Raw genomic sequence first — 61,826 nt, forward strand, 5'->3', positions numbered from 1 at the left:
TAAATTCCTGATGGAGGGAGTAAAGTAAACAGACTCTTTACAGTGGTATCTAGTCACAGGACAATGGGTGCAAACTGAAAGATAGGATATTCCACATAAGCACAATAAAAAATCTTTTTTACATTGAGGGTGGTCAAACCAGACAGATTTTGGAGACTCCATCCCTGGGGAAACTCAAAACCTGACTGGGTATGGTGCTGAGCAACATGCTCTATTTGATACGTCTGTGAGTAGGGGTTTGGATTGAATGACCTCCAGAGGTCCACTCCAATCTCAACAATTCTGTGATTCTATGTGATTTTATATCAATGGTAGATTCTCTAAACCCAAGACTTATTTTTCAATTTTTTCTTTTCCTTTTCCTTTTTCTTTTCTTTCTTCTTTTCTTTCTTTCCCTTTCAACATAAACTCTTCTCCTAAGCCCAGATTCCACTAAATCAACAGAAAAATACTTAGATTGTTTTCATCTTCTGTGTTGAATACTACAATATCCTTTCCAACAATTACATTTTCTCATTAAAAAAAAAAAAAAACAAACAAAAAACAAACCCAACAAACTGGTAATGCCACCATCCTCAGCCCTAGCCCTTAGCATTACACATACTTCCTCCTTGAAACTCCTCACTTCTTCCCATTATTCCAAAAGGTTAAGTTTCTATCTGAAGTTTATCTATAGCTCACAACCTGTTCAAACATTAAAATACTTCCCTTTCCTACATCACTAATGACACAAATCTTAATATTTAATTTTCACTCATTTTTTGATTTTCACTCATTAAATCTTTTCACTTTTTTGATACTGCATCTCAACTGAAAACTCCTTGCAGTTTCACCTATTACATTATTACCAATAAATAGCTTCCTAATAACCTTTCCTATTTTGAAACTGCAAGTGACACAGCAAACTTACATGTTTACATTACATGTAAACATTTTCAGCTACTTCGTGCTATTTATAATTATCAAGAGTTCAGTCTTATATCCAGTCTTTCACTCAAAATAATGATGAAGCTTAGAACCCGATCCAACCCATAAGAAAGTATGTAAAAGTAACTGATCTTCTACTGTGAGTCCAGCATTTTGCAAGCAGGTTGCCTTGTCTTGTAACATAAAAAAGGGATTGCACAGAAGGCAGCATTTACAAATTTACAGCTGAAATAAACTGCCTGTTTTAAAAGAGCTTTTGCAATCTAGGCTTAAATCAGCCATTACACACTGACAGTGGTGCAAACCTGCTATAAATGCTTTAGAAAGTATCTTCTATATTTTCTCCACAACAAAATAACTTTTAAAAAATCATCTATGTATATCAAACAGGAATCTGAAGCTGCTTCTGTGTAACATAAGGGATCTAACATAATTTAGACAGCATAAAAATTAATTAATTATTAATTGAGCAATTCTTTATGCAGCTAGGATTTAAATGCTCAATATTGAACAGCTTTCTTCCCTACTTTTTTTTTAATGTGTAATACAATGATACACTTTGTTGTTTCAAGACCAAGGCAACAGATTTTAATTACCTGTTTAGCTCGTAAGTGGCATAACAAAACTTCCCATATAGCTAACAGTATTGTGGCAAGCAAAATGACTTCCAGGAACAGGTATTCATTTTTTTTAAGCTTAAAAAAAAAAAAAAAAAAAAAAAAAAGCCTGGGGCAAGTCCTAGCACAGTGTGTCAAATTTCAGCCAAGAGCAAATATTTATGTCTGCTTGCCACTTTAAAACATCTTGAAGTAATAAAGGTTGCATTCAGAAGAAGTTTGGGGCCATCTAGTGGAACTTTCAGTAAAATCATGTAAAGCCTAGGGATCACGTACCTGAAACAAGCATCCAGTTTGCCAGAAAGGGGGGGACCCCTTCTTCATTTTTAGCAGTTTTTTCCTCAAATATATTATGTAAGTTGACACAAATTTTGTCGGTCAAGTTTAAGAAAAAGATAGCAATCCAAAGAACTTACTGTTAACACAAAATACAAAACCACAGAATGATCCTCTGACGGTTGATTTAGAAACTTCATTCCTAGAAACATATAAATCCAGGACAGAGGAGGAAAATATATTGTACAGTGTAAGGCATGGCAGCCAAGGAAATTAGCTACATGACCCAAAGTATTTTCTTCGTCTCTAAATTCTGTTACTTTAATTTGCCAATGGAAGATATACAGTGTTCAAGAATTGTTCAATCAAATAAACACACATTTCCTTTCCTGAAGAAGCAATTCAGATCATATGTCAGAGACACTCTTCATTTCATATTTTTTACCTTAGGTTTGATTTTGACATGAGAGTCATGTGTGATTGCTTCATTACAGAAAAATTAAATATTTCAACATTAGCCTGATGGTAACTTTTCCTACATCACATCTGCACTCTGAGAATTACCTTAGCTTTGTATTTATTTCTGGGTGCAATTTAAACGTTATTGGCATTAATGTGCAAACCCTTCTATAGGATTTATCATGATTATTTCAAATATATCCACAATACAGTTCCAGATAGGATCATACAGAGGTTTGGGGTTAACAGTCTGATTACATACAGAGAGAATACACACCATCATTAATGTTGTCTTCAACCATAAAACTAGTTCTACAGTTGTCAGTGTCCAAGTATACTGATTTTCAGTTAGTGATGAGAATACATTTGTTTTTCCTGAGCTTCTCCTGTAATAGGAAAATTTTTAGGTGGAGATAATAGAAAAGATCATGTAAAACCAGTTTAATTAAAGGATGACCCCACAAAATCTGCAGAGCCTTTTAATCTCTGCTTTTGTAACTTGTTAGAATTACCTAACATATACACACTGTCACAACAATGGCTTGAATTATTAGGAGTTAAGTTGAAATCAAATGAAAACTTAGATAATCAATTTTTATAAACTTCTGCTAGTAGCCGTTTCTCTAGTGACACCACTTCGAATGCTCATCACTTTAAATAATAGCATCTCCATTAAATAAATCTTAACATGAAGCGTGGAGAAACAAGATATTATTATCTTTTCTGCTTCGTATCCAACACTTTACTCCCCTATTCTCACACAGTTGAACTGTCATGGTCTTGCTGTGTGGGAAGCATCACAGCTCCAAAGAAGGTGACTTTGCTTGAAATTTGTTATACACGTTACTTGAGTAATGGAACTTACTGCTAAGGACCGTAGCCATATTACACCGCTTCATATGTCCAGGCAGGGTGACCAAAGGCACATGGAATAGAAATGTGAATTATTATTCTGGTTTATTATTCAAGTTTATTATGGAAAGTTTATAGAATATAGGACAGAAATCTATAGGAAATGAGGCTTCGTTAGCAGTTCACAGAATGTATTTCTCAAATTCTCCATTCATAACACTCCTCTGTTTTAGGAATGTCTGTGATGCTTTGTGATTCTGAGATTTTTTCCTAAATAACCCTGGGATTAAGTGTCATTTTACCATATTATCTATGATGCATACACATTGTATCACATAACTTTTCGAAATATTATATAATGTTATATCTTTATATTTTACTAGCATAAAACAATTATGCATCACAATACATTATTACTCAACTTATTTCCTTCCTGAAGAATATGTTAGAAAAATTAGGCCTACTATCATACCCTACAAATTTAATTCAAATTCATAGTATCTAAATCAAGACAGAAATTGACCTTTTCTGGTTAACCAGAGTCTCACTACAAACACACAGCTTTTAACTGAATGTACACATTTAGGAGTTTGTATATACTGTTAGAGTAGAAAACTTAAAACCAAATGTAAATGTCTGATTTGTAACACACTTACTTGATATTACGTGGCTTATTATAGATAAATTGCCATCTGGAGGGCACACAGATAGTACTATGAATTATTGGTTTAATCTGCAGAAAAAATAAAACATACATCATTGGCTGATGCAAAATGTTTAAAATATTTTCTTCTCAGAAGCATTCCTTAAATATAAACACTCATCCCAGTTTCAAATACTGTCTTTGTTCAGTGCCATATGTTACTTGTCAGTATTTTGGAAAATCTGTCATACTTGAGGAATCCCAAGGTTTTCACTGTTTCATGTCTTCTGTCCTCAAAAACCTGTGTCATGTTCATTCACCATTTGTCCAAAAGACTCTTCTGTTCTGAAGCGGCTGACACAATTTAATCAACCAGAGAAGTCACTGTCAAATGGCCTGATAAGCTCTACCCCCTGAGAAAATAAGCTGTCACCACAAGATTTCCAATACTTGCTAAGCCAAGAAGTGAAAAATTGAGACTTGGAATCAAAAAGGATTTCCCACACAGGAGTCCAAACCAGAATAAACAGCTAAATATTTATAGTAAGTAGGCCAGTAACTCTAAAACCTGCTTTCCCCACCTACTGAAAAAAGACATTGCTGGCAACATTTTGCTTTAGTTTATGCTTTATAGAGCCCTGTTATCATTAATGATACTGCAGTGATTTGTAAACTTTTCTGTAACTTCAAGCTATTTATCCAAATCAATTTATGTTTCGTGATGAGGACCCAGTAGGAACAATGATTTGCTCCCAGTGTAATGGCAAAGGTAGGAAAGCAAAAATCTTTTCTCCAGCATAAAACCTGCAAAAGCTGCAAGTGCTACATGAGGAAAAAAAGGCGTGAAGAATCAGTGAAACAGAGATCTTCACTGGTGGCATTCTACCAGCAAATGTATAAGGCAAGGAATCAGTTAGATGTAAAAATCTACAATCTCTCTTTCAACATTCATGTTGTATTTAGCCTTGAGCCAGCCTCACTAAATGTATCTATACCAATAAGATAAAAAGGTCCAGGGACTGGACAGCACAAAGCATAGAATGGCTCGTATCCGTACCTAAACATTCTTCACAGGATATTCTATCCTCCCCATAGGAAATGTTAACCTTTAATGTTAAAACAAGGATATTGTCTGAAAGAGTGACGACTGACACTTGCCAAAAATATGTCGGGGACTACACTAACAAACTGGAAATTTTATTCTATCACTTGCCAGTCTTCAGGAACATGTCCTGGCCCTGTCCATACTAGCATGAAGTTGGCCACTGAGTGCTGTTACAGTTCGAGATGGAGTATACGTTAACTACAGTTGGCAATGCCATATTTTTAGTTTTCATTTTAGTCCTCTAAATTCCCTTATAGCTACCATTTTTCTAGCTTTAAAGAATGTTTGTGGAGTACAACAAAGCTCTTAAATTGGACACATATTGCAGGAGAATTTATCACAAAACCCTGGTCCCACAGGCATCCACACAGGGACTTGCCACATTGGACAAAAGGAAGACTAGGAAAAATGTGGGCCCTCTCCAAAAGGAAATGGGAGACCTGGTCACCCAGGACATGGAAAAGGCTAAAGTATTTTTTTGCCTCAGTCTTCACCAGCAAGGGCTGTAGCCACACCACTCAAGTTGCAGAAAGCAAAGACAGGGACCAGGAGAATGAGAAACCGCCCACTGTAGAGGAAGACCAGGTTCTAGACCATCTAAGGAACCTGAAGGTGCACAAGTCCATGGGACCTGATGGGATACGTCCGTGGATCCTGAAAGAACTGGGAGATGAAGTTGCTAAGCTACTCACCATCATATTTGAGAAGCCATGGCAGTCTGGTGAAGTTCCCACCAACTGGAAAAGGGGAAACATAACGCTCATTTTTAAAAAGTGAAAAAAAGAAGACCTGGGGAACTACAGGCCAGTCAGTCTCACCTCTGTGCCCAGCAAGATCATGGAGCAGATCCTCCTGGAAACTCTGCCAAGGCACATGGAAAAGAAGGAGGTGATTAGTGACAGCCAACATGATTTCACTAAGGGCAAATTGTGTCTGACAAATTTGATGTCTTTCTACAACAGGGTTAGAGCATTGGTGGATAAAGGAAGAGCAACTGATGTCATCTACCTGGGCTTGTGCAAAGCATTTGATATTGTCCTACACAACATCCTTGTCTCTAAATTGGAGAGTCTTGGATTTGACCAATGGACCACTCAGTGGATAAGGAACTGGTTGGATGGTTGCACTCAAAGAGTTGCAGTCAACGGCTCCAACTCCAAGTGGCAAGCAGTGACAAGTGGTGTTCCTCAGAGGTTGGTACTGGGACTGGTGCTGTTTAACATTTTTGTTGGCAACATGAGCAGTGGGATTGAGTGCACCCTCAGCAAGTTTGCTGACGACACCAAGCTGCATGGTGCAGTTGACAGGCTGGAGGGAAGGGATGCCATCCAGAGGGACGTGGACAGGCTTGAGAGGTAGGCCTGTGTGAATCTCATGAAATTCAACAAGGCCAAGTGCAAGGTCCTGCACCTGGGTCAAGGCAATCCCTAGCACAATTACAGGCTTGGCGGGGAGTGGATCAAGAGCAGCCCTGAAGAGAAGGACCTGGGTGTGCTGACTGATGGGAAGCTCGAGGGAAGTGATTCTGCCCCTCTACTCAGCTCTGGTGAGACTCCACCTGGAGCACTGCATCCAGCTCTGGGGTCCCCAACATAAGGACATGGACCTGTGAGAGTGGGTCCAGAGGAGGGCCACAAAGATGATCAGAGGGCTGGAGCACCTCTCCAGTCTGAGAGAGTCGGGGTTGTTCAGTCTAGAGAAGAGAAGGCTCTGGGGTGACCTTAATGCAGCCTTCCATTACTTAAAGGGGACCTACAGGAAAGATGGTGACAAACTTTTTAGCAGGGACTATTGTGATAGGACAAGGGGTATTGGTTTCAAAATAGAAGAGGGTAGATTTCGAAAGGATATAAGGAAGAAATTCTTTACTCTGAGGGTGGTGAAAAACTGGAACAAATTGCCCAGGGAAGTTGTGGAGGTCCCATCCCTGGAAGTGTTGAAAGCCAGGTTGGATGGGGCTTTGAGCAACCTGGTCTAACAGAAGGTTTTCTTCCTAATATCTATTTCTAATTTTTCCTAATATCTACTCTAAATCTACCATCTTCCAGTTTGAAGCCATTATGCCTCATCCTATCACTACATGCCCTTGTAAAAAGTCCCTCTCCAGCTTTCTTGTATGCACTCTTCAGATACTGGAAAGCTGTTATAAGGTCTCCCTGGAGTCTTCTCCTCTCCAGACTGAACAATCCCAACTCTCTCAGCCAGGACATAAAGTTTAGCATCACTTTATCTATGTCAATACTGCCTCAAAATGTCCCTATGTTAAATGGATTACGTACAACTAAAACTCATTCTGTTTGCAAAATAAGCAGTTAGAAAAATGGACTATATGTATTCATGTGACCAAGCTTTAACTGATTTAGGTTTACAACCTATGGTATTTACATTCTAATTTTGAATGGTTCTCATCCTCTGCAGCAGTTCAAATCCAAGTAAGCTAATTTAACACCTGTGTGATCTAGATCAGCCTCTTTGACTTCACAGTGGGGCATAGAAATGGGAAGGCCTTACTTACCTGGTATCAGTTTCAGCTGAGATGAAAAGCATCACAGATCAGATAAGAACGAGAAAAATCTTTTTTACAGTGAGGGTGGTCAAACAATGGAAGTGGTTGCCCAGACAGACTGCGGAGTCTCCAACCTTGGAGACATTCAGAACCTGATTTAACACCTGTGTGATCTAGATCAGCCTCTTTGACTTCACAGTGGGGCATAGAAATGGGAAGGCCTTACTTACCTGGTATCAGTTTCAGCTGAGATGAAAAGCATCACAGATCAGATAAGAACGAGAAAAATCTTTTTTACAGTGAGGGTGGTCAAACAATGGAAGTGGTTGCCCAGACAGATTGCGGAGTCTCCAACCTTGGAGACATTCAGAACCTGACTGGATATGGCACAGAGCAACCTGCTTTAGTTGTCCTTAATGTGAGTAGGGGTTTGGACTGGATGACCTCCAGAGGTCCGCTCCAGTCTCAGCAATTCTGTGACTCTGTGATTAATCACTAAATGTCATCTATAGGTTGCACTGTCTGAACTTCTACTTGTACAGTCTACCGTAAAGAATGCAAAAGAGTAATAATTACTTTTAATTCCTAAAAAATATGGAAAATAATTTATTGCCAGTTGAATGATGTTTAAACAGTTACACAGTATGGACAAAGGAAAGTTAAGACAAACTTCAAGAGTAACATTATCTTTGTATATAAATTTTTACGTAATGAGTGTCAGGTAAATTGATATTATTATCATATCATATTCTTCCCTGAAATAGCATATTTTAACTGTTAAACATAAATTATACAAGCATAAAGTAATGAATGGGTATTTTTTCATAGTAATTTAAACAGGCAGTATTCATAATTAAAAACTTACTGTCATTTCTTTCCTTTTCCTCTCAGGCTGTTTAATTCTTATTTCAAAGTAACTGCAGAGGAAAAAAGATACAGTAGATAAAACTTGTTCATTTGTATCCAAATGGAATAGACAATCTAAAAATACTTTGACCTCTCTGTGAAATCCTTAACTAAGGATTACCTTGAATACTGTGTTCAGTTTCGGGTCCCTCGCTACAGGAGGGACATTGAGGTGCTGGAGTGTGTTCAGAGAAGGGTAATGAAGCTGGTGAGGGGTCTGGAGCACAAGTCCTATGAGGAGCGGCTGAGGGAACTGCAGTTGTTCAGCCTGGAGAAAAGGAGGCTGAGGGGAGACCTAATTACTCTCTACAACTACGTGAAAGGACGTCGTAGAGAGGTGGGGATCAGTGTCTTCTCGCAAGTAACAAGCGATAGAACAAGAGGAAATGGCCTCAAGTTGCACTATGAGAAGTTTAAGATGGATATTAGGAAAGATTTCTTCACCAAAATGATTGTCAAACATTGGAACAGCCTGAATCTGAATCACCCTTCTGTGATTCATATGTTTTGTTCACAGAAGGGAGATTAGAAGGAATCTAAGTCACATTCAAAATACTGGGGAATAATAGCTTTCAACCATCTCCCCTCAGTCATTTTGATACAATCACACAAAACTCATTCCTGGCTATACCTGTGGGTACTCATACAAAAATCATCTCTTTTCTAAATACTGTATAGACCATGTTAAAAAAAAAAAAAAATTGCTCACAAATCTTGATAAAAAATATGCAACCAAAAGTACAAATGTGGTTTATCAGTCATTCAGTATTTGAATTCAAATGACTGAACCCTGTTTTGCAGCAGTCCATTAGATCTAACACTGTCCAAAGAAAAGGGGAAAAAAATTGCCACTGGGTGTTCTTGTTGCTCCAGTTTCCCTAAAGGCCAGTAACATGCAATGCATGCATGAACCTGACGAGGCTCTTGATTACTTCTACAGTACTCCACGGTTCTCCAGAGCAACAGTAAAACTAAATAAATCTTAATGGTTTTGACCAGCTTTTTTCTTGACAAAACAGAAACATAACAGACAGACCTGTCTGTACATTTAGGAAGATTACTCATTATTTGCACAGAATTTCAGGATAAAAACCATAACATCCTAAAATCTCAATGATCTCTCTTGCTAAAATTTACCGTCCACTGTGAGCACCATCACTCTCACTGGTAAAAACTCAAAATTTTATTTTGCTGCTACTAACAGTCCCAATGTTGGTTTCTCGGAGTAGGAACAGCTAAACTTTGTTACAGTGCTCCATATGAGAGCAGGCAATTTTAAGATCAGCACTGAAAACCTTTGCAGGGTGACAAATTAGTTACAATATTAAAGAAAGATAAAAAACTTTGATAGGCACTATTTCCCAGAGGAGCAACTTGGCTGAATAAAGCTTAGGTGTCTTCTTCAGTAACCAATTTGCCTTTTCACTGTAATGTGTAGTGGGGAAGTGTATTTTCATACCTCCATTTCTTCACTCTGCCTTTGGCATTTTCAAGCACATTTTGGCTGATAGACAGTCATTCACAATGGTAAAACCCTGGTAATGCTAAAGCAGTTTATTACCACAGGGTCAGCAGGCAACACGGGCCAGGGTGGCCCTTTCCCTCTGTGGGCGACATTTAGGCCCCATCGCCTGAGATGGTCTAAACGGCAGAGGAAGCTCTTTGGGCCAAGGACGAAGGCCTGGAAAGCGCAGTCTCCATCAGGTTTCATAAAGGTTTTCTACCCTTCCTCACCAAGCACTATGATGGCCCCTCATCACCCCAGCAAGCCCAGGGTGGGCACCACGCAGCCCTGCAGCCTCCCCTCGGGGCACAGCTGGGGCGGCCAGCAGCCAGAAAATGGCTTCCTACCTAAACCCGCTGAGCCCGCCTGCTCAGACCGAGGGAGCAGCCTTTTAACAGGGTCATTCTGGCATGAAATGTTATTCACATAACTCAGTCATTTCAGGTTGTGTGCACGCAGGCCCTGCCAGGGTGAGATTTACAAAGGTGGTGGCAGTGTTAACACCCTCCCAGGGTTAAATGTTAAGTGTCCCGAGTAATACCGAGAAGGGGAGATGGCGGTTCTGGGGTAGATGTTACCGGGTGCAAGACCTACCTGAAATGCGAGGCCTTTGTTTCTTTGCATGAGTCATTCCTTTTTCCTATTTCATGCTTTTGTTTGTATTCTTTCTCTCATAGGTGCTGAGGTGTTTATCGAGCGCTGAGGAGGGCAGCTGTCTTCTTGGAGCTGCAGAGAGGGCAAAGAATGGAGGAGCTCAGCTGGGTCTCGTGGAAAGACAACTGCTAAAAGAGGTCATTTGGACTCATAAAACAAATGGTGACTTGCAAAATTTGTCCTTACACAGACAAGAAAAGTTATTCTTGTTTTCTAACCAGTGAATAAGTGTCTGCTTAAATAGAAACACTGAATGAAAACACAGATAAACTAAAACCCACCTTTTTATAATAGTATTACACACTACATCATAGCCACAAACTGTAGCATGAACCAGAAAGGAATAGAAGACCAGCTATGAAGACCAGGTCATTTCTAGCATGAGATACTAGATATATCTGGTTACTAATAAGAAAGAAAAGTCCTGGTTAAAAAGCTAATCTGGCTCTGGAGATATGGAATCAAAACTCATATTTTCTACAGACTTCCTGTCTACCTGCTATAAATCACGTTGTTTCTGCCTTATTTCCCTGGACAAAATAGATATCCTTGCTCTTGCTTGTCACACAAGGTATTCTGAGCAGAAATATGTTAAAGATGAGGGCCATTGCACTACTTTAATACTATACAGTTTTTTGTTACACAGTTACATTATTATTTCTCAAGTTAGTAGTTTTATATAAACTTTCTCATGTATAAAAAAAACCCAAACCATAGCAGTCATACTTAATGTCACAATTTATGTTGCCATATACATTCATAGAATAAATCAAACTAGGTAACAGAACGGTATTATTCAGGATTAATTTTTAAATGTATAAAATGGCCAATTCTTCAGTGATAGTCACTTTTTTAAAAATCTTCATGTAATAGGCAATTCACAATACACCTTCAGTGGTGACAATCTTCATGCTATTTAAAATGCAAGTTTGGAAAACACCACATTGTATGTTATGTTGCATTTTACAGCAAAGTCAGCGAGTGTCATTTTTAAAAGAAGTGCTGGTTCAAAATAGTGTAAACACAACAAAGAACTTGCATTCCATAGCTATCACAAGATTAAAGAAGTGATGCTGCTTCACATCTGAATGGTCAAAACAGAAAATGATGTAGTAACATTTCATATGAAGGTCTGCCTGAGGATTACCTCTTTTGGAAAAAAAAAAAAAATTATCTTAACTAATTTTTTTAAAGCAGCTTAGTTATTTATTTTTACCTTTGCTGATAAAACCAGTTCCCTTCTCCAGGCACAAAAGACTCCTTGGCAGTGAAGCCAGAGTAGATCTACCAGGCAAAAGGAAAATCTCAGAAGGAAATGTGGAAAAAAAGTGCTGAAGAAAAACCACAGTGATACATGACACCCATGTGGCAAGGACTTTGTTCAAGCTGTTAGCATCTCAGCTACCAGGAAAGAAAAGGGAAGGAGGCAGATAGGCAGATTTGCCCTACACTAATACCCCAGTCTTCTTCTGAGGGTGGTATTTCATTTTTTCTTATGTAAGCAACTCAGGGATCCTGTAAGAAAATTGATTGTCTGGATGGTTGCTGGTAGCTGGCCTTGTATCCTGTATAAAGGATTTTACTTCGTATAGCCAAAAGATATAATCCTCTTTAAAACACTTATTAATGTCAAACCCTACATAAAAGATTCATATATGTGGCAAAGAGCAATGAAATCAATAGCTGTTTTTTCCCTCACTCATTCCCGCTGCCACCTTGTCCTTGATATGGTGTAGCTATCACAAAAATACAGTTTTCCAAGTGTCATGTTTTAAGGAGTTGCTTAAGCCATTTACGAACTCTGAAATCCACTTCCTCCTTAAATAAAATAACCGTCAACTTAACTACACAGTGTAATGATCCAATAGTTCTTTCTCTATGAAATCTAGGAAGTTTTCAGAAGTTAGCCTTTTACCTTGTTTCAAAAATTAGTCTTTTATGTTGCTTAAAACATGCTGCTTGAACTGATGCATGAGGAACACAGTTTCCAGCAAAGAAATGTTTACCTCACCTTAACAGATAATTCCAGATGCTCACAGCTGGGTAATAATATTTCCTGGCTATAAGGGCCATTGTAGAATGGACTTGTGGCACCACAAAAAGTACTCAGATATGCATGAAGCTCTTCACAGCCCAGCACAGATTACTTTTACCTACTGGTTATAAAGGAGAGTTGTAAGAAATTTGAAGCTCTACATTCTCAGTGGATGAAAAAAATATCAGTAGTTTCAGGGGTGTTTCATACTATAAAGTAGTTATTTCAAGTACAAGACAAATTATTACAATCATCAAATAAGAACTGGAAAATATCACAATAAAATTACCCAGTATTATTGCTTCTTTCCATCTCTTTTGAGTGTCATTTAAAGACTACTGTTATTTATAATATGAATGGTATTCAGCATATTACCTGAAATCCTTCTCCTTGTCTACTATCTGTCGGTAGGCAGCTATTTATACTTTAATAAACAGAACAATTTTTCCCCCAACATTTAATGTCATAGCTAAATTGTAAGTTGCATCAAGCAAATTATTTATATTGGTCTACATTAAAAGAAGCTGGGGATGCTCATTTCAGTATGTTAAATTTTGCTTTCAATTCCAAAGTATAAATTCACCATAACCGTGCTGAGTTCCGTGAGAGTTTTATATATCTAAATATTATAGGAATAGTTTAGTTAAATAATGAAGCCTATCAGAGGTAAGGTGAAATTTTCATTTGCTTCTTCAAGGGAAGCCATCAGAAGAAGGAGGTGTCCAAAGATGGTTTTGCACTATTATTTACCCTGTGATGAAAGAAAATGGTAATTGAGGGACAAAACATCTCGTTTGATTCACAGAAATAATTTTCAGCCATATTGTTATGTCTGAGTTCTGATTACAGATTAGTACCTTTCAGAAGTTGTTATTATGGCAGTAATGAGCCAGCAATTGAATTACTTCTGTAATCAAAGATCAGAAAGTTTTGTAATTATAATCAAGTTTGTACAAATTCTTTTTCCACTGGAAGAACAGCTACAGGCCAGAGGAAAAACGTCTTAGAAGGCATCTGAGCATTTTCACTAGTGTGTTCACTGTAAAACCTACTTTACAGTCACTTTCACAAGAGTAAATGATGGAAAAGATTGCTAAATAAGGTCCTTCATTTTCAGACTTGTTGTAATATGAGGCCTACGTATCTTATTGCTTCATTATCTGAAAAACAAAAACACAAATGCAAAGATTTTTACTTGGTTTTAGATTTGGAGCTTATCAGAAATTTCCCAGCAGCCATGAGAAAATAACGGATTTGACAGGATCAAAGCATTCTTCAGGGATATACCAGTTATGTTGCAACCTTTGAAGAAAATATGCTCATTTTTGGCCACTCTGCTGCCTGCCCATCTCCTGGGTGCTTGGCTGCTAAAGCCCTTTATCTAGCCAACGCCTTCTTTGCTTAATCTCTTGAGCTCTTTGGGGTTTTTATAAGCAGTCTGGCTGGCAGAGTTCTCAGCCACCATCCAACCTCATAAAGGAGCTGGTAAGGATTACCAGTTCCCTGGGCAGCTGGAAATCAAGATAGTACAACAAAGGTGAACACTCTAGAGCTACTGTCCCACTCTGCAGCCAGCTGGCTCCAGCATGCCACAGACAGCACTAAACATGTTACCTAAACAAACCGTCCCCCAAACTGTCTGAGTTACATGAGTAACCCGTTCTTTAATAACTCAGCTCCGTGGACTTTCCCAGTAGCTTCCTTTATCAGCTCCTCATCTTCCTGGCAACACTGCTTCCCAGAAGTTGTTTTACGAGGGAGCTGGTAAAGCCAGGGGTTCATGAGGTGGACAAAAATTTGAAAAATGCATTTTAATTTTACCTTTTTTTTCTTCCTAGAAATTCTGCCTTATACTAATTGTTGTGCTTCTGAAATTTTGTCCCAGTGTTGGATTTGTTTTTTAAATGCAAAAAAAAAGTCCATTGCAAAGGCTTCGTATTCTTCTGGCCAACTGGAGGTTGGTTTTGGTCTTGATAATTGTCAAATTTCATTGTTTCTCTCATTTTCACTTCACAGTTCTCAAAGGATGTGCCTACAGTCCAAAATACATGTAGCTATTTTCCTTGTCCAAAGAATAATAATCTTGCTGCAACATTGTCATTATCAAAAACAAAGGGTGATGTAGAAGCAAGAATACAAGTATTGTTTAAATAATTAGCACATCCTCTATTGATGTTTGCTCCCTGCAGCCTGCTTAGTTTGACAGTTGAAGTGAGCAGTGAAGAAATAGAGGTTAAACACTCCTAAACTTTCACACCATCTACTGTTTCAAAGACTTCACTGTCATATTGGTCATCATTTCTCTATCTTATTAATCCTCTAGAGCCATTCATTCTTCCTTTATGTACTTAATGGTTTGATTTTCTTTGGGGAACTTCTGTTTCTTGCCATATTGGATGACAACTAGAAGGTCCAAGCTTCCAAGCTTGCAGTGGAGCTCCAGGATGACACATAAACTTCAGGAGAGGGAGGCAGCTTATCCTACCTCTGCTTATAGAGAATATAGAGTTCAACCCATCTCACCTGGAGAGTTGAGATCCAAGAATAACAAGCACGAGAAGTAAAGGAACACGAGTACAAAATCCTGAAATTTATTGCATAGTTGCCAACTTCTGTGTAATATCAACAGGAACTACCTATTTATTTATGTATGCCATGATTACTTTTCCTCTCCTGCACCCCACTGGATTTATTTGTTTTTTATAACATGCAAACTCTCTAGTCTGGGCAAGGTGAGCATCAGCCTACTGCTCCTTTAATAGATTTTCTGATGGAGCAAAAAGCTCACCTGTTGTAAACAATGTCTATTAAAAAGAGGAATCCAGAAATTTAATACTTTGTGAAAACTTGTACATCAAAAAAAAAAACAAAACATGCATCTACGCATCAACTTCCATGTACAACTAAGCACTTTTTCCTTTAAAAAAATCACCTTTTTGTCCCTTGTGTTCTTGATCTATAAAAGTGAACTTCTCCTGCAGAGCACCTGAAAAAGAAAAGCTCTGTGAAACCAGTTCACAGAGGAAATGTTAATGTCTGCCAGTGCACGTGCATAGCCCCGTGTTGAAGTCAGCCTTGCTTTGAGCAGGAGCTTGGACTGAGTGACCTCCAAAGGTCAGTCCAACCTCCTCTGCAGTTCTGCATCTTACTGCCAAGGCCACTCAGCACGTAGCATGTCTGCCACTGCAAAAACATCCTGCCTGATAGCATGTATAATGGGGCCATTGAAGGAACAGCGGGGGTGAAATGGCCCCTGATCTCCAGACTGAATGATGGGCTGGTAAGAACATTACCACTTAGGCTCTTCCCCTTGTTTCTCGGACAGAAACTGCTGTCATTATCCCAGCAGCAAGAAAACCCAATGCGTGTCCACACTTCGGTCACCCCATTTGAGTGTATTAACCCCATCCACTGTGATGAGAGAATTGTGTTAATATGCAAGGTGCGACCAGGAGTGGGTGAAGTGCAGCAACCTGTTCCATTTTGCCTCTTCTGCTAAGTGGTGGCAACCTGTCAGAAAAATAGGGCAGGCAGGAGAATTAACATTGGAAATTGCTGCAGCTAAATCTGTCAGAGCCTTTTCACCGGTTTTTGAATATAGATAGGAAGGGTAATTTCTAGCCTGCGGTCCCAAAGCTGCATGGGTGTTTTCTCATGGTCATCAGCTTCTGTATGTGTAATTCCTACTTCTAATACTTTCAGTTAATTCCCATGATGTTTGCAAGCATTTCATTTCCAAGATACACTCTGCCTACAACAGCAGCCACCTGCTCTTTTTCTTGCAGATACCAGCTAGTTTGAGTTCTCCCCCTTTTGATTTATAAATGATTCAGTAATGCATCATTAAAACAATCTTTCAATTACAACTGATTTTAAAAACCACAGTCTCTCTTTTTTTCATGCAAATGGATGTAAGTATGAGGTTTCATAGCACAAAGCAATCCAGGAGGATATTTTTTCATCTCTTCATTAATAGTATCTCTCATTTATAGCACGTAACTCCACTTACTCCAAAGGCACCCAAAAACCAGATTATGCTACTGACCTATAGGAATTTATGGTGAAGATAGGGAGGAAAGGAGAGGGTTTTGCCAAACAAAAAGTAACTTCTTTTTTATGAGCTCTGCTGTAGACTGTCCATGCCCACCCTCAGAAGACATGAACCTGATTTCCAAGCTTTCAAAAGATGTAATACATATTTCAATGACTAATATTAGAAGAATTTCAACCTGTACATCTGCTAAAACTCCTGAGAACTCTTAGGAAAGAACTTTAATTAAAGCAAAAGACTATGGTGAAGAGTTTCAGGTTTTATTCTGATCTTTAGCACAGGCTTGCAATGATATGGTTCATAAATCTGAAGATTTCTTTGGGCCTTATTTCCTCCCACATGTAAAATTAGATCATTACCTAATGCACAGGGATGTTGAGAACCTTAATTTTTAGTCTGTGAAACATTTTTTAATCTTCACCTAGAAACTAAAGTTTACTTTTTTCCTTCACATGCTAAGTCATTCAGATACAGAAAGTCAGGTAAATACTGAGTTTTTTCTGCTTTGAGATTACTGACAGTTAGAGATCATTGGTTTAGCATGTCCACAACTTTTTCTCTGCCCTTTCAGCAGCCAAGAAAACTAATAGTTATTAATTTCTAAAAACGAATTTACACATGTAATCTTTTACTATCCACATGCTTTACAATATGCACATATTGAAAAACATAAAAGGCATGTATTAGGTGACACAGAATTGCAGAATTTAAGTTTTTAAAAAGTTGTATTTCCCTCAAGGATGTAAGGCTGATATATGCTTACGTTTTTATTGCTGAGTCATATTGTCAAAATATACTCTTATCACACTCATAATTTTTACTATTAAGGGTGATTTCCAGAGGCCTTGACAGGGTAGGAAGCACTAAGCTAGGTCTGCAGGGCAAACATGGGCCTCAATCCATGTCCTGCACAATTTAGACTCTAAGGTGGCCCAGGTTAACTCTAGAAAATGTTTTTGTGCTGGTGTAGGACATCATTGTCTGTGTCAGAGACACAAGCAATAGATATAGGGAATGGCTGTGATCTTTCCTTGGTTAGAGATTTAGTAATGAACTTCCAGGGTTTGGAGCATCAGTTGTCAGAGCACCATTTTGGAGGACAACATAAAACTAAAGCATTGAGCATGGGGACGTCCATTTGGAGGTTTGTAGATCCCACTGAAGCCTTCTAAGAAAAAAGTATCCTGTCTTACCTCTGCCTATTCTTTTGGTTGAGTCCAACAGTTGATGCCATCCATCACATACTTCCCAAGCAGGAGGACATATGGTAGTGTGGGAAAAGGAGTAGGGCAGCGGCAGAGGAAGAAGAAATGATAGGGTCATACTCACAGTCCTGAAACAGGGGAGCAACATCTGAATAGGCTAGGAAGAAGGATGAGTTACAGTAGATACTATAGAAATCTGTGGATTTGTGACAAGCACGTGCAGTATGGAAAAGACTGACTATTGGTGGTACCAACAGGTAGCAGATAAACCTAGTTGGAGTCATGGTCAATACAAGCAAATATTGTGAAACACTGCTTGAAACATTCACAAGATTTCTTTGAAATTACTTTAAAAACCAAATATTTTAAGTTAGAACAATTAATTCTAGTGGAAATGCTCTTATATTTCTGTGAAATGTAATTTAGCCTCTCAAAAATATAAATTAGAAACATTAAAAAAAAAATTTACCTTATGCCTGTTTCCACTCCAGTATCCACTAGAGACAGTCTGTTAAGAGATCAAACTAGGGAAAATATTACAGAGATCCCAAAGCAAAATTATACATCTGAGCAGCACGAAATCACTGGACTTAATATTGATTCTAAAAGGCCAAACATTAACAGTTTATGTTTCCTTATTTTGGAGTGATATTGTATGTGTGGGGGTGTAATTCTTTTGGCAGTGTAAACACATATGGCTATTTATATCTTAATATTGCAGCAGTTAGCCTAACGTGCTCACAGTGAGATTTCATTCGGGGCACATATTCCTGGCGGCGGTTGGCCTGTGTTGCACCGCGCCAGGAGCACAGCACAGCACTAGCACTTGCATTACCAGCCACGGGAGACTCACACGGTTATTACTTGATTTGCCCTTGGTGCTGAGCCAGCCCAAAGGTGCCTGAGCTACAAAGAAGGGCTGTGAGGGATTTGGACAGGAAAATCAGCAAATTCCTCACCGCTGCTGAGAGTCAGCATAATTGTGCATCCTTGATGCTGGGCAGGCACAGGTAGGTGGCCAGATCAGCATGCAGCTGACTGAGAAAAAGACTCAAAATCCATTTTGCACAGTTCTGCTTCGCACTCATTATCAGGCACTATATATGTCACGCTACACTCTGCCAGGAAAAGAAGTCATAACATCATGGCAGCACAGAAATATGGGTCCAGAAAGCACCAGACAAAACTATATGCCCCCGTGGCTTCCAAGGGGTGAGGTGTACCAGCCACGGCATTCTCTCATGGGCAATTTTTGTTCCCAGGCACCATTGCTGGAAGTGGCAATTAAGAAGCAAGCAAAGACAGCAGCAGCATAGGCTGATGTGGGGAGGGCAGGACAGCAGTAAAAAAGGAAAGGGCTGGGAAGCAGGCAGGGGAGCATCAGGGCTCAGAAGCGGTAGGGCATGGAAGAGGCAAAGGCAGCAGCAGGGAAGTTTAGCTACAGCAGTATTAGGAATCACCAGTTTAGTCCATCCCTGTGCACAGGGGGCAAATACAGTTTATCTTGCTTTTAAAACAAGCCCAAAAGTGTTTTCTGCATTAAATGTGGAAATATTTCCAGGGAAGAACGTGGAAATACTATAATAGTAGTAGTAGCAGCAGCAGTAGTAGTAATAATAACGATGATAATAATAATAAAATAAAGATACCACTGCTTCACTAGAAAACCTGGTTTAGAGTTTAACTGTCCCTTTCATTAGATTTTCCTGGTATCCAAACCAAATCTTGCTGGCTTCACATTTAGCCTATTTTTTTAATGCCATGTCATCAGCGAGCATTGGAATGAATCAGTTACCTCCTTTATAGAGACCCTTTACATCTTGCACCATACACTTCCTTATTAAACTCTTTTCTAGATTAAATGGAGCTCTTAGTCTTACTTCACAGGTTACAACTTCCAGATATTGATCAGTTTTGTTGTTTCACCTTTGGATTCCCAACATTTTGTCCATATCCACTGCACAGAAGTGAGCCCAGTATTCTAGCTGAGACCCCACCTACACAAGGGAAAAGAAAGTAACTCCCTTCCATGTCTTTATATACTAGTACATCCCAGAATGAAATGACTTGATAAACCATTAAATTAATTTTTTTGCAGTTCAGGACCGGTGTTAACCCTTAAACCTCACAATCTTTTGTCTTTCACATATTTTGGGGCATTTGGTCACTTTTTCTTAAGTACAACACTTTTCCCTTTCTGTCATTGTATTTCATTGGTTGGTATCAGGCTTTTTTCCACTGAGTAAAAATCGATATTAGACATGATCCCGTCTCCCACAGTTCTTGAAATCCTGCTTACTCTCTCATTATAAACATCACTTTAAATACTGAGTGTCCTGGTTTGAGGTAAAAGAGGACCAATTTTTTTAGTAACTTTGCTTCTTAGCTGGGTGTTGTGGTTTGCCCTCAGCCAGCAACAAAGAACCACGCAGCCGCTCACGCAACTCCCACAGCCGTGGAAAAAGAAATCGTCAGGGCAAAACTTGTGGGTTAAAAGAATGCAATGTAACAGAACAGTAAAAGGAAAGATGGAAACGCGATTACAGTACCACCGTGAAGCGCACCAACCACGCCCACACTGCCGCAGCCCACCCCCGAGTGGCGACTCCTCTCCTCGCCCCGGCTAGCTCCTCTTATAGCCCGGGCATGGGTCACGTGGGATGGAATACCTGCCCCCTGCCGGCTCCTGGGGAAATTAACCCCATCACTGCCAGAACCAGGACACTGGGCCTCTTCTAACTACTAAAATTAACAGCATATTGTGCAGACACTGTTTGCTCTCACAGTGATAAGACCTATGTTTATAGTTGATGCCCAGGCATAGTGTGCAGAGAGGCTCCTGCGTATACTTATTGCTATAACACCCAAGGCCAACCAACTTTGTTATTTGCCCCGTTGGAGGGTCGGAAGCAGAGAAGCGTAGAGGGGTCACACCTGTGGGGAGGAGCAGACAGGACAGGTGACCCAAAACTGACCAACAGCATATTCCATCCCATCTGCCTCATGCTCAGTATAAAAGCTGAGGGATCAAAGGGTCAGTTCTATCTCTCGCTCTCTTTCTTCAGTGGCCGACATCTGAGGAGGACTCTCTCTGTTTGTCTGCCTTTGATCCCGATCCCGAATCCAGATCTGGAATCCAGTTCCTATCTGTGACTGAGTCCAGTCTGGGACTGCCCCAGTGCCAGCCAGTGACAAGACTGTCATCCTGGGAGCTTGATACAGTTTAGTATATATTTCATTATTTCCTTTTATTTTATTACTAATATTTCATTAAAGTAGTTGTCATGGTTTGGCTTCAGCCAGCAATAAAGAACCATGCAGCCGCTCGCTCCAGTCCCACAGCTGTGGGGAAAAAAAAAAATCGGCAGGGCAAAACTTGTGGGTTAAAATAGTGCAATTTAACAGAACAGCAAAAGGGAAGATGAAAACAAAACAATAACACCGATAAAGGGATATGAAGACGTGATTACTGTACCGCCAAGAAGAGCACTCACTGGAACCATACCACCTCAGCCCACCACAAGTGGCCACTGCTCTCCTCCACCCGGCTAGCGCCTCTTATTGCCCGGGCATGAGTCATGTGGGATGGAATACCTGCCCCCTGCCTGCTCCTTGGGGAAATTAACCCCATCCCTGCCAAAACCAGGACAGTAGTTTAGTTCCTTCTAAACGCCTCAGTCTCTTTTTCCCTCCTCTGCCTCTCTCCTTGAAGAGGGCAAGAGGGGAGCATCTGTTGGTCCCATCTGGGGTCCCCCACGTCCCCAGTAGCCAGTTTGGCTTAAACCACAACACTGAGTAGAATTCTTTTCAGGACATACCTCACAGAACTCTGTCTTGAAACGCCCTCTCATTTTCACCCCAAGGCACTGATAATATTTCTTTGATGGCAGTTTTTTAAGCAGTGCACTCGCTTTATGGGAACTAATCAAGGCTATTCCCTATTTGGCATGTGAGTATCAAGAAATACCACATTTACTGGTTTTCTCCATCTACCAGACCAGCAAAGAAGTCAAAAATACAAAGGTGGTTTTAACACGACTCATTCTTGACAAATCCTAAATGACTGCCTCCATCACTTTATTGTCTAATTGCTGTCTTTACTTAACTGTTTAGCTGTTTGCTCTGGTATCCCAGTTAAGCTGCCTGTAGTGTTACTTTATTTTTATTTTTCTTTAAATATGGGTATTATGTGAAAGCTTCTCTAGGGCTCTGAGACCTCCTGATCCTCCATAAGCATCTGAAGACAATCACTAATAGTTCAGCAATTGCTTTGGCAACTTTCTTAAGTATTCTGTACCAAATTTTCCCTGACCCTGCTGACTAGAACATTTCTAACTCATCTAAATATTCTTTAACCTGCCCTTTCTTTCTTCTGGCCTGTTATTCGCTTCCCCTGTTAAAATTAATTGCACCAAAGATCTGATTGCAATTAACCTTGAGACAGTAAATCTTTCAGCTTTTCCTATTTCATCACAGCAGACAAAAGCTCTTCCCATCAAATTAAAAAGAAATACGTTGTCTGTACAGTACCAGCACCTCAGTAAAGCATTTTCATGGTACACCACCAGGCATTTGTGCTCTTCAAGTGATGCTGCTGATTAGCACTGACTGCTATGCCAGGACTACACGATGCCTTCACACCCCTCCACAATGGCAATTTTCCCCAGTGGACACTTAAAAAGGCAGAGATACCACACACACAGTGTGTTGTAGGGGATTCTTTGCAGCACATGCCTCTCCTGGCAGCCTAAACCCTTTCAGAAAGGCCACCAAACCCAAATTCTCGTTCACAAAAAAAAAAAAAAAAAAAAAAAAAAGACGGGATTTTTTAACTCTTTTGTATTAAAAAATGGTTTACATTATAGACACATTCATGCTTTCAACATACCTTTCACTCAGGAAAGTTTCCTTGGGGTCTTCAGGGCCGAAAGAGAAACAGCACTATGCTTGCTACAGCCACAAGCATGTCCTTCCAGAGACCTTTTGGGCAGTGCATTCCTTTTCTTTTCACCCCCATCAGCCATCTTGTCCTGAGAGCTTCAGGCTTGCACTCAGATCTTCCCATCTGAGTTCTTCTTGCAGCCTCCATGCAAAAGGAACCTTTTCCCTTTTCCTCTGTCTCTGAGCTCACAGATTTAAAGAAAGGGTTGAGGACCCCTGGACTGCTGGAAGATGTTTGATTTTACATTTACAAGCAAGAAGTCTGTAACCTTTTTAACATATTCAACATGGTATGTTCCCATCTGGGTTATGGAGCACACCCACAGTGCATCTCTGTCAAGCTTTTGTTACTGAAACTAGTCAAGCAAGACACTGTGCATGGAAGTCACTGAAATGGTCTTTGCCGTGGCTGTGCTCGTGGGTTCTTCTTTGTGCTGCCCGTTGTCTCTCCTGAAGGTTCTATTTATTGCTTTGCAGCACAGACTGGGAAAGTCACGCATTACAGGTGGCAGGGAAGGAAGAAACAATGCCAGGCAACCATTATTCTCTCTCTTACATGCAAGAAAAAGAGATAAGAAGGAATTCAGCTTGCCTCTAAGATAGTGTTCATAACTGCCAGTTTGGGAAGGTGAGAAAGGAAAGATATTTTCTGCAGGCAGACCACTGATTTTTTTCCTGAGCGTGACTCATGAGTCAATACCATACTGAGCTGTGTGATAGAAGGGGCATCTGGATCCACCATGTGACAAAAAGTCACTCGTGGTAGGTCATGCTCTTCTAGTGGAGAGCACACCTCCTTTACAACCTCATATAGCCTTGTCTTCATAACCTTACATGACAAGCACAGCTGGTCAGCAGGGGAAACATCTGAGTGGCAGCTCTATATAATGGAGATTTGGGGGTGGAAGCTGCTGTGATTTGATGGGTGGGGTTCATTTGATCAGACAGAAGTGTCTGCATTTTAGCTTTTCACCTTGGTCTCACCTTAGGGCAATGGAAAGAAATGAGCAGTCAGAACAAGGAACATTCCCATCCCAATTTAGACATCTAAAATAGGACAGATGAATCATACCCTGAATGCACTTATTTCTCCCCACAGACTATAAAGGGAGACAGTGTGACTAGCTCAGATGCAGATACCTACAGTGCTGATGTTTAAAAATGGAGGAGACAGCTCTCACCCAGCAAACCTGAGCCAAGGGCTTTCGGAAACCAGGAGCAGTCAGGGAAGCAAGGGGATCAGGAAACCTCCATTTAAAAGTCTCCATTCAGGTGTTGGCCTATGTGTGTGGAGGATAAGCTCTCACAGCCAGCAGAAATCTCCTGTCAAAGCTGTTGGTGGTAATTAGCAGGAGGCTAAATGGATCATCATGATGGGCTCAATTCAGGTGACTCACACAGAGGCACCTAGTGCCCTTTAAGGGACTCAGAGACATCCAAGGCTTTCAGCAAATTTATCCACTGTCCTCTGTTCAAGGGATGCAAAAACTTGACCTTAGCTAAGCAAAACATCACCCAGGCCAGGTTATATACTGTAGTGGGGCTCCCAGCACAGTAAACTCTACACACTGTCACTTACAACAGGTAATGAAGTCAGGGATTAAGAACATGCAAAGCAACCTGTAAGAATAAGCTAAAAAATTTACCTAATTTGAAGAAACATTTTTTAAAAATCCGCCCAGGGTAATTAAGGGTAAAATAGGCTCAACAAAAGCCACAAAAGTAAGGAACTGCCCAGTTAATTATGCCCCATGATTGCTTCCCCTCAATCCTTTTTACGTGAAATATTACTTTCTTCTTTTCTAGACTAATTTCACACATAATACCTCAGTTAATATTGATTTCCTCTGTGTGTTTGTCTTTGACTTCTTTTCCTTTTCATTACATACCTAGCAATAAACCTAGTCTGCATGATCATTATCATACTCCTTAAGATCTTTAAAAATTTCATAACAGGATTAAATATTCCTCTCTGTAATCTTATGAAAAATTATTTTTCCCTGTCTGCTCACTATTAAAAATGGATTTCTGCAAAGGCACTTGTTTGTAGCCTCCAATCACAGATGTACATTACTTGTTTAAACAGCAGAGAAGGCCATTTTTTTGCCTATCTCCCATCTCAGCATAAACAAAGTAAAGAGTAAGGGAAGAAAAATACGGCCAGTGGGGAAAAAGCATAAAACATTGTATAAATACAAACATAAAGCATGCAGCACGCATCCAGCAGAAAAGGTGGGATGCATAGGACTCTATACTTCCCAGCTCTGTCAATGCCCTGTCTTGGTCCCAGGAGAGCCAGGACAATGCTGACTGGTTTTGAAAATTCTGTCTTCATCCCTGGTTAGTGATCTCAACAAGGGGGGAAAAAGGCATGGGATCAGTGTGGGATTAAGTAAAAAAAGGATCAAATATCATTTACACTCAAATCACAGCAAAGCTGATTCAAAGAGACACATATGGAAAATGTTCTCTTCTAGGATAAGAGGTGATCTAATGGTCCCTTTTCACTGCAGTCAGCATAGCATCAACTGGACATCACAGAACAGATGAGCTGTTCTGTGAGCAATGGGACAGAGAAAGGCTGGTTCCCTATAGTATCTGCCACTATTATCTCAAGTCTTCTGTGCCTAAAAAGGACAATTTCTAATCAAATCTTTTCCTGCGGTTAGGATTTTGTATAGTCTGTCTCCAAGATGACTCTTTGGTGTTTAACAACAGATGAGTTCACACTGCAGCCATTTCCTGAGGAGGGACTGAGGGAAATCTTTGTTCATCACCCACTTATATCTTAACACAAAATGTTTAAAAACTTCAGATCCCTGAGACATTCTGACATGCCTGGTTGAAAACGACTAAAAGGTTCAAAAATTATTAGGAGGAAATATGGCATGGAATCGCATTAGCCTTGTTCTTGGAAAACCGGGCTAACACTGATGATAGGAGCAGCCAGGCAGGCGCTGCTAGTTAATGATCTGCAAGTGGCACCAGGAACGGAGATTTGGGCCCGTGTAAAGCTGGCCAAATGTAAGGCCCACAGAGCATGAGAGCAGGTATCCCTGGTGTCAGCTAATAGTGGACATGCCACAGTACAGCCCGGTGTCAGCAACCTCAGGCCCTGCTTTATCTGAACTATAAGGTCAATGGACACTGACTTCTCGTCTGTTAGCAACCAGCCCATTTCGCTTTAATTTAAAATCATGAAGCAGGTTTGTCTCATGGGTTAGATTTGTTGATCTTCTATTTACTCTAAAGCAAAAACTGTCTAGACTTAAAGGAGATTTGTCTTAGCTAATAGCATAAACCGTATTTTCAAATAATTCATTTTAAATTGCTTATGATTCGAAATAACTGCACAGGCAAATCAATTTCCAAGATAATACAGTATGGAATATATAATAAAAGTATATAATTAACTTCCCTTGTGAGTCTGACGAAATGCAAAAGGAAGAGAAACTTTAAGAAGAAAACTGAGGACATTGTAGAGACCAGGATAGTAGTCTCAAAGAGTATTTTTAAAAAAGAAGTGTTACCGCTAAGTGTTAGGCATGGTGTCAACACATTTAAGCTTCTGCAGTGCCAGGTTAAGGGATCCAGAATTTATCTTCCACTTTCAGAAGCTTCTGAATGGTAAGGCATATCCAAAAATCAGCATGAAAAAGGAATTGCCTACATCAAGGTCAATAAACTTTTCTGCTAATCCAGTCAGGGACATTTAGAAGGGATATTGAACTTCCCCTAAATAAGTCACAAGTTAATTTATTAGGGTTTTTTTTCATCTGAGGCGAAGGGAAATGATGCTGGGGAAGAAGCAGGGAATGGGATTTAATAAAACAAGCTGATATGTATATATACAGGGTATTTTGTTATAAGGAAGTCAATATTTTGCATTTTTATACCTTCTTTTATTTCAGTGTGTACTACAAACACAGTGAACTGAACATATTGCTCAGTGTGTCTCTTGCAGAACGTTAGCCTGTCCTTATCATTCCGATCATACTAAAGAATGAAGCAGGAACGAAGTTGGGATTTGTGGCTCTTTAGCTGCAACAAATCTTTTCTTCACTAGGTGGCACTCGTCTACTACTCCTATGAATTAATGTTGAGCGTGGCAAAAAGCAAAGGTTTCATTTTCATAGAACAGTGTAAAATGATAGAGGACATTCTTTATGTTGAATGCTTTTACTGTTTCTTTGTGTTCTGCATCATACCCCTTGAGTACTTTCAAGGGTAAAGTTTCACAGCATCCATCTACTTCAACTGTTTTATGTTTAATATTTGTGTCACAACTGATTACAGCCCAGAAATTCGCATGAGAGATGTACACATTACACTGCATCAGACTTTGAATAACAGTGGTCAGAATAAATTAAAAACATCAAAATACCTCTCTCTCTTTCTTTCTGAAATAAGCATAAATCTAACATTTATGAACATACTGTGCCAAATTCTCAGCAGGTATAAATCAATTTGGCTTCACTGATGTTGATTGATGCCAGGTGAAGATCTGCACCTGCAATTTAGATGCTGGCCTGCAGAGCACAGCTTGACTTGTTTTCTTTTTCTTAACTCCAAGGCATGATAATTGAACTCATTTGGGCACACTTCTCACTTCTTAGTCAAAACTCCCACCTGGGCATTGGACTTAAACTCAGTGCACGTCTCTGTTATAAATCAAAACAATCTTTTCACAAAGAAGAGAAGAAAGCTGACTAAAGACTTCAGAGCTTGGAAATCAGTTGTTCAATACCACATCAGTGGTTGCGCTCAATATCATGGTAACTCTGATGCAAGCAGAAGCTAACTACTACTCAGCTCCATCATTTTGCCTCTTACTGCCACTAGATGATAGTGTGGTAACGCACGTACCATTCCGCTGCACGCCAGACTTTCCGCTGCTGAATTCTTTGCAGTATTCATACTTTCATATGTAAAGATTATACAGAAAGGCATCAGCACTACATAGCTAGCCTTTGAATAGCAGTGCTTAATTATATCCCCAGTGATTTCAGACATTAATATACCCAAAGAGTGGTGGATGCTATTATTTGGCCATAGACTCAAACTGGGCTTTATTTAGACACAGACACTACACTAAATTGGTCACCTTCCCCTATTTTTGTAGCTACCCCTCCAGAGCTATAGTGAGACGTTTTGATGGAAAGGGCAGGATAATTATATTTCCCCAGCAGGAAGCAGGAGAATGGCTGGAGTTAACATTTACATTCCGCCTCGTGGGCATCCCGCTCGCTGCCAGCTCTGCACATCCACTCACCGCTTCTCCTACCTTTTCCATTTCATGCTCTCCCTCTTGAGAGGACTCCCCACCTCATCCAATTGAAAAGCTCCAGGCTAGGAGGAGACACGTATCCAGAAGAACACCTTGGGCACACAGCTATCATCCTCTCCACAAACCCCTTCTCTCCCAATTCACATAGTTTGTACTCTCCTAACACAGCAAAATTAAAAACAAACTGTTCTTTCTCTCAGCTCCTCTGTAGAGTAAATAGTCAAAACCCTTCACTGCACAGTTTTTTTCCCCTAAGTAAACCTTAAGACTCTGGTTTCTTTTTCCCACAGTAACAGGGTCAGTTCTCCTCGGAGTAGGCTGGACTGCCTCTCCCAACCAGAAACAGACACCCCATGGAATGGGTGAGTGGCCGGCTCCAGTCCGACACAATACCTCTCACATCACAGGTGGTTTCACAGACACACTTTAATTTCACAGAGCATTTCCAGCTCCCCCAGTGGACAAAACCCACACCTCTTGGTCCATAATCTGTGGCAGACAGGTTGAGAGACGTGGTCTTGTTGGCACCACAGGGAAAGCCAAAAACTGAAAACCAGGATCTCCAGTGAAAAGAGACTGACCTTTGGGACAAATTCATGCACACATTTATATAGAGAGCTAAGTGAGCAGAATGCTTGAAAATAAAGGCTAAGGAGAAGCAGTCCAAAAAGTGTAAGGGTCACTTATAAGTCATATATAATCAGTGTTTACATTGTAGGCTAATTTGTCTGCTCTAGGATTTGATTCAGCCACAAGCAGCACAAGTCACTGAGCTTCCCATCAAACCTGGAGCTGGATATAGACCTTGGGGAAACTTGGAATTTCTGCTTTACTGGAAATTTGGTTGCGTTGACATCTTTTGTTTTAATTCAGGATGAAATTACATTGGTAAGACTTTCATATTTAAAATGCTTGTATTTGTTTCGTATTATTTAATGATTGGAGTCTTGTAGTAGTGCATAAACTGCTAGTTTTATGGCATAATACTTAAATGAGTCATTTTCATAATCTGTATTAATATCTTCTACTTAATGTTGGTTGAACTATCTATTGCTTGTATTCAGAGTGTTTACAGTGCCATAGCACACCAAGGAGAAACCAATTCAAGTGTCAAACTCTTCCACTATGGCAAACAACAGTACTCTTAAAAAGATAACTTGTTCCAATTGGAAATTAAGACATAAAGAATAAAGTAAAATATTTCAAGCATTATACTGAATGCTGTTACTGACATGATATAAAATACATTAACAACAACATAAAAATCAAATCCCTTTATTAGTCAAAATGAAGCTTCAAAACTCAGAAGTGAAATTCTGAAAAATTCCAAAAGGAAACATCTTAAAAAATGTCTGCTTCAAAACTTCTTTGTCCATTCTGAACGTTCATCATGTTTTACAATAAAAATTATTTTAATTTCATCTTATTCTACTTTTCATCAAAAAATGTAACAAAAAGTCCAACCAACTGCTATTTTGTAATGCATATTTGAACTGCCATTTACTGAGCTATGAAAAATGAAGCACTCCATTTTACTTACATAAGTAAGGATGCTCTATTATCCCATGTATAAATATTAATTTTTACAATTCTGTCCTGTGTCTTAAAGTAGTTTAAAACTCACAGCCAGTGAGAAATTCTGCACCTAACCTGCAACCTGTCATGAAACTGTATTTCCAGGGATAATCAGGTCAGCTATCGGGGCACAGTGAGGACAAGCTGGTCCATAAGGGATGGCAAGCAGGATAACAAGGCAAGTGGGAGCAACACCTTCCACCAAGGAGCCAGGATGCAGAGTGGCAAATCCAGGTGGTGATCAGGGTCAGACATTGTCCAGTGATCTCCTGGGAAGTCCACAGTGATGCAGGGCTCTCGCCAGCAAAGGAGCTCCCTTTGGACTCAGCCAGCTAAATGCCGTACCTTTGCCAATTCATCTCCTGGAAGGGGCAATGCACATCTGTCCCTGACACCAATAATACTACAACACAGCCTTATTATCTAAAGGTACAGAATATAGTTGAATGAAATACGGAGTTTATGTGAAGAAGTCATTCAAGAGGATGAATGGGTGACTATACAAAAAAAAATGCTGTTACTGTTGCCTTCTTGAAGCACACCAACATGCCTCTTAATTAAGAATTATGTCTATATATTATGGAAATATTTATGAGGAAAAATCATCCATCAAAAGTAAAACATATAAGAAAGGTCTGGGAAACCTCAGTGCATGCTTGCCAGACAAATATGTTCCAAAGGCTTCTGTAGAGCCACACAAAATGAGTAATGATACTACAATGCAGGTTTTAATGCACATGGAAAATACCCCAAATAAAACTAACTTGTCGTTTGAGTTTTTTCCTAAAACAGTAGCTTCATACTCCACTGACAGTAATGGAAATCTGTGGTGGGTTGACCCTGGCTGGACACCAGGTGCCCACCGAAGCTGCTCTATCACTCCCCCTCACTAGCTGGACAGGGGAGAGAAAATATAACAAAAGGCTCCTGGGTCAAGATAAGGACAGGGAGATCACTCAGCAATTACCACCATGGGCAAAACAGACTCAGCTTGGGGAAATCAGTTTAATTTATTACCAATGAAATCAGAGCAGGATAATGAGAAATAAAACTAAACCTTAAAACACCTTCCTCCCACCCCTCCCTTCTTCCCGGCCTCAACTTCACTCACGATTTCTCTACCTCCTCTCCCCGAACGGTGCAGGGAGACGGGAAATGGGGGTTGTGGTCAGTTCATCACACGTTGCCTCTGTCACTCCTTCCTCCGCAGGGGGATGACTCTTCAGGGTGCAGTCCTTCAGGAACAGACTGCTCCAGTGTGGGTGCCCCAAGGGGTCACAAGTCCTGCCAGCAAACCTGCTCCAGAGTGGGGTCCTCTCTCCACGGGCCCACAGGTCCTGCCAGAAGCCTGCTCCACTGCAGGCTGCCCACAGGGTCGCAGCCTCCTTTGGGCATCCACCTGGTCTGGCGTGGGGTCCTCCACGGGCTGCAGGTAGCTATCTGCTCCACCATTAACCTCCATGGGCTGCAGTGGGACAGCCTGCCTCACCGTGGTCTTCACCATGGGCTGCAGGGGAATCTCTGCTCTCACACCTGGAGCACCTCCTCTCCCTCCTTCTTCTCTCACTTTGGTGTCTGCAGAGTTGTTTCTTCTCACTCCTCTCTCTGGCTGCAGTTTTCTCTTGCACAGTTTTTTTCCCCCCTTCCTAAATATGTTATCACAGAGGCTCTACCACCATCGCTGATGGGCTCAGCCTTGGTCAGTGGTGGGTCCGTCTTGGAGCCGGCTGGCATTGACTCTGTCAGACACAGGGGAAGCTTCTGGTGTCTCACAGAAGCCACCCCTGTAGCCCCCCATGCTACCAACACCTTGCCATGCAAACCCAGAACAAAGTCTCACCATGCAAGTTTGTCCTTGCAAGGCAGCTACAGACCTTACACACCAGCTTTGTTCCCCTTGCCCTAATGGGAAAATAAGGAGACTGTTGCAGCCAATGTACACAGCTCTGACAATACGACTAATTTCCTTTCTATCGTATATCAAGAGCTGCAAAAACATGTCCTGAAGAACACAAAAACTGGGGGAAATAAATGTTTTTTCCATTACCTTTATTTTTCATCTTAAATTTTAATAGAAATTGAGACTGCCTAAATGCTCTACACATCAAGGCAATCTTTATAAATGCAGTGTGACTTCCAACTGAAATAGCAGCGTTTGACATCTGAAAAAGCTTCCGACCTCCCCAAAAGGCCTCTTTTCACATTTCTGAGGAAATCGAACATTACAACAGAGACTTTCAAAACCTGGGTGAAAAATAAACAGTTAGCAACTTTAGCACATACACAATGAGGGAGCTCCAGATACCTGTAATTCAGGTTTGGACTGTTTTAATATAGCTGCAATGATTTGACAAAAGTATGTTGGAGATTTAAACAGTTTCTGAGGATTTCTATAGCAGGCAGGAAACAATCATGACATTCAAAAGGCACTATTCTAACCAAACAAATTGCTCTACTGGAATTTTTATCTCCCTGCAAATTCTGTAAAGAGTCTTTGAATATTATCCACATTATTTAATATCCACATTATTTGAATAATTTGAATATCCACATTAATAATCTGAATATCCACATTATTTAATAGATTTCAGCATACAGCTGGAAGAACGTCTAACATACAGGAATCATACCTACCTTTACTAGAAAGTAAAGCAATCAAAAGACCATTTGTTTCTTAGAGTGGTTGCTCTGGAGCTGGGCTGATATTCAAATACCATAGGAATTTGTTGCTGATCTTCAAAATTAACAGCAAACATATACATATAATGGATTCAAATTCACAGAGTAAATATAGGGAGTAAAATGGTTTGTTTTCCTGTGCATATAATAACAGCATCACATCAAATATTGTCAGACTCCGTGGATATGAACAGAATCGTATGGTCATTGACTGTTCATATACCACAGCACTGCAAAGTTGATATGAGTTGGTCTTGCCTTGACGTAGGGAAATCTCTGGGACCACATGTCAGATCCACTGTGGATATCCTGTAGACCAATCTCCCATAATGATCAGATGCGTATTTTGATTACAATGTTATACAAAGGACCATTTCTGCTTAAAAATCATCTTAAAACACTGTGCAAGGTATTCCTGAAAAAACACAGACAGACATTTTGCAGTCTTCTTTCTATGCATAACAGCAAGATTTGATGTCAGGTAACTGGCTCCTAGGAAGACCCAAAGTAATTCACCACTTCCGTTGTGAAATTAAGTTTTTTGTTTTTTTAAATATACATCACATTTTCCATCACATGCAATTGTAAATTGGGTACATAAATTGTTTTTGCAAAATTAGTTATTACTGCTATATAAACAATCAGGAAAATTTTGGAAAATTTTGCTGCTTTTCTGGTCATGCTTGCAATCTGAGTAAACATGTAAGATGTTTTCCTACCAAAAGGAACTACTAGCTAAACTATTTTTACGAGATTCATTGTCTATTTATGAAGTCTGCCTTACATTGTGGAGTGCTGGTATTTTGTTTGTTTTGTAACAAGATGCACCAAGATTATCTTATACAAATGTGAAATGCGTTTACTTTAAGAAATTATTCAGGCACTGAATAGTTCAGGCACTGAATCATTCTCAGCTAAAGAATGCAGAAAAACAAAATCTTACTTTACCTTTAGCCAACCCCAAAACACCCATCTGGCTGGGATCCTTCTTTCAGTACTAAATTATGAGAACTCTGTTCTCCCTCAGCACTAAAACTCGGTTTACTTAAGTGTCTCCTTGTCATACATCTGTGAAGAGTTTAATAAAGAAACATTACAAAATTGGTGGGATTCCCGATTTGTTGGTTTGCTTTGGCTATTTTTCAAAAAAGAAGTTGTAACGCCTTCAACATCCAAAAAACTTACAGTAATATTTGTACTTATTAATTGGAGTATACAAAATATTTGCCTTGTTGCTGAAATATCCCTGTAGCACTACAAGCAATTAACATTTAGAACTACAAATTTTGCTAAGATAAAAGACTATCAGGAATCAAATTCTTCAGAAATAATCATTCTAACAACTAGAGCCCAAATTCTGCCTTCCCATACAGTCATGCAATTGCATTTGTTACCTGTTGTGAGGACAGAATTTAGCCCCAAACCACATTTTTATCTAAATACATATATTTTCCTACAGAAAAAACAACCTATGTCTTATTACTGCTCTTCCCTTCTGAAGGGTAAATACTGATATTTGAAATACCTGAATTGTATTTACAGCTGTACAACACTGATGCCACACACTTGCAAAATATCACTTGTACTCTATAAACATAGGGTAACTTGTACAATCAGCTTAAAACCTTTTCTTATAATAAAGAAAGAGCAGACAAGCTTAGACATTTTCTTTGTCAAATTCACACACAAAATACATGGTAATATGACACGCAACATCATTCCACCCTCCAGACGCCACCATCTCCACACAGTCCTCTTCGTCATAGGCATTGTTGGGCTCCCCACTGCGCCATTTGTTGAAGGTCTGCATGGGTGACCGGTCAGAATAGACAAAATTTCCCTCTTTCTCTAGGTCGTTAATCCCAATGAAAACTCTGGTGAGCCCGGCTTGGTTGATGTACGAGGCAATCAGATTGTTGGCAGTCTCATCCTTGGGCATGCTCAGCGTCCCTCCTCTTCCGTGGCAGTAGAGCTGGGCTTCCTTGTATCTTTTCTCTTCCTTCACCAGCAGATATATCTTATTATCTGTCTCACGCACACCAGCAACAGCTGCGGGGGAGGGCAGTGCTGAAAAGTGAGCACTCGCATTTCTATAAACCAACTCACTGTATACCCCAAAATAACTTCACAAATCAGATGGCGGGACGGTGATGCTCTCTACGAGCAATTCCACCGGTAAAACGCAGCAATGAGAAAGGAAAAAATTTATATAAAATTAACCTACCATTTTTTATGAATTTTAGTTCCGTTGTCAGCTGGGCCACTTGGATATCCATTTCACCAATAGCCTTCCTTAGCTGGCTGCACTCACAAGGGATGCCTGTGAAATAACACAGACACACCAAAATAAAAAAGCCTGGCAGTCCTGGAGAAGGAGACCTGCCTTGCAAATAATGGTCAGAAACCCACAGCCTTTGCTACCCTGCACCATCACATGGTTCTTACGGGTGTCTGGGACTATCCAGAACAGCTCAGTTCACTTCACATGAAGCTTCAGCCCTGCATGATTAGTGCTAACCTAAACACTGACAGATATTCTCTGCTTAAAAAAAAAAAAAAAACAACACCAGATTTTTTTTTAACTGATAACATTTGTCAAAATTTCCCATTTTGAGTTAAATTATTCTCTTCAGTCTTCTCTAAAGAGCAATTTTTCCACAGCAAAAATCCGCACAGCTCATTGTTCGCCTGTTCCTCACAAGGAACATAACACAGCAGATCCAAAAGGCTAATGTTCCAACTATGTAATGCACATAATTACCTGCACAACATAGTTCTGTACTTTTGAAAGTACAGAATTTACTGTACCTCTTCCAATAAAATAAGACAATAGAAAACCATCTATTACCCCAAATTGATATTGATTTGACAAAGATAATCTGAATGAGAATACTAAAAAGATAATTGTTACATCTATGAGCTCGAATCTCCAAATGAGGATCAATTAGAGTTTCCAGTTCTGTGTGCAATTATTCAAATCTACATTTGACTCCTCAATTACTCAGCTTAGGTGTGTAAGTCAGTCTAAGCACGGGGTACTTACTTACACTGAAAAACTGTGCTAGATGACAAGGTATATGGTACTCTGGCTCAAGAATTAAGAGTGACAAATTATGTTCTCATGAGAAAACTAATTGGTGCAATTTTGTGTACCCTGCCAGGAAAAGACAAATTGGGCAAAATCTGAATCTGCCACTTTTGTAAGGCTTATGCTTCTTATGCCAGGCTTTCACCTTTTTCTCTGGAAGATCTCTATTCCTGGTAATCTTTTGCTCTATAGCAATAATTGATGGAGGGGCAGGAGCTTCCAACCTGCTCCTTTGTGTTGGCTGGAAGGCAGAGTGGGATATGCAGAGTTATCCCTTTGCACTTCGGTTCCCACTAATCCGCAGCGTGATCACACCTCTGAGGTGCTCTGAGACACTGTTTTGACAAATACACTACAAGTCCCAAAAACACTGCAGCTTCAATAATTTTAAGTAATTTGAAAATATTACGGTGAAATATTACAGTGCGTATGCAAATATTTATTTTTTCATTTATTTCCCCCAGTATGTAAACAGATATATATTTTTGGTGATGATGCATGCATCTTGCAAAATCTTTCACATACACAAGGTGTATCATAGATTACCTGGGTCACCATTAGGACCTGGTGGTCCTATGTCACCATTATCTCCTTTTTCACCTGAAAACATGAAAAAGAATATAAATTTAAGGCAACTTTTTTGGTCAACAGTTCATTTAGCTCTTGTTTACTTTTTCTCTAGTAACATTCTAATGTGTAAAGTAGAAATATGCCCTAGCAAAAATAAAGATTTTTCCTGTCCTTGCCATTCCACAACAAAGGCCAGCCAAAACTATGAAAGTTGAACACAAAGAATATGTACCGATATCCATTTTTTGACATTCATGAACTCCACAGAACCAATAAGTTCAGATGCTGCAGAGAGAAAGGGGCTGGATATGCTATGCTCGTGCCTAAATTGAGATTCATAATCTAGATGCTTAAGTAAACATTGGTCCCAATGATTTAACCAAATTCACATAGAAAGCCTATGGGGTAGGCAAGATCAGAATTCAAGTCTTCTGGTTCCTAAATGTCTGCCAAAGTACAGTGCATCTTCCCATCTGCTTCTCTCAACTGCCCGCACTTGTGTGATGGTGCACAAAGTTCTTTATTTAGCTTTAAACCAGGTTTCTCACCCTGTTTTGAGGCTAAATGTGCTCCTGTCAGAGCGAAAGGTGACTGGCTGAGAGATCTCAGTCATCTGTCTGACTACAGTCTGAGAAACTCTATTATGGTAAACTCTGAGACTTGCTAACCATTTTTCAAGCCACTAAACTCTTCTCAAACACAAATCATCACAGAATTTTCATCTGAAACACAAATGGAGAAACAATTGAACTAAGCATACCTTTTGAACCAATAGGACCAATTTTTCCGTGCCGTCCCATGCTGCCTTTCTGTCCTTTGTCCCCCATTTCTCCTATACAGAACAGAAAGATGAAAGACACAAGGTAGCAATGTAGTCTGATTCATTCAGATGCTTGCAATATCAGTTTTTACAATGAGCAAAAACACGCTGTAACCCCAATATTCATTGAACTCCAAAGGTCCAGCTCACTCCTTGTGAAGAACTTACATACAAGAACCTAGACAGTGATTTAATCTTTGCAAAGCAATTGACATTAACAAGACATACAGGTATAAACGAAAACGGATCTTGGCTAAGAGCCACTGGAAAAGCTTTTGCAGACTTCTCCCAGATGATCATGCCAGAATTATGTTGAAAATGAGGGGGGATTGCATTCAAACATGGATCAGTGGATTAAACCTATCACAGAGTTGAGAAGACTTAGAGGATCCAAGCACAACTGACAATTTCATCTAATACAGTATCTCCACTGGAACCGAGAGCTGAATTTGGGCTTAATGGCTTATTCATACAATACAAACACTGTGGACGCAGTCACATCCTCATTTTTTGCTCTTGCATTTGAAGATTACATTAATGAAAAAGGAAAATTAAGGTAAATCTTACACAGACATATATACATAGACACATACGCATGTTCATGCAAAGTCTGACTCAAACCAGCAATGTTGAATGCTACCAGTTTTAAAGACAGTTCCACACAATGCTTCAAAGTGCAGTTGTAGCAAAGGACCTGCTAAAAACCAATTTTCCTTAACTGTGTTTTTACAAATAAAAGGCAACTATGCACCTCTTAAGGTCAATTGAAATTGACAACAAATCTGCATGAACCAGCCGCTGTCACCTACCTGTGTCCATGAGGCATACCCAGAAATCTAATGTAAGACAGCTTGATTCACTTACTTTGTCTGACTTTGACCTCTTTTCTATTAGTTGTACTTTCCTGTGTGATGTAAAGTGAATATTAGAATGGCTTCAGGGGAAACAGAATTTGCACTGGAACAGGCAGTTTCTTTGCCATCACTGTCTTGACAAACCAAACTGAAGCACTGTTACTGATAAAATACATGCCACAGTCCACGTATTGATGTTATTGATCTGAGCTCCTCCAGAGCTCAAATAAAAAAACAGATAAAACGTGCCTGTTACACCATCCGTTTTTTCTGGATGGCATTTCTCAAACATCATGAAAATAATTATCTTAATGGTGGGAACCTGAGAGAAGAACTTCAGCCTGTAATAGCAAGGCCTTATTCAACCCAATGTCTACAGTCCTCATCTGCAAGTTTAGGGGAGCAGCAGTTGATATTAACAAGCGCTACTCACCAGAGTAGTAACAGAGCAAATACAGCAGGCTTACATGTGACTGAAGGTTTTGGCTTAAACCAAACCACTTACAGTCAATAAATTCTGCGTAGCCTAAGCTTGTCAGATTATTATTTCTAAATGATACTTTGGTTCTGGCATTGGTTTAGAGAAGATTCCCCAGTTTGGTTCAGGCAGACTTTCTGAGACCTATCAAATGAGACCTGTCATTTTGTTACACTCACTGTGCAGTGAATGTGGCAGAGTTTGCCTTACGCTGCAGTTCCCATGGCCCGAGGACCCTCAGGAAAGAACACCACGTCTCATTGTACATTGGTGATGCCCTTTCCTGGGTGCAACACCTGAGCAAATCAATGCTCTGTCATCAGATTCAGGCCTCTTTGTATCATGATTTCAAGAAGAAACACGGTCTGGAGGCAGCACAGCTGGACAGCTATATCATACGAGATAGGTTTCCACTGTACCATACAGTATTAATAGAGATCAGTTATGGAGAGACTACAGTGACAAGAAGCCAAACGCCTTCTGAGGCTCCCATCCTGCAGAAACCCAAGGCTGAAACTGCTTTAGGAAATATTGATGAAGTTTTTTCAACGATTGTTTCTTTGCTCAAAGCAACATCTGTTATGCACCGTTCAGCTACACAATGAGACAAGTTAGGAGGAAAATCTACCATAGGGATCCAGCGACTGAACTTGTGTAAATTGTCATACCTCAGCCCCAGTTGTTCATCTATGACAACTGAAAATCTGTTGACCTCTGTTGTTACTGCAACTGGACAGATAGTCATATATTTCCTTCTATTTATTTTTAAAAGCTGGACAATTTTATGACCCATTTCACCATTACCTTTAACTTAAAAGTGCAATCAGTAACAAGTTTCAGAATATAAATTGACCACCACTGGGCTAAGAGATGTCCTCTGTATTACTCCATGAAGTCTCATGCAACTGTGACTTGATGGCATGAGGCACAAAGGAATAACTTGCCCTGAACTGAGAGACGTTGTGTGTGTGTGGCTTGTTGGTCTAATTAATTACTGGCAAGTCCTACAGTCAATGATTTTCCTTTGTTTCCAACATGGATCAAATTCAGTTACTTCTGGACATGGACTCAATTAGGAAATTCTACCAGAAACCAAAAATAATCTTCTCTTATGCTATATATTACATATTCTGGAATATTCCTTCACTTTCAAAAGAGATTCATGGCTTGCCTTAAAGATGCAATCTGTCGGGCTGTGTACATTATAAAGGTACTGATGGTACTGTTGGATATTTATGCAATATAGATAGTATATTGAGACGGTATTTCCTTGAAAATTGCTGAAGTATCAGCTTGTAATAAGTTTATCAAGTTGCTCTGAAAGTGACTTTTCTTGCTTTGGATATTTATGAATTGAGAATACCATAACGGGTTGTCAGATATTTGGATGCTTTCTCTTTTCAGGCTGCTACACCTGAAATTAAATAAACACATAGATCTAATGCATAAATAAATATAATATATAAAATTACTTCACTTTCTTTCTCATAAATACTGCCCAGAAAACGAACTACATCTCTGTAATAGCCAGTAAAAGCTACGTGATCTGCTCAGAAGTAAAAGTGTGTTATCTCAAACAATGAAGACATACATTAAGTCTCCTGTGCTCATTAAAAGAACTGTTTGGATTTGGTTTTCTCTTACAGTGACTAACCCCTGCTTCTACTCCAGGGGCTTGCTTATTCTGCTTCTTCTGCAGAATAAATCACAAGGTTTCAAGAGAGACCCATCTGCCTTGAGGGTTTCAAAAGTTTTAATACCTTTTGTAAAGTCCTTCTTAGTGACCCTGTGATTGCCAAAAATGCAGTCTAAAGAGTCTTAATGAAATCAGGAAGTGACAGCTGGAAAGAAATGAGGACAATGAAAGAAATTAAGTCTCCATAGACCAAAAGTAGGAAATCTAACAGAAAGTTTGAATGAAGAATATGAAGCAAGTCATCTGTCATCTCACAGATGAAGGTGCTATACACTGGAACCAATTATAGAGGACTTAAAGGATTTTGGAAGGAACTGAAGAGAAGGAAACTCTAAATGATCTTCTTGGTGGCCTTTTTTAGGCCCACAAACAAGAGAAGAAATAAAATACCTGAGATGAATGGTGGGCTGCACAACCAGTGAAAAAAATTAGGGTTTTGGCTCTGTGGAACACTATACATGGGGGTCTTCATATAATATGGCCAATCTCTTCAGATAGGATTAATTGGAACAGAAAAAAAGGAGCGTACCTCCTTAGTCTTGCAGCAGTCGGTATTCCCAATGCAAATATTTACCTTGACTTGAATGCAAACAGTATATTTAAAGGATATAATGATGTTACGGTACGGTACCAATCTATATTCAGGACATTTAATTTTTTAAAACTATTGGCAACTGGAAATCAGAAAATTGTGGATACACCCATAGACTACAGTACTGGTTTACACGAAATAATCTGAATTATCCACACCACTGAAAGTTGGTGTTTGGCTAGGGAACAGTGGCTACAGCACAGTTACATCTTATATGAATAAACAGTGGATAATCCCAGGTGGCATTTTACGTAGTTGGGGCAAATTAATTTCACCCAGGGTCAGCCACCTGAAAGTTAGGTTTTTAGTCTGAGCTATTTATCTAAGATGCTTTGGTGGGCAATGGAGAAATAAACACCTCTCAGCAGTGATCCCTAGCACTCCTGTTAGACAGGCATCTTAATGACAAAGTGAAACTTTAAAACCTTGCATAACAAACTGGGAATAAAAAAGAGGAACCTATTATCAATCCATATCGACTAGAAATCAGAAAGGCTAGAAAATTTGCAAAAGAAACCAAAGACAGTAAGAAAAAAGCCAATCTAGGAAGGCAGCAGAAAATTTTAAAGGATTTTAAAGTACGTTCAAAACAAAATAAATGGAAATAGTATGGTCCATTCCTGGATGGAAGAGTTTATATTCAGATGCACACAAATACAAAGAACTGCCCTTACGAAACACATATCTTGCCAGAATTATGCTAACAACTTAATACCAAGCTTTTTGAGACCAGTGGTCTCTCTAGCCCAAGACTTTGATTGCCACAGTGGCAGCAGAGGGTGCAATACAGGAAGATCACGCAGCCCCAGGCACTCTCTCTGCAGTCCGTTGCTGATGGAGTTGCTGAATCAGTCCCCCAGCGGTTTCAGTGAGTGCCTCCAAGTTCAGGTATGAATCTGGTGATTCTGTAACCTCAATCATATCCTTCTTAGACTACTCTGTACAGATGCAAGAGTTTCAACCTGTCCAGTTTCTCCTTATGAGGCATCTCCTCCATCTTCACATTTCTGGTGCCCCTCTCTAAACTCTCATGTCCTTCTTGAGAGACAGAGGCCAGAACCACACTCATCACTTGAGACAGCGAATGTCAGGCTTTTACACAGAACAAAAACAGCTGCAAAAATAAGCTTCCGCTTTTGTCCTGGGTATCTTTTCTGATGATGGGCAGCGTTTTGTTTGTTTTGAGGCTGCTGCTAATGACTTCAGAGCAGTTCTTGAGTTTTAAGTGACAGTTCTGGGTTTTGGCATCGTGTAAGTATGGATTAAATTATGCATCCCTGATGTCCCTAGGTAATATATTTATTTACACTGAAGCCCATCTGCCATCTTTTTGTCCACGCAGTCTAACATGGATTTTCTCAAAATCCTATTGAGTTCAGGTGGAACTGGAAGACAGTTTTGAACCAGATACCCACTTTGTGAATCCACAACTGTCATTGTCAGGACTTTTATATGGAATCCTGCCTGCAGCAGTCCTTAGCGAGCAATAAATTCATGTAAAAGTTGACTCAGAAATGTAAAGGATTGATTGATTACATATTAATGAACAATCAGTAATACTAAAATATAAATTAAGATATTATTACCTCTCTTTAGAATTTGATTATACAAATGACTGAGCACTCTGGCTCCAATCCAATTAAATTAATGAGTCTTCTCTCCTACTTAAGAGGCTATGCCTGTACTAGTAAACTAAATGCCTGGGACTGTTCCCTGGCAGTGGGAACCAGGTGGCAGAGAATGGTACACTCCACGATATTAAATTGTCTTACTCTTCAAGCCAGGATAATCACTTGCAAGCTGCTCATTGTGTTAGCTCCCAAAATATGCCCAAGAATTGCCTGGGAAAGTGTTAGCTGGCAAAAGCCAACATCACTGTGCTAACACTGCAAAGGTAGACAAGTTGTGTTCCAAGCCTAAGAACAGTATATGGCTGTTTCACATACCATTATAATTAAGTATAAATAAAGTACGATGTATAAAGGCTGAAATTAAAATACTAAAATACTATATTTTGAAATAGTTATGGCTCTAAGAAAATGAAAATTTCTTGAAGAACACATTTTTAATGTGCTGTTCCTTTGATTATGCATTCCAACAGTAAATTCACCCTCTCCTCCTAACTTTGCTTGCCATAAGCAGAATCCACACTACTCTGGGAATATTCACAGTATTGTATTGTTATGAAAAGATCTGTGTTTAATTTGTGTACATGGAAGTTACAGCCTCACAGATTGGATCATGACTCACCTAAATAATTGAGTTCAATCCCAACATGGGAGTATGCAGTACAGCAATCAGCGCAAGGGGGAAAAGTTACATCTATTAACTTCACACCCCAAAACTTGCACTGCAGTACACACTACTTTCATCTGAATCAGCCATTGCACTTGATCCAGTGCTCTATACTTTATGTAAGGCCAACACAGTTTTATATTCTGCTGACATGCTATGCATCATAATTGACCTATACAATTAATTAAAAGCAATGAGGAAAGTAAGTGGAATTTAACCTTAATCAGTGCCCAAAGACATCAGGATGTCTGATGTCACCCTGAAACATCAGGACACTCAGAACCAGATTTATTTCAGTTAAGCACCAGAAAGTTTTAATGTTTATCCATTTCTGAACTACCAAAATGTGAAAATATAATGAGGAAAGGTTATGATAAAAACATTTGCAGCACTTTCTAGTCTTGAGGTGTTCATTTCAGGTCAAATACACCATAAGAAAACCATTTTTCCTGCAAGTTATTTATTCACTGATTATCACATACCTAAGGAGTTCAAAGAAACTAAGCACATTTTCTTAGGATGATCTTGCTTGAGAAATGAAACAAAGAAAGGAGAAAGAAACAACAAAAAAAAAACATTACTGTGATACTGGTAATGTAAATTAACACCAAAAGCAGAAAACTCTACACATGGAGGAGTTTCTCCCTCATGTAAACCATCACTTACTCAAATAGCAGAAAAAATATAATGAAATGTAGAGGTTTCCATCAGCAGAAGGAGCCAAATAGTAGCCCAACAAGGCAACAATTATAAGGCTTCAGTAAAAATACAGGGGGTCAAACACGTGTTAACACAGTGACTACAATTTAACAGGCTACTGCACAGAAACAGGGCTGCTGTGATCATCCATGTGTGCTCTTAGAAAGGGGCAAATGCAAAGTGAGGCCACAATTTCATCCATCTTTCATTACCCACGACGCTATGTGTTATGTACCTGGATCACAGGTCTAAGCTTTACACCAACTGAGATTTCAAAATACCTGGCCAGCACTTTAAAGGACATCAGTGGCATATGCCCATCAAGAGATCAAAAACAGAGCAAAAAAGCAAAGCAAATAACAGGTCAAAAATGGATATTAGATAACCTGCCCTGGAAAAAGGTGATGAACTGGTTATTTCTGAGAACAAGATTGTGAACAAATTATCAGCCTCCAAATGATGCTCAGTTCTTACCCCTCTATAATAAGACGAACAACCAAATATGAAAAAGACCTCAGTATCTTGGATATTTCAGTGTTAGGGGGTCACATGATTTTTCCCAAGAATATTGTTATATTTTATTTTTGCCTCAAAGTTCCAGCTTCTGGATAACAAACTGGAAAACCTTGGACTGCTGGAAGAGAATATACAGTTGAGACACTCTCATTCAGTTTGATAGTCTAGAAAAGTATTTATGCATGAGCTTAACTTCAGGTCTAGGCACTACACACTGTCTGTGAAGGTTAAACCTGACTGAAAGGTTTTTCTAGGTCAAGGCTGGATATCTTTCTGTGTCCTTTTCATGTGGTAGAAATCACATCTGTGAAGTCTGTTTGTTTATCCAGTCAACACTGTAACACTCAAAAAAATACACTGGATATAGTATCATGATGAAATCTGGCACCATGCACTCCAAATTTGTTTTAAGGTAACAATTTCTTTTTCTTTGAAGAAGCATTTGTGGAAAGAGGTTGATGAAGACAAATATCTACAAAACGTACAGCATTAATAAAAAGATGAGTTAATTAGAATTCATTTTAAACAGGAGCTTGCTTGTAGAAATTTCTTACTATGCTAAAATAAAGCCGTTTACCAAATACTCCAAGAACATACACATGTCAAGTCAAATCTGGATGCACAAAGGAAAGCAGAAAAAATACGTTGCTACAGAAGCAGTAAGAAATTTTGCCTGTGTTTAACCTAAAAGCACTGCCTGGAAAAATACTGATATAGTATGCATTAATATTCAATTTTCTTTCATCACTTTTTCTGTTTCAAGTATGTTTTCTTGCAGTGAATTTTCACTTCAGTGTTTCTTCTTTCAGTCTCCTCAGATTTTTGGACTTTTGGAGGTATGGAAGACTGGCAAATTATCATTATTACAGTTAATCAAGCATTCCTTATGAGAATGATTTTCCAAATAAATCCAATTTTGCAGTATAAAATATATAAATGAGGTGTTACATCATGGATTGGCCTGACTAAAAAGAGTACCTCCACTTCTCAGATGTTCCTAAACATTTTGAATTGAATTGACAAAATGCCAAGCTACAGAAACACGCAAGACATCATGATGGGAGAGGCTCTCACGCTCCCCATGAGAAAGTAGTATGACCAGGTGCCCATCTGAAACACTTGTACAAAAATGATCACAGCCTGAGAATAAAACAGGAAGAACTGTGAGTCCATTTAGTGACATCAATCACCCAGGTATAATGGGACAGCCAGAACATCAGGAGCGCCGCAGTGGGTGGATATTGGCTCTTTAGGAAGGACAGGCAGGGAAGAAAAGGCAAAGGCTCTACACAGTGGGACTTTGAATGCATGGAGCTTTGCTTTTTAACAGGTGACTGGTCCATTGAAAGCATGCAAGTCAGATTTAGAGGAGAGGTCAGCAAGGGGAACGTCATGGTGGGCATTCATTACAGACTGTCTTGTCAAGAAGTGGGACTGGATGTGAAGAGCTCTTTTAGCCACTGTAAGAAGCTCCATAACTGGAGACTAGCTACTTCAGCATCTTCTGGGAGAGCAGCACCATAAGGAGCAATCAACCCAGAAAGTGCATGAGGGAAAACTATCTAATGCAGGTACTGGGTTTCCAGCTAGAGATGGTAGCCTCCTAGACCTGTTATTCACATAACCTATGTTTGTGGATATGATAGTCAACAGCAGCCTTGGCTCAATGACCATGACTGTCTTCATGAGATGACAGCTTCCAAGATTCTGAGGGAAGTGAGGAAGACAAGCAGCAGGATAAAAGTCCTGGACTTCTGGACTTTGGCTTGTTCTGGGAACTTGTAGGCAGGATCCTACTGGAGGCTCCTATGAAGTTGAAAGGGGCCCAGAAAGAGCTTGTCAGTCTTAACGAACAATTTCCTTAAAGCATAAGAACTATCCATTGCAATGTACAGGAAAATGAGCAGATATGGCAGAAGGCCAGCTTGGCTGAACAGGGAAGTGTTGACTGAGATCGAATGCGGAAAGGAAGCATGCAGGAGGTGGACACTGGGACAGGCTACCAAAGGGTAATATAGAAGTATTCCCTGCACATACAGGGAGGAAGTGAGGAAGGTCAAAGTTCAGCTGGAGTTGAACTCAGCTAGATTTATGAAGGACAACACGAAAGACAGTCCAGGTAAGGCAGCAGTAAAAGAGAGACCAAGGATAACACGGGCACTCTGCTCAGGAGGAAGGCAACCTAGTGAAAAAGGAGACAGGAAAGGCTAAGGTACTCAGTGCTTTCATTGCCTTGGTCTCTACTGGCAAGGTCTGCTCTCCGGCCTCCCATTTCTTCATGGCTGGTAGCAAAGATTTGTGGAGGACATGCTACTTATGGTAGAGGACAGCTGAGTTAGGGACTACTTCTCCTGGATGTACGCAGGTCCATGGCACTGGCCAGACAGTATTCAAGGCTGCTGAGAGGGCTAGCTGATGCTGTTGCAAGGCTGCCGAAGTCTGATCAGCAGCTGATAATCAGTGCCATTCCTCAGGAACCAGTCCTTCATCACTGACAGTGAGGAAGAAGTGGAAGGAACCTCTGTGAGTCCACAAGACAACCCACACTAGCAGGAAGAGTTGGTGCACTGGAGGGCAGAACTCCCAGTCAGGAGAAGATTGACAAGCTGCACGAATGTGTTGACGAGAATATCAGGAGTTCAGCCAGATGTTAAGTTCCTCACCTGTGATGTACTGATGAAGGCTGGCCAATGGCTGGCTAAAAATCCCCTTTGCACAAAGGGATCTAGAGATTTTTGGGTCCTCGTACAAGAGAAGCAAACTGGAGTCCAGCTAAGGAAGATGGTTTTATTCAGCCTGAAGTAGAGAAAGGTAAGGGAGGACATAATTGCAGTCTTCCACTACCTACAAGTGGTTTGTAGAGAAGATGCAGCCCTCTCTTCTCAGAGACATGTAGCAAAAGGACAAGAGGCAATAATCACAACTTACAACAAGCAAAATTTCAGTTGGCCCTAAGGAAAAGGTCTTTCACGATGACACTGGTGAACAGACTGACCAAAAAGGATGTGGAATCTCCATCCTTGCAGATTTTCAAATGTCTACTGGACAAGACCTTGAGCAGCCTGATCTAAATTTGAAGTCTGCCCTGTTTTAAGCAGGAGATTGGACTGGTAGGGTGTTATGTTTTGGATTTGTGACCAAAACAGTGTTGATAACACAGAGGTGTTTTAGTTATTGCCGAGCAGTGCTTACACAGTGTCATGGCCTTTTCTGCTCCTCACAGTGCCCCACCAGCGAGTACGCTGGGGGTGCACAAGACACTGAGAGGCGACACAGCCGGGACAGCTGAACCCAACTGACCAAAGGGCTATTCCATACCACGTGACATCATGCTCAGCAATAAAAGCTGGGGAAATGAGGAGGAAGGGGCAATGTTCAGAGTGATGGCGTTTGTCTTTCCAAGTCACCTTTACACATGATGGAGCCCTGCTTTCCTGGAGATGACTGAACACCTGCCTGCAATGGGAAGTGGTGAATGAATTCCTTGTTTTGCTTTGCTTACATGCACAGCTTTTGCTTTGATTATTAAACTGCTTTTGTCTCAATCCACGAGTTTTCTCTCTTTTGCCCTTCCGATTCTCTCCCCCATCCCACCGGGGGGAGTGAGCGAGCGGCTGTGTGGGGCTGAGCTGTGTACCAGGGTAAAACACCAAAACGGTGCACAAAAATGCCCAAGGATGATTTAGTCATCCATCAAAGGGCGAGAGGAACCCCATCATTGTGGCCTCACAAGAAAAGGCAGCACTTGGTCAGGAATGACTTTCAAAACATCTTCTTTAACAAAATTACCTTTTTCTCCTGGAGGCCCAACTCTGCCTGGACGACCTGGAGCACCTTTCTCGCCCTTTTCTCCAGCCTCTCCTGTTGATACAAAAGGAAACAAAAAGAACAATCATATTAAACCAGGACCATTTTCTGTTGGTGGCAGTGACAAGAGTGCCATTCTCCCCAGTGAGAATGAAAACCTACTATAACAAGAGGGGAAAAAAATAAAAGCAGATACAATCTGACTTAACAGCTTTACTTGATGCACGGAGAACAGTCTCCTGCAATTGGTGTAGACACTGACAAAAACAAAGTCAATACATTACTGAAGTCTCATACAATGGGTCTAGTTTTGTGGATGTTACCCATACCATCAACCTCCAAAAAGCCCAACGGCACAATTCAGTTAAGTAGAAACTTCAGAATTAGGCCCCCAACTTAGCACATAAACTTCTGGGTCTGTGTTCACCAAACATTTCCTGAGTATCTGCTAAGGGCATGCTTAAGTCTCAGGTAAAAATGGCTTAACTATAACCCCAAAATAAAAAAAAAAAAAAAAAAAAAGAAATACGTTGAAGTCATTTACGGAGTACGAATGGATCAGGCCTATAGGAAGGCATTGTTACATCTGTCATTTAGAGGATCATTTTTAAGCATGGAAGAGTATCTCCTAATCCATATGCTCAGTTATATACTGTGCCTTTTAATCTCTGTGGTACAAACCACTGTGCATTGTACTTACACACACATGGATCATGGTGCATTATTTTATTCAGTATATTTAAACATCAGTTCCTGTAAACATCTGCCTCTCTGGTGCCTTTCATTGGAAATTTGGGGATGTTCAGCTTGTTTCACCCCCTACTATTGTACTACTATTGTAGTAGACATAAAATTAAAATCTCTTAAACAAATAGAAGTTTAAATAATGATTTACACAGACAACTTTACCAAAAAAAAGATTTGTATGAAGGAGAAGAAAGTTCCATGGCTTCCACAGAAAAGAAAATGCCAGGATCTAAAAGGCAGAGCTAGCACAACACACCCGCTGCCCCAGCGCTGTATTTCTACAGAGGAGAGGGAGCTGCTCTCCAGGAGGCTGAAGGGAGCACCATAGCAGAAATGGTTATCATGCACCCCTCAAGCTCTGCTCTCTGGCATAGCTGGCAGCACTGGTTCAGAGAGCGACCATAGAGATGACATGTAAAAACAAGCCACAATATGGCACGTTTCAAATATGCAGCCTCCAGCTCTCTCTCTCCCCCTTTATTGTAGACATAGGTGACTGTGAGCTGAACTCGGCCCTCCATCTGTTATATTTTCCTTCTTCAGGCTGCCAGCAGGCTCCAGACCATCTTTCCTGTCTTCAGACATGCAGAAATAGGCCATTCTCTGACCTTAATGAGGACAAACTTCACATAATCCCCAGTGAATAATATTGTTAGTATGAAACAGACTATTATTTGGCACATTTGGGAACGTCACTTTTTTTATTACCAGGTAACCAATAGGCTTTGTATGATTGCCTTTCCCCCCTCAGGGCTGGTTATGAGTTCTTTGCTTCCCAAAGATAAATCCTGACAATGACTTTTCCCTGCTCTCCAGAGGCTGAGAGCAGGCTATTACAGCCTATTGCTTTACACCTTCTTCAGAGTGAAAGCTGTGCATTAGGGATCAATAAAATAGATCATTCTTGCTTCAGGCCATTACACTTGCCTGCATTTATTCCTATAATAAGATGACACTGCATTCCTTAGTGTGGGTGTTTAAGAAACTTTCCCTGGGAGGAGATTACCCCATTACAGGCCCAGCTACAGACCACTCTGCATTTTTTGTTATCAGCTGTTTTAAGCAGCAGGACTTTGGCCAAGAGGGACTGATCAGTGGTCCAGTTCAGCTTTGCCGTGTTTAAGTCCTTATTTTTGCTGTATGTACCCTGAGCACTGTGGAAGCTGAGGGAGCAAAGCCTGTGCAGGTGTCACGGGCAACAAAACAGTTTTCTGTCAAGGAATTTCAATCAATTTAATTTATCACCAATTAACACTAATTTTTTGCTTTTTTTTCCTAATTCAGGAATCAAAAGTTAAACAAATTAATGTAGAGAAAGACAACTCTGTGGCCCCCTTCTGGTCGTCAGCCCCTGTCCCGCACATTACACCCAGTCCCTTTGGAGCAGGAGGTCGGGATCAGTGCATGGCGGTCCCTACCCTGCTGCTCTGCTATGGGCTCCTCCACCAGCCACAGTCCCTTTGCAGTCATGCCTCCGGCTCAGTCTCCTCTGCATCCCTTCCTGGGTGGCTCTTTCTTCCAGCCCTACTGCATGAAAGAGTACCGTCTTCCACAGCGCAATGCAGCTCTCGCCTGTGCAGCTGAGATGGGGCGAGGTGCGCCCAGCAGTGCTCCACAGTGTTGTGGTGCCCCACACCCCCAAAAAGAAAAAAAATGGGGCTTTGAGCAACCGGGTGTAGTGGGAGGTGTCCCTACCTATGGCAGGGGGGTTGGAACTAGATGGTCTTTAAGGCCCCTTCCAACCTAAACCATTCTATGATTCTATGAAATTTAGCCCTGGTGCTGAACTGAGCTGCAGCAGGATCACAGGTATCAGGCACAACCCTGACACTACTAGAAGCTTCTTCGCCTGTCATCTCTGAGAGAGATCTTTCATAATTCAGATGATATATTTTACCACTGCTGTCAATTTGACTCCTTTTGTGAATTCTTTGGGACAGGATTTGTCTCTTATTACATCTGCATCCTGCCTACCTTGAGCTGTAACGTCTACTGTAATGAAAATAGCATGCCAAATATGGTGATAACTTTCTTCCATTACTCATATTCCCTGTGTGAGTAGACACATCAAGTGTGGGCGTAAAAAACAAATGGTCGTGTTTTATTTACATAACATCAACTTTTTTATGTATTGTATGCCATGGAGACTATTAAGACAATTCCTGCTTTAGATTCTAGAAGGGAGACGAAACAAGGTGGCAAACCAAGAATTTAAGGTTTGAAGGATTGGTCCATGTTATTTTTTTCTCCACAACAGTAGTAACTTCAATCTCATTTGTCTATCAAAAGGAACTGGACTTTAGAAAGAGTATGCGTGAGCAATGTAGTGAGGCTTCATCATCCATCCCTTCTTCACACACAACGGAGTTTTCCCATTATTAATATTGTTGGCTTTCTAAAACACGGTTCAGTCTGCTGCCTGGATTCTCAGAGCCACGGTATTTTTCCCTTCTACATTTCATCTCACTCTTTTATACTGTTGAGGTTATTAAAAAAAAAAAAAAAAAAAAAAAAAAAATCGGTCCCTAAGACCTAAGCTGCTGACCTTAAACTCATTTGTGCCTTTTTCTGTTCTTGCTGTCTTTACTGGCTTTCTTCATTTTCTATTTTGACCTCCATTCTCATCTCATCCCCCTTCTGATTCCCCCTTTTATTGTGTGGGGTCCTAATTGGCTTTGCGTCATTTTCTTTTTTTTTTTTTTTCCCAGTTTCCAGTCTCTCCCCTCAGTCTCATTCTTTGTGCCCTTCTTTTTTCTTTTCCCTTTATCTCTTCCTGTTCTTCTAAAATTTCTCTATTACACTCCTCCACTTTTGGGTACTTTCCCCTGGTGTGTTTCTCCTTCACCACCCCACTGGGGCTCCACTTTCTGCACCACCTCTTCGGCTTAACCCTCTCCTCCTATTTTTTCCCTATTACACACCCCATGGTCTCCCTCATTTCTTCCACTTCTTCCCTGTGCCTGTTTTTCCCAAATCCCGACAGGCTTGTGCCCAGCAGTGATGCTAGGCTCTGTTCCTCCAGCACTGGAGACGTTGCTGGCAGCCCAGCAGAGGAGAAGATGGGGCAGATCTAAAAGCTGCAGTGAGCAAATCCCACTGCGCGGGAGCTGAAATGTGGGCACACAGCCACATATATGCTCAGTTTAAAGGAAGCCTTGGCCACCGAAATGGGTTGGAGCTGTGCCAGTGGGGGACAGCAGTATCTCATTACCAATTCTCCGAGCCAGTCCCCCTGACAGAGTAGCTGGAGCATTGATAGCTTTTTAGGGATTTCACATTAACTGGGGCTGTATCAGGCCATTTTGTGCTTCACTGAATTTGTACATCAATCTCTCTCACTTTTCAAGGCTTCCATCTCATGAAGCGGAGTGAAATCGTTAACACATGATGGTTTTCAAGCCTCTTTGTTGTCTCCCGGCTCAGGATTGCCTTCTGGCCAGGGTCCTGCACTGTTTATACATTTTAAAAAACTCTGCTGAATATAATAATAATAATAATAATAACCACCATCCTTCTGTAAAACTGGTAATCACAGATGTTAATTTTGACTGATTATATAAATAAGGAAACTAAGGCAAAGAAGTTAAGAAACTTGTCAAAGCCTGTCAGCTTCTTTGAAATGAAAAATCATTTCAAAGCTTCGGTCCTCGGTGCTGTGGGGTCTGACCCTTTGACTGATCTTCTGTGTAACTTTAGAAAACATATATTTAACTTGATTGTGTTCTCCCCTGTAAGTAACATCAACAGCAGTATCTTATGCCTATTTCACAGTAAATATATCAAACAAATGAAACAACTTTACTTAAGGCTTAGCCAAACCTCAGAAGACCTGGATATACTGTTGTTCTTTCTAACTAGAACATCTGCAGAAGGTGTAAATATTATTAAGACTTCAAAGGCCACTTATTGAAGTAAAATAAAAAATATAGAGATTTTGGTTCAGTTCAGTTCAGCTGCATCTATAATAATAATAAACAAAACAGAGAAGGTTTTTTTTGGTCCTGAAGCCAACTGGCCAAGCGCAACCCACATCCCTATAGACCAATTCCCTTGCTTGCAGCACAGAGCAGCCACATCTAAACTGGACAATGTCCGGAGAGTGCAGTTTACACCACAGCCAAACCTGTGGCCATGCTGTGCTCGCAATTTAACTGTATAAACAACTGCAGGACAGAAGTGAGCCTTGCCCTCACCAATCAATTAACCAGCACAGACAGTGCCTGCAGTCCATACTGTGGTCCTCAGGCAACCGGGTGAAGCCCCTGTTTGTGCTAGGTAACGTTAATAGCATCAATATTGTTAGGTGAGTTTTGTGATACTGCAATGCCTAACTACCAGAAAAACTGGAAGGTTAGTTGTGCAGTTCTGAAACTATGCAATTTTTTTTATCATTAATGATAAACTGGTGGTTGTCATTAGGTTTTTTTTGTCCTTGGTTAACAGGTATTTCCCCATGCTTATAGGTGTTATACTCCAATAGAAATACCATAGCCTACATAATGAGAGTTACTGTTGTTGACTAAACAGGGATAGAATTTCACACCATAATGGATGCTGTTGCTTTAAATTGCTAATTATTCCCAGCTGTTGAATACCTGTCTAAAGTACTGTAACACATTTTTTGCTGTGAAAAGTTCAGTAATTTATTATGCCATCTTTTGGGGGCAATAGTTTGGGGGCATATTTTGTAAAAATGTTGATTTTGTCAACAGAAACTAGAGAAATGCCAAAAATCTAACTCATTTTTTATTTCTTCTAAAAGGCACTTGAGCATTTAAAAATCAATGGAAAACAAGCAGAAGTCTAGAAAATACAAAATACTTCCCATTATTACATCACAAAATGGCAATGAAAACCTCTCCAGATATAACGTAGGGCTTGTTTTTACAGTCTTTGAGTACATGCACCATTCATGAGTATAAACACAGAGAAAGCAATCAGGCAGCGTATCAGGTTAACAAGCACTACTGGTCAGGAACAAGTCTGGTAAACTTTGGCGTGCATTCTCTGAACCATGTTCATGTTAACAGACTTTAGTTCATCTTACGAACCTTAAAACTCTGTTTTTAAGGAGGCTACAATTGAAAGGCATCTTATTTGTCCCTGTTAGAAACAGTCAGTGGTACAAATGAGCCTGTTTGTTAGAAGGAAAGGATTAGTATTTGAATGATGGAGTAGACTTCCACGTTACCTTTGAGGCCTGGAACAAGAATTTGAACGGAGCAGGACTCCTCTGCAATGTGTTGAGGATATCCAGACCTTAGCAGTGACAGGAAGGCAAGGCTAATTAGAGTCACCAAGAAAACCAGATCTCTCTTCATAATGAGCACTTACAGGTCAATGACTCCTAAACAAAAGAATGAATAAACAGTTATAAGAATTCCAAAGACTTTCAACAGTTTCTGAACATATGCAGCATCCTACTATAAATACAATATACTTTGGCATGCCATAACCCACGCAGCATGAGAAGGACATGTGCAGGTCCCCCGAGCAGGTTGTATGTTCCACAGACATACATGACACATGCAGCAGTGCATTCAGCAGTTTGGTGTTAGGCTGAGTAAGATAAAACTCAGAAGAAACTTAGTTAAGAAGTAGGAGAATAAGCAATGCTAAGAACAGGCAATTCTGTGTTCACGATTTCTCATTGGAGACCGGGATCTGGAAAGGTGAAAGGAGAAAACATAGCACAGGGGCGTGCACTGAAAGATGTTAGTACTAAGCTGCCCCTTAGAAAGAGCTCACGCTGCTCTAAAGAGGCATTTTAGTAGACAACGAGACTAACCTAAAGGCCTGAAATTTCACTTCCCATCTATCTGAGCACTGAAATTGTGCCCAGCAAATTGTCTGATACAATAGCCCTCTTGTAACTCATTGAGGGTGGAAAGGAGATAGCATTTCACTATATAATGCAATGAAGTTACATCAGAGCCTTCAATAAATCCTGAAAAGATTCACCTCTGAAACTACCCTTGTCTAAGCCTACAAGTGAAATAGCTTGCCTGATATCAGGCTCTGAACAGATCTCTCAGAAAACAACAGTACAGAAATGAAGTTTGTGTGAAAGGACCATCAAAAGCCGCTATTTAGGGGGTCTGTAGACATACCCTTTGACAAAAGTGTTATTTATGTGTTTCTGATACGTTTTTCCAGTCCTTCTTTCACCAAGGCTCTGCACTAAACAAACAAGCTGAAAGTCATATCAGGGTTTTGAGAGAAAGTATCTGTATATCATCTTTTATAGCCACAATACAGACATGTGCATTTTACATCCAGAGCAAGAAGATTGGCTGTATTACTCCCCACTCCCTGATTCCCTTGAAAAATAAGCCAAGTAGGATTAGGCACAGGTAGGACCAGTACATGCTGGGGGTGTAGGAGGGCGAGTCTGTTATTTTGGGGATGGCCTGAAGGCATACCTGCCCTTCAGCAGGGTCAGAATAATACGGCGCTTCAGGGTGAGAATGAGATGGTGAAGCAGCTACCGAAACTTAAGGGACGGAGCAAAAGGAAGGCAGACTGCCTTTCACATAGAGCAAAATTCAGTTTCGCCTATGCTGTTAAAAGGCCTTGTTCTAGTTTTAAATTCCACCATCAACTCTGATATATTTAATAGATGTCTTAGCAGCAAGACTAAGTAGATGACTTCGGAGTTGAGGGAATAAATTATCCCTCTGAATTGCTGTCCAGTTTGTGCTTCCATTATCCTCTAAAAGATAAAATGAGTAGACTGCAGCAGGGAGGTCACATGGGAGCAGGTTTTGCCTCCCTCCTCATGTGGGGAGGGCATGGCACGAGTTACAGGAGAGGCTGCTTCTGCCTCACAACGTCCTGGCTGCACCATCTGGTGCTACATCCACACTGCAGGGCAGGGGTGCTCCACAACACACCGCCTCACCCCCACCCCCGCAGTTCTCACTGATCATCCAGATTTGGGGCGCAGACTGGTGTACGTTGTGAGCCCCTTTGGACTCAAATATCTTCCCCAGCTTTCCTTCCAAAGGAGAGGAAGGTGGAGCAGGAGGACCATGCCTGAAAAAGGTGGGGTCTATGCTTGGACCTGGGAAGAGCTCCTGGGTCAAGGGATCGTGATGTAGTCATAGTCTAATGGGCTACTACAGTGGGGCAGGAAACCCTAGAGAAAATCATTGGTGCTGGGTAATCCTCCCATGAAGTAAGAGAGGACAGGTGCTACCTGGGGATTTTCACAACTCCTGTAATGGGACAGGCATGAACTACTTCATAGACAAGATTTACCAACCAGAAAGAAAACCCAGGAGAGTGTGGACCAAAAAAAAAAAAAAAAAGGAAGTTTCCACTAAGCTGCAATGTAACAATTTTATTTTCAAGGCCTGTTTCAATTTCTTATTACTTTTTAGTCCAGCAGATGACAATATAGGCAGTTTTACTAGAGATGCGTTTTGTACCCTCACCACACACTCCTGCCACACTATTAAGTACTAATGTCATTTACAAAGTCTCATCTCATAACTTAGGGTGCAGGTTCTGGAGGGACAACACTCAGTCATATACAGATGCTTACAGTATGTTTCTCCCCTTTCAGGCATGCTCAGTTCCCAAAATTTTGCTTATGCTACCACAAGTAAGATGACTGCAGCTCATATATACATGTCTGAATCAGCTTTAAAATTACCTAGCTCAGGTATTGCTAGGAGCACAGAAACCTACAGAAGTACAAACCTTGGCTGCTCAAAAATTTAAGCTATGTTAAGTTTTTTCACTATTGTAGCAACATCACTCAAGGCTTCTCAAGAATTCAGGCAAAACTGAATTTTGGCACCCAAGGATGAGGAACCAGAGCTGGAGAAGTCGTCACGTCATAAAGGCGGACGTAGAGAACAGCAACAGTTGGGAGGAAAGGGAAGAGTAACGGAAATTTGGATGTAAAGTTTCTACTACCATGGAGAAGCAGCAACCAGCCCAGCTCCCCAGGGCTCTGACAGACAAAACCAGCAGGAAAACATCTGCTACGTTGCTGTTCTCTGCTGTCTTGGGCTACTGCCTCCTTTGCCTATGCACAGAGACAGTCTGGACTACTAAAAACCAGGTCAGGCCACTAGCTACTTTACAGCTATCTTCTAAGGTTATACAAACTGTTTGACCACAGTCTTAATGTAGTCTTGAAGTATTAGATCTTTGCAATGGCACTCTTCTCCCAAATATCTTCATGCACATATCAAACAAATTGCTTCACACGTACAAAGCTTGAATCTGGCCACATCTCTCCAAAATTATATTCCTAACCCCATGGTACAAGGCACTGTGTCCTGGTGCACTTTGTGGCCTAGAGGAGCTCACGGTATCCACGGAGGACTGTCCTGACTCTTTTTGCCAGGTCCATGATTCACAACAGTCAGCAAGCAAAACAGGGAACAGCAAAAACTAGCCAAGAGGAAAGGCTGAAGAGAAGGGTGTTTCTCCAGATCTTCCCTTCAAAGTCTTCTAAGACCAGACCTGGCACTTGCATAGCCAGTGCTGGTAGACTGGAAAGTGAAGGGGTCCATGGCAAAAAGAGATTTCACGCTGCCAAGTTAGGGATCAACACTCCCTATGTGGGAAAGCAGTGACTTGCCATTGCCTCAGCAAGCCAGGAGGACACGGGAGAGACTTGTGCCTGGAAGTCTCTTCCAGACAACTGAACAAAGGTGTTTAACCCGCAGCAGTGGCCACCTTTGAGGGACAGGGTGTGGGACCATCCTGGACAACAGTCACACCAATGCTCTGTGGGCTGAGCAAACAGAGAATGTGGGTCTGGCTCAGCCTGCAGTTCCCACCCCAGGAGAGCACCTGGTCACCAGCCTGCAGGACATCCTAGGCAGGGCATTCCACCTTTTCTTTGGAGTGGGGGCACTCCAGGATCCAGAAGAAGATCAGACAAAGAGGTTTTCAAGCCAAGTGGTTCAGATGCACAGCTGAAAGACTGGAAATGAGACAGTTTCAGCATGAGCACCCAGCAGGCTGGTGATAAGCATTCTCAACAGACGAGACGGAGAGGGGAATGAAATGGCCCAAGACAGAAGAAGGAATTGAAATTAGGAGGGTGCTCCAGTCTCGGCATTAGTGAATAAAAAGGCAGCATCACCTCCTCTGGTTGCATTTTATGAGGTTTTAGATCTATCCAGACTACAAGTGAAAGATCAAAGCCTCCAGGTACGTTAAATATTAATCTGCCTTTGCAAACTCCTACACAGCTGAGAGATGAGACAGGCATGGAGCAGCAGAGAACTGCCAGGGCTGCTTGGTGGCTCTGCTCAGCAGCCATATACGAAGGATTTTCTAGGGAAAACAAAACCTCCAATGAAGCCTCATCACATTCCCCACTGCCTGCTGCTGCAGGGCTTACAAGCCTCAGAGACACAGGGGATACACCTCATCCCACCTCGTGATAGCTCGACTCACAGAGAAAATGGACTCATTCTAGAAAACGGAGCTTCTTAGTGTCAGTCAGGTCACAACACCCAGACCCGCATGAATACTCGGGAAATTACCTTGGTCTGAGAAGAGCCACTAGCACAGGAAATCTCTGAAGAGGTTGCAGATTAAATACTTTATAGAGTCTGCAGCTGCAGTAAAGGGACACATTAGTAGTAGAAATCAAACCAAAAGCACTTTGGATATCACTTTGGATATCACTTTCTTCACCTTTTTCAGCTTTAAAAAGAAACCTCTTCTGCAGCTAAAATTGCTTTATAGGATTGAAATAAGGGTTTGATCTCTAGGTATGTGCTATAGCAGTACCTTTCATTTTAAAATCCTGGAAAATGCCTTGCCTTTCTGACCTACCTTCAAATGCTCTCAGATCCAGATTCATAAAAGCACTTAGAAAACTAAATCCCACTGAAACTGGTCTTCAGAAAAAAAGCACCAGCCTGTTTTTTCAAACACTATCTTAGCCCCGGTATTTGGACTGTCTTCAGCATTGGTAAAACCAATGCCAGAGAGAATCCTAGAAATGTTCAACATTTGTAAAAGTATGAATATTTTCCAACTGTCTATGCAGGGTTCAGGAGTCAAATTTACTGCACTTATAGTGGTGGCCATCAAATAAGCGTAAGTTGAAAGCTTAGGAAAAAAAAAAGTGTGAGAGGAAGAGAAGGAAAAGGCAGCATTTACATGCTCCTTCCTTTAGGGGGGGAAAAAAAAAAACAAAACAAAACAACAAAATGCCTCTATTCCCATTAGGAATGGAAATGTACCAATGCAACCAGTACAATAATTTCAAAACAACTTTTGAGACCTGTCAGCTTTAGGGAATCTGCCTCAGTTGCCAAGAGAGAAGAGGTTTATTAAGCCAGGCTTCAAGTGACAATTTCTTGAGAGGTCATTGGAGAATCCCCAAGGCACCACACGCTCTCTTAAACCCACTGCGGGACCGGCCAGGCCAGCTGGCACCCAGCACTCCCCCCTTCCCCCCCCCCAGCTGTGGATGGAAAGCTTGGAGATCCCTTCAGCCAGCAAACGCCTCCTACATGAAGACCCTGTATCTGCCAGCGGCTGCTCCACAAGGGCCAGTGGCTTATTGCACGCCATTGTTTTGGACCTAGAAGCAACAACACGGATGATCTGCCTAGCTGAATCCAAATGGCTGAGAAAGGCAGAAGGGAAATGATGCTCGCTGGCATTAATGCTCAGCCAGCAAACAGCTACAGAGTGGCTGTAATCCTTCACATAACCCTACATGACTCCTCTTTGAGCTGTTTTTATTTCACTATCAGAGTTGTTTTCATTCTTATTACAATTTGTTTTATTATTATTATTTTTAAAACTACACTTCATTCTCAGGGATCTGAGCTGAATGATCTGTGTTCTGAATTGAGTATGTCCCTGGTACAGAGAGGCACACAAATCTGCAGAGACACAGCCGCGTTCGGTGGGCGATTCTCCCAAGCAGGTTTGAGTCAGCACTACAGACACATCAACAGCTTTCAACAGTTTTCACTCCCCTGACTTTTCAAGTCCTCGTCATCTACATCCTGACACCTCCCAGAACTATCTGGCAGCCTGCGTATCCTCAAACGCCCCGGCCAGCCCTAAGCCCCATCCTAACGGATACAACACATGCCCACAGAATCATGCCAGTGAATGCCAGGCTGTCAGGCTGTGACACAGACCTCACGCTATTTCAAACATTTTGAACAGATAAAAGCCAAAAAAAAAAAAAGTAATTAAGTCCCAGGGCTACGAGGGTAACACCAGGGCCCAGCGCAGATCAGGGATACATTTCTGGGGGAAGCAGGGAGAAACAGAAGGAAGAAGCCTCCAGTGTTGTTCATCCAAGCTGCTTTTTACCCCTTGGCCTGAGGGCTGCAGATCCCTCCCTGGAGAAGATGTCTTTCACACAGGAGATGAAACCTGTGTCACTGACCTCTTCTTTCTCCATTACAGCCTTGCTGATCATCCTAACCTACAGATGTTTTGTGTAGCTATGCTTTTATTTTATCTAAGCGTTTTCTCGTTTGTCCTTCCAGCTCTCTTGTGCATTACCTTGGGCAATCAAGAGTTCACCATTCAGCCAGAATAAAAAAAGTCAGAATCAATTATAAAGCTGCTATACAACGAATAATCATTTTCATAACATTGCAATGCTCTGAAGTTAAAGTCTATGTGTTGATTTAAAGGTTAAAGCAATGGGCTTGAAAGATTTAAAAAAAAGAAATCCTAAATGTTAATACCATAGAATTTCAAAAATGAGGACCATAACTGCCACGGCTATGAAGTCTCTGTGAAATCTATGGAGCGTGGAACAGCATAAAGCAAAGACATAACACATTTCAGGTCCTGATGATGCTGGAGAACAGCAAGGTTTGCTGCAGAGGACAAAAGAGTGAGCCTAAGCTGATGGGAAGCTAACGTCACCTAAAAGCCTAACTGATAAGAAGTCATTGGTTACCCCCCAAAGTACACTTTATTCTGGCTCAACAGAGCTATTTCCTCAGCTCATGTTTGTGAGGTGTAAGGGACTATAAGTTCTGACTGTGCAACGCAGGAGCCCTTGTCATATGTAGGAATAGTAGCCTCAACTTTTCATCAAGAAGAATGTTTTTAAAAATTGAGACAAATTTCTTCCTGAAGTAGTTCTGCTGAAGCCAATGAGTTTATGTCAGAATTAACTTACCGTCATCTGTGCTGAAAATATAAAATCAGAGTTTCAGCAAGCATAAGATGAAAATATTGCCAGAAGGGGGTAAGTATGTTTTCAAAACCTGTAACTAGAGGGAGATGGGACCCACATGATTTCTTGCCCCGAGTGCCAAATCTCTCAAAATAGCTCTGTATGGTTTTTTAGATGGTAGAGAATAACACTCAAGTAGAATTTTATCTTTGTCTGTGCATCTGTCAAATAACTAGAAATGCTAAACAAGATTCCTCCCGCAGTGTTTTAATCAAAGTCCATATTAGATGACAAGATCTCTGCCGTCACCCCGTTCGCAGCTATAATTTACAGAAATAGTTTGCGATTTTGCGTGCTATTCTTGATATATGTCAGATCAAGTTTTCAGTATTCTTAACTACCGCAAATTAAAAAAAAAATACAGGGTTCAAATATAGGTGTCAGTTCTTCTAAAACCTGTGCCTAAATTGTCTCAGTTCAGCCCCGCTCCTATAAAGCATCCACGTGAGAGCTTGACACTATCCCCACACACCTATCTGTAGGAACTAAAACACCAAGGATCAGTGAATGATGTAGAGAATGCTTTAGGGTACATTTCTTTACATGAATAAGTACATATTACTTACATGTACCTTTTTCATCTTATTTCTGAAGCTTTAAGGCATCGGTTTTCAGCCCTCCACACCCACAGAGGCCTAGGACTTGCTGCAGAAGTTGGGACATCTGTGCAATATTTAAGTGCTTAATTCAACCAACTTATGCTTTCCAACATGTTCTCACCCTTCAGGTTTTCCAGGTGGGCCTGACAATCGTTTTCTGGAGGGCACTGGACAGGCTCAAGAGGCAAAAGTAACCCGGGGAGTGTGGCCTCAGTCCCACAGCTACGTACTTGGAAGTGCAAAGAAGATGCAGAAAAGTCTATCAAGGCCCCATCCAATCACTCCAGACACGTCAGCAGTGGCGCATGCCTTTTGCACAACAGAAATACCACTCAACTGTTGATCCAAAAGGTGAGAAGTACCAGCTATGGAACATCCTTAACTTAAAAGGATTTGAACCCACAGCTCCAGTTCCCCAGGAGAGTAATTGCTCCCATTGGATGGACGCAGAGGGTGAAATTAGACTATACTCAGGCACGGCACATTAAAGGATGGAAGGCAAACAGGGGAGAAGTCTAGTGAAGGTGCCAGCTCAAGCCTAGTGGTAGCACACTAGACTAAAAAGGGGCAAAATTAGTGTTCTCCCTTCCCTGCTTTCTGGTTTTACGTCTCACAATTGACTCGTGTAAACACATAGACAGGTCAGG

At 40.7% G+C, this 61,826-nt stretch overlaps 1 protein-coding gene across 4 annotated transcripts; it reads right to left on the bottom strand.

The window, feature by feature from the left end:
* Nucleotides 1-33,841: 33,841 nt before the first annotated feature.
* On the bottom strand, nucleotides 33,842-53,710 carry COLEC11 (collectin sub-family member 11). Of its 4 annotated transcripts, XM_009880134.1 has the most exons (6): nucleotides 53,576-53,710; nucleotides 47,620-47,691; nucleotides 36,641-36,712; nucleotides 35,857-35,910; nucleotides 34,447-34,542; nucleotides 33,842-34,271 (listed from the first exon to the last, which is right to left on the bottom strand). In XM_009880134.1, exons 1-6 carry the CDS (start codon nucleotides 53,703-53,705, stop codon nucleotides 33,880-33,882), a joined length of 816 nt encoding a protein of 271 aa, XP_009878436.1. In that variant the 5' UTR covers nucleotides 53,706-53,710; the 3' UTR covers nucleotides 33,842-33,879. The 4 variants fall into 4 exon arrangements, with proteins under 4 accessions (XP_009878436.1, XP_009878437.1, XP_009878438.1 ...); XM_009880135.1 differs by lacking the exon at nucleotides 47,620-47,691 and having other exon boundaries at nucleotides 33,880-34,271; nucleotides 53,576-53,705; XM_009880136.1 differs by lacking the exon at nucleotides 36,641-36,712 and having other exon boundaries at nucleotides 33,880-34,271; nucleotides 53,576-53,705.
* Nucleotides 53,711-61,826: the final 8,116 nt, after the last annotated feature.

The sequence above is a fragment of the Charadrius vociferus genome, unplaced genomic scaffold (genome assembly GCF_000708025.1).
Source record: "Charadrius vociferus isolate BGI_N301 unplaced genomic scaffold, ASM70802v2 scaffold552, whole genome shotgun sequence".
Lineage (NCBI taxonomy): Eukaryota > Metazoa > Chordata > Aves > Charadriiformes > Charadriidae > Charadrius > Charadrius vociferus.

What these genes read in the sequence shown, in the direction of transcription:
- COLEC11 (XM_009880134.1), bottom strand. Translation starts at nt 53,705, where the DNA reads ATGAAGAGAGATCTGGTTTTCTTGGTGACTCTAATTAGCCTTGCCTTC. An exon ending in TCTTGTTCCAGGCCTCAAAG is followed by an intron (nt 47,692 to 53,575) that starts GTAACGTGGAAG and finishes TTGTATCAACAG; the next exon opens with GAGAGGCTGGAGAAAAGGGC. An exon ending in TGGGCCTCCAGGAGAAAAAG is followed by an intron (nt 36,713 to 47,619) that starts GTAATTTTGTTA and finishes TGTTCTGTATAG; the next exon opens with GAGAAATGGGGGACAAAGGA.